We start from the raw sequence: 60,948 nt of genomic DNA on the forward strand, positions 1-60,948 counted from the left end.
AGGGCACACGGGGCACCACTGGCCCAAGCCCCTTTGTGTGGGTGAGCAACAAGCCTGCCTCCCCCATGGCCTCTCCTCCTCCTCCACCCCATGGTCAGCACTATAAAACCTCCCCAGGGACCTGCCAAGCTCCCGCTGCCTTAACCAGGGTATGGACGCAGCCATGGGGAGAGGAGCTGGGGAGATCTGAGGATGCTTAGCCGTTACTTTTCCTATTGAGTTCACAATTTCTCCAGCTCCCTTCTCCCTCTGGTATGACTACAGGGGAGAATTGCTTTGCTACCCACTCCTCACTTTATCCCCCACATTGGCATACTGCAAACCCTCCTTGCTACCCAAACCCCAGCTTCTTTCTAGATTCTGCATGGCCACAACACATTGGAGCTTGGCAGCCAGCAGCAGCACAGGGACTTCCCAAGCATCTCTTGTCACATCACACCTATCACCACCCTGCACCTCCAGGCACCAAGCAAGCAGCAAAAAGGCGCTATTCCTCACCCCCCAAAATCCCAGGGAAGTTAATTCAGCAGTTTCCTTGCCATGAGGATGGGGTAAATAAATCTTTCTCCCAGCCCAAGGAGGTGCAGAAACCTCACCCCTCTCCCAAGGCAAGGCTTGAGCCATGGGCCTCCTTGGATGTGTTCTCCCTGTAAACATGCATTATTGACAGCAGTAATTACGTTGAATTTGGTTTGGGGTGTAAGGAAACTCTGGATGTTATTGATATTTTCCAGAACCACTTCCAAACCTATTCTTGGGCTTGAACATGTTGCATGTGTCTTATCCAATGAACAGTTTAAGCTTTAATTCAAAAAATAGCATTATGTTTATAATACTATATAAGGTTTTCTCCTGGCTGTACACACGTGATTATATACGTGTTGGTATGTGGGTGCAGATGTGTGTGCAGGGATGTAATGAGACAAACAACTCAATCTGGAGCTGGTGGGGAGGAGGAGCTGCACACGCAGCCCCGAGCAGCGGCTGGTTCCCTTTGGTATCAATTCGGTTTCTACTTTACCAGCCAGGCAGAGTCGTCTGAATAAACATGTTATCATTGGGACCAATCTGTAGATAAACAGGCGGTGATGTTGTAGGTGCAGGAATACACCTGGGGGTGCATGGGAGGGTGTGTATTCTCCAGCTGTTGAATGCTGGAGATGGAGCTGGTGTGTGACAAGATGCCAGACGCCTTTCAGCATGTCAAATCTGTATCTCAGCACTTTTCATGGCACAGAAAGGAAACAGTAATTAAGCAACAGGACTTAAACCACTTCTGCATCGCAGTCATGCTGCAGTCCTTTCAGCCCCAAGCACGTGTGTGTGTTGGCGTGTCCCATCACACCAGGTGCAGACTCACCCCTTTTTAAACACAATCCTGATGGTTTCATGTTATAACAAATAAATTATTCAGAAGAAAAAGTGTTTCCCCCATTCTGGGATTTTCCTGTTAACACCATTTTGGTCACTCTGCTGGTCCCTGCCCAGCTCTACTGGTTTTATAAAATGCTCTGGAATAATACTGGGAATAGAAGCGTGTGGGAAGGAGAACGGTTTTATCTGCATGGGGTCTTCCATCTCCAGCTCTGTTTCTATGGATATCTGAATGGAGTTTATATTTATCTCTCCCATTTGAACCATATGTGCAACTTTGGAGGAGGAGGAGGAGAAGGGCAGAGCTGCTCCACTGCTGGCTCTGCTGAGCCTTGACTCCTTCAGGTCAGCAGTGAGAGCATCATCCAGGTGAGAAACATCAGCCAGAATGTCACTGAGAGGAGGGGAAGCTGCAGAAATACTTGGGCTAGAGCTTAACACAGCAGCAGACACTGTGTCCAGCAGGGAAGTGGCCTCTCTGAGGCCCACAGACAATGGTCAGGGATGTCAGGGCAGGAGTGTCACTCCTGATCCCCAGTCCCTGGTCCCCAGTCCCTCCCACAGCTGCCCTGTAAATGGCCAAATTCTCTGGGAGCAAGGGATTTTCCATCTGTCACATTGTCCTTTACTGTCAGGAGAGGAGTCAGCACAGCCCTGGTGCCGGGGGGAGCATGCCGGGTGCTGGAGCAGGTAGGAGTGGGAAGACAAGCACATGACTCAGCCTGGCCCCAACGCACCAGCTCCCAGAGCATTACCATGATGGCTCCATCATTAATTGATCAATCACTGGATGACAGTTAATTAAGTAGAAAATAAAGCTACTCTGCCCAGCCTGGCATTAGTAGGCAGCAGCATTAAGATTTCTGGAGTACAAGGGGGAAATTAAAAAACAAAGGCACAGCTGGAGGAATAACCCCATTGCCGGTGGCTAGGGCTGGCAGCCTGGCATGATGCTCCCTGGGCCAGGATATGCAGGCAGCCCCTGCACAGAAGCAATGGCCGCTCTCGGATTCTCCACTTCCCAAAAAGCTGGATCTCACCCTCCAGGCATATTATCCATTACCTGTGTGCCCCGTCCCCAAAGGCTCTGCTGCTGGGCACTGGCCAGCAGACCCTCACCAGCCTACAGATCTATAAAGGGGCTTTTCCTTCAATTCTATTTTCTCATCTCTCAGTCCTGCCTTGTGGGCTAACCTACAGCCAGGGTGAGGAAAGAGAGAAAGCCAGATAGAAAGCATCCTCTTGCCCCCCGCCTTGTGTGCCTGGGATTGTCTTGATATGAAGAATTATGGTTTTTGTTAAAAACTATTACTAATGAGGCGTCTTTCCTGCCCTTAATTGTTGCCAAGGCGATGACCCCAGTCAGCCATCTTTAATTAACTTATACTAGATCTCCTGAAATGAGTTCCTCGGGTAAATTGCTCACCACAGCTTTCAGGCACGGAGCCGTGTTTGCCAAGGCCACCTCTCCGGCAAGCCGCCACAACCACTGGCAGAGGTAATGGCACAGGCAGGTGTCCTCCCTCCACCTTCCCCTGCCACCTCCAGGCCCCAGGTACTCCAAAAGCCAATGGGTAGAAACTCACAGTAATATGGAGACAAGATGAAGGAGTGACTGATTCCTGACCACAGGGAACAGGATGAATGTGGATTTCTCCATAAAATGGGAATTCACCCTGGCTCCTGTCTTCTCCCATCACAGGGGCTGTGGGACCAGCCGCACGGTGGCTGGCACCTCTCCAAGTGAAAATCACATTTCCTGCCTGACAGATAACGTCGGTCAAGAGAATGCCAAGGACGATTCCTGAAAATGCCATAATTGTTTTAATCTGATGGCAGATAAAAGATAATGATGCTAACAATATTTAAGCGTAATTATAGTTTCCTGCGGCTGTTGGGCTCTCTGAATCCTCTCCACTCAAGTGGCTTTGTTTACGAGCAGCTCCAATAAGGCAGCACCCGTTTTCCTTTTCTATTGCCTTCACACCTGCATGTCCATCGAGGCAGAGGGTGGACACATGCCAAGCAGCTGGATCCCTGTAGGGGCTAGTGCTGGCCAGCTCTGCAGTTCCTCCAGGCTCTGCTGTTTTTGGCCCACCATCACCCATCCTCTGTCTCCTGGGAAGTGATGCCTGCCTTGGGGAAGGGGCTGGGATGATGATGCTTGGACCATGGCAACCCCAGAAGAGGAGAGATCTGTTTGGGGAGTTTTAGGGACAGGTGGTAGAAGTAAATCCCCCCACATCGACGTAGGGTAGGCATATGGTGGCTGGTTTATACCAGTCACCTGTGTCAAAGTTATGCCCTCCCTATAGCCCCCAAATCCCATCCTTATTTCCCCTCCAAGGTGAAATCCCCAGTATCAATATAAAACAACAAAGAAGGACAAAGGGAAGTTTCAGGAATGGTTTGCTGATGGCAAACAGATGAAAGGTACCAGAGGTGAATTCCGGGGGCTTGTAATCTGCAGGAGAAGAAAACGGAAGAAGAATAAAATGGGATGAATCCCTGCAATGGAGACCCTCCTACACTGGCTACTTCTACCATCAACTCAAAGGAATCCCCACAGTCTTTTGCGGGGGCTGAATGTGGCCCAGGTAGTGAGTGGTAGAAGAGGTTGCAAAACAGCACAGAAAGAAGTAGTGAGAAAAGACGGGATTTAAGCAAGGTTTTTAGAAGAACTTAAATATGAAATGGCTACTTCAGTAGCTGGAGTTTAGCCTCCTGTGTGAATCGGTCTTTGTAAATAGGAATGGAGGATAGCCAACTTCCCCAAAAGGGCTCTATGGGGGGTCCGGAAAACCACAACATCCTGAGTTTAATGGGGAAAACAGATAGAAATGGCAACAAAGAATGGGGAGAAACAGTAATAAACCTGATTGTTTGGTAAATAAGGCCGAGCCTGTTGCCGAGAAGTGAAGTTTGAAAAGCAGCTGGGGGATGAATAAGCGGTTAAAAGTTAGGAAACAAAGTGGCATAACAAACCCAGGGGGTTCCCAGAGCGGAGGGGTCAGTGCTGGTGCCCCTGCAGCAGGCAGGAGTGTGAGCCTTCAGAAATGCCAGGGAGGAGGGAGGAAGCAGCAACAGGATAATATTCACTGCTGCTCCAATAGAATAAAATATGGCACAGTATAGAGGGGAAAGGTCTCACTGTGTTGATGAACTTGTCCTACAAATGAAGGAGGAATTCAGTGTTGAGTACAGAGAAAATCCATTGTAGACACACGGCAATGAAACAGCTACATCCATGAAGGCAGAGCACTCCAAGGCATGGATATGTCTAAGAAAAGATTGTCTTGGTCACTGGCAGGGGTCGAGAAGCACATGGCATGTCAGGAATGACTCAAGATAGACTAGAGGAGAGGGCAGGAATTGGTTCACCCTGTGCCATGTGGGTCCCTGCCTCACTGAGTGCATCTCACAGGGCTGCAGAGGCAGCAGGGCAGGACGAGGAGGCAGGTTGGAACTGTGCAATATCTGCCATCTGAGGGATTAAATACAGTAGGAGTCCAGCTTGCAGAAAGAGGGGCTCGGCTGTGCCAGATGAATGCCTGGCACAGGGAGTTGCTTTGGCAACCACCTGGGAGGATGCAGGGACCAAAAGTTTGGAGCGGTTGCAAAAGTAATTGAGAAAGATCAGAGAGGTGCCTGGCTGCTGAAAAGGCTGTGAGCCTGCTGGGACTGAGGGCTCTGCAGAAACCAAGGCAAGAGCAGGCAAGAGAGTGCCCTTTTGCTCTCACTGTCCGGTGCCTTATCCTGGCCTGGGACACCTCTGGGGACGAAGTGACTCATCCCCAGAGCTGCCATTGGTTTGAGTGTGGCTGGGGGTCCTTCACCTCTCTCCCCAAGTGCATCTCCAGTTTTCCCAGCGGCTCGCCCCGACCCCGCCGGGGTGGGTTCTCACTGATTGTGTCTCCATGGAAATCCACGCAACACATGCAAGGACAGCTTTCAACACAACACACCTCTCAACGGTGCTCGCCCACCCTGCTCGCCCACGCAAGACTGAGTCGCGGATTGGGGGTGGGTCCCGGGGAAGTCCCGGCCTCGGAGTCCACGGTTCCAGCCAGACCCGCAGCCGTGGCCACGCGTGGCAGGCACAGCGCGTCTCCACGGGCTCGGTGCAGCCCCGACGGGGCGCGTTGACATCTGTAACCAACACGCCGGCTCCGGCAAAGGCAGGGCTGCCCGGCCAGGCGGAAAATTAACACTGACATTGAGTTTAATTAAACAAAACAACCGGGCTGTGAGATGGAGCGGGGACGTGGCGGCAGCTGGAGAAGCCGGGCTGGGCGCAGTTCGGGACCAACACCCGCCGCCGCCCAGCCGGAACGAGCCCACGTCGGCCGGTCGGAGCCCGGCGTGGCTCAGGAAGCCCAGGCTGGCTGAGCGTCCCGGCTTCCCCACCGGCACTGCTGTCCAAGGCCGGGAAACACCATTTACCCTCATCGTTCTCCCAGTCTCTTTACCAAAAATGAGCGGGGCGCAGCACGGGAGCGGTGGCCCACGCGTGTCTCTACCCCTGCGTGGAGCAGGATGAGTGCCCGGCGGGCTGAGACGTGAGAGAGAGGCGAAGGGCGCTTGAGCCGTCGGATTTCGTTGAAGGGAATTTGGGGAGATGCTGACTGACTGACATCCATCCCCGCACCAGCTGCGGCCCCGCACCTGTCGCCAGTCCTAAATACAAGAGGTTGGAGACGGTCTGATGCGGGCACGTAGACCCCGGCAGAGCATCTCCCGGCCCAGCTGCTCGCTGCCGGGCACCAGCAGCACCAGTGACACTGGCGGTTGTCGTGCCCGGGCAACGGAGAGCCGGACAGCGCCGGCAGAGAGACAGCTGTGCCAGCGGGGGCCATGGTTTTACGCCACGCGGCTTCGAGATTGGTCGGACGAAGCAGAGCCGCCCTGCCCTCTGCCCGCTGCCCGCTGCCCTCTGCCCGCTGCCCGCTGCCCTCTGCCCGCTGCCCGCCCGCCGCCGACAGCCGCTCGCACCGCAGGTCCTCCACGGAAATGCTGAAAATAGGGCACAGCCCTGCACAAGCCGAGCAGGGGGGTGGCCTCTTCCAGACCCCCGGCAGAGGCAGCGCTGGTGTCCGGTGTTTGGGGCTGTTTCTGACTGACTCCCTCGAGTCCTCTGGCCCCCTCCCGGAGCTCCCTCCACCATCAAAGACCCCTCGTGTTCCATCCAGCCCGCCGCGTTCGGGTCCTGGAAGTGAGCGGTGATCCCTCTGCCGTCGGCTTTCTCCTCGTCCCAGTGCATAGCCTTGGGCCTTTTAGTCTGGTCATTTTATTTTATTTTATTTTATTTTATTTCACTTTTTTTTTTTAAGGGAGGGCGGGGGTTGGCGTGAAATGTCGGCTTTGAAGGATATTTGTAATAACATAACCAGCAAAATGAATGTCATATTTTTGCTCCAATGAATTGGATTTCCTGAAATATTGTCTCCATAATGATGCCTTTAGGCTCCTCTGGATTAGATAACTCTCCAACCACATCAAGGAGGCTAATTATCCCAAAGCCACTTTCCACATCTATTTCACACACCTATGTGTATCTTATGTTCAGAGACACGATACTCTCACAAAACGCTGCGGGGACACTCACCGGGAGGGGACAGGCGCCCGTCCCAGCGGTGTCCCGGCGCCGGGGGGAGTCCCGTCAAGCGGCCGTGACGCCAGCAAGCCCAAATCCCCTCCCAGCCAATCCGCGGGGCCCAGCCTCACGTCGTCAGCTCGCGCTGGCCAATGAGGTGAGGCCCCGGCGGGATCCCCTCGACGGCTCGAGGCGCCCGCGGGGCTCTACGGCACCCCTCGCCCAGTCGGACACCTCGGGGTCGCATCCTGTGGAGCGGGCAGGCGGTGGAATCCCCGGGGAGCTCGGGTCCCGCTATCCCCGAGGTCATACGCGGGGGTGTGGGAGGGGGTGAGGCCTTTTCAGTGAGGCGGAGGTGCGAGGGGAAGAGCCGCAAACAAGAGGTGGGGGGTTGCCGCGACCCCACCAAAATCCCAAAGCCCCGGAGAGGGGCGGGGCCGGGCGCAGCCGCCCCCACATACTTGCGGGCGGCAAGGGCGGCCCACGCGTGGGTGCCTCCACCTCCCACCCGCCTCTGGTGCTCCGCCTGGCACAGGTCTCCGTCCCGGCTCTTCGGTTGGGCCGGGGAGTCTGTACTTCGGGATTATTCATCTCCTGCAAGTTTTTTGTTAGGCGGCCCTGAAAGGCCTCAAAGGCTGGGAACACCATTCTAATTACGGGGAAGCACAGCTTATTTAGAAGATAAAAAGAGACTTGTAGTCTCATAACAGCTTCTTATATCCGTCAAATAAGGATCTCTAATGACGGGGTGAGAGCCAGTGAATGCCTAAAACAAACTTAAAAAAAAGGAGGGAAAATAAAGCAGCCAGGGGCTTAAGATATATTAAATTACCCTGATTAGGAATTTAGGCTGTGGCTCGAGTCTGCTGGAGAGGCTGGCGAGGGGGGGGGACGGAAAGTGCTGCTATTCATTTCTGGGGAGAGGGGTCAGTAGGTCGGAGGAGTTCACAGGGCCTGGCTCTATTCTTATGCTAACAGAGAATACAAGCGCTGGCCTGGAAAATAGAAATGAATTTGCAATAATCCGAGCCCCTCTGTTTGCAAGGCGAGCGGCTCTATAGCTAATTGCAGCCCGGCCTCCCCCGCCTCATTGCGGACAGTTGTATAACGATGCATGGGAGATTAGAGCCCGAGGGTTTTTGGGGGGGGGGGGGGGGGATTTAAGCCGTCTCCCCGCCTTCCTTCTCTCTGCCCGACGGTGAAATATTCCGGGGCAGGCGGTGGTGTTTGGGCTGGCTCTGCTCGCAGGGACCGGGGCCAGCCAACTTCTTGAACTTCCCCGGAGCCGCGCAGGGGAGCGGCCGCCGGGCAGCGCGATGTGCCGGGGGAGGGAAGGGGGTCGGCTCTGCGCGACTCCACGGACGGTGGGGGTGGGAATGAGGAAGGCAGCGCAGGTCCCAGAGATGGGGGAACCCCCACTGAGCTGACGGTGACAAGCAGTAAATCGGGGAAGAATAGCGCATGGAAACGCGCCGTCGGGGCCGCTGGCCGGCCCTACAGCTGCCGCCCCGTCTCGCCGCCATCAGAGCCACCGTCTCCCTGGTGGGATGCCCGGCTCCCGCCCTGCACACCGACGCCTCTCGCCTCTCACTCGAGAGATCCCTTCCCACGCCCAAGGGGTTCTTCCCGCACCCGAAAAGTCCCTCCCGCACACTGCGGGGTCCCGCCGCCCCCAGCGCCAAGCCCGCCCCGTCGGCAGCTCGGCGGCCGCAGACTGTTTCAGGACCCTGGACAGGGGCGGGGCCGCCGTCGGGGCGCGGCTCCGCCAGGTCCCCGCACGTTCCCCGGCCATGTCCCCCTGCACCAAGGGAGGGGGGCGTCTTCCCGGATTCGGCCCGATCTTGGCCTCCCGCCTCCTTTCCCCCACGTTACAGGGCTGGGATAACCTCCACGGTGGCCACCGAGCCCCGGGGCCGCGGTGTGGGTATGGGCCATGGTTTGGCAGCATGTTGGAACCCACTCCAACACAAACACACCCACCCCTGCAGGAAAACCGTGTATACGGGACGAAAATGCAGCCGAGGGGTTGTTTTAATGAATCTCGAATGGCTGGGCCAGCCTCCACCGCCCTCGCCGGCATATTGTCTGCTCCCGGTCCTGGGATCCATGAGGACTTCCCACCGTGTCCCGACGGTGAAATGGGGTGGCAGAGCCTTGAGGTCGCCCTGCCTGATCCTACTGACAAAGAGCCTGCCCTGCTGCCAGAAATAGAGCCCTCTTTCGTTAACCGCCTCACCCTCTTCCTCCTCGTCTGTGGCTGGCCCTAAAGCTGGAGCCAGAGATGATCCGGGGGAGGGCTGTGCCTGGGGCTGATGGCACAACGTGGTGACAGCCCTGGACCGAGATGGGGACCAGCTCCGCAAAGCCGGGACGGACCCTACACCCCGCGTCGCCCCTACAGCAATTCTGGCGAGCGCTGCAAACTTTGCAGCTCTGCCGTCCTGATACTGAAGGAATCGGGCACAGGGGTATGGAGACGAGGTTCGGGGCCGCTGTGGACAGGGGCCGGGGCTGCCAGGGCTGCCCCAGCTGCCACGTGTCTTAGGGTTTCCATAAACCACTTTTTAAGACTCCTGAAATTCTCTCACTCGAGACTGAAATTGAAAAGATTATTCCCGTAAGTGGCACACGCCGGACAGAGTCATCCACGCTCGGCATTGTCCGTGTCACGGGGCTTCTCCCTGAGCCTTCACTTAACACTTGTCGTTTTGAAAGACAGAACCTCTGAATTTTATCCAGTGCACTGTTCTGAAGGGCTGCCTAAGCCTAGCAAAATTATATTTCAGGTACATTAAAAAAAAGCTTAAAAACCACACACATACAAAAAACTTACATACAATAATAATAATTTAAAAACAAAAGTAAAAATAAAACAAACGGTGTTTTTAATTTCCAATCCTGTATTGAGTTGCTGAAAAAATTAGGCGGCATTATTTGTAATAATAATCTATTACCTGGATTTGGGAGGAATTTTCAGCTGGAAAAATATTTATTACGGGGCTGCTCTGTAAATTTTCACTCTCCCAGGGACATACGGGGAAAAGATATACTCGAGGTTTAAAAAATTGTTTTAGAGAACAAATTTGCCGGCGCTTTTATCTCCTTTGTGTGGGACACAGAGATGAGATACCACGACTTTATTTCTCAGCACCAGCCGGAGTTTGAGTTCCCCCTCTCCCCGAAACAACGCTCGGTCCGGCCCCGCACCCTCTCCTCGCCTAGTCTTTCGCGGTCCGAAATAAACCACCGAGGCGGGGAAAAGGGAACTTATTTGTTAGAATAAAAATCGGGCTTATTTACAAAAGAAAAAAAAGTGTTTATTTGCAAGAATAAAAAGTGTGTTTCTTTTCAAGAATAAAAATCGGATTTATTTACGAGACCAAAAAGCCGGTTCCTTTGCAGAGCGGGGACCCGCTATTCTGGGAGGTGTGAAATGGGGGGCTGTGCCGCGGCTCGGGGCCACGCAGAAGAAAGGGGGTGCTTTCCCCTCCGAGTGCCCCCTAAATGGGGAGGGGGGGGGGGCGTTCATTCCCCAGGAGGTCCCCCCGGGTTGCCGAGAGGCTGCTGCGAGGGCGCCGGGGGCCCGCACCCAGCCCCGCACCCACAGTGCCAGGGCGCTTCCCCCTCTGTGTCATCGCAGTCGTGCGGGAATTTGGGGGGGGGGGGGGGGGGGGCGGGCAAAGGTGCCCAGGAAGTGTCCCCCCTTTCCCACTAAGAGTGGATTGCCCCACGATGCGTTCTCCCCTGCCCGCGGCCCGTCTCAGGCTGTTCGCTTGCCCTTCTAGCAAGGACGGGAGAGCTGTTCCCCTTTCAACGAAAACCCAGGGGGATGACAGCCGGGCGCCCTGCGGTGCACCCCTCGCCGCAGGCCGGCCAGCGAGGAGGGGAAGCCCGGCCGGGGGGATGCCGCCGACTCAGCTGCGAGCGAGGGGCGGCGGCCTTGCCCACACTTCTCTTCCATGGGTGCCGCTGTCACCCCGCGGTCAGATGCGTCCCAGGTGCCCGAGGTGTGTGCGGAAACCCACCCGCCCAGGCAACCACACACGTGTGCGGGACACACACAGATCCTACATACACACCCCCACCAGGTGGATTACCCGCCGGTGTGGCACACCCACACGAGTGGGGACATGATACGGTGCGGGGATGCAACACGCGTGTGCGGACACGCACGGGGCGGCACATGCAGAGGTTGTGGACACACCCGTGTCCACAGACGGACAGGGACACCGGGTTCATACCCGTGGTTTGCAAACGCACCCTCACAGGCTGCACCTCGGCCGCCTCCCAGCTTCGGGAGCCGCAGGGAACTCTCAGCCCGAGCCGTGCTCCCCCCTGCATCTTCCCTCCTGAAATTCACCGGTTTACTCTCTCCCTTTCCCTACTCCACCCACTCCATGCAATTAAAAGCAGCGGCGGCGGAGCGGTCTGCGAGCGGCGGCGGCTGAGGGCCCTCCGCCCGCTGCTTTCCCTGCAACCAAGTGAAAGAATACAGAAATAGGTGAAAAAAATAAATAGTCCCAAAAGAACACTGCCCGAGGTTTGGCTTTATTTATTCCTGTGTGTCCTTGTGCCCTGCAGTCTCAGGCCGGGTTAGACGAGCCGGGTTAGCCGGCGGGGCAGCCTCGGTGGCTCGGCGGGCCGGAGGGTGAGAAAAGGTGATGAGGTCCCACTGTCCGCGGCGGGGGGCACGGGGAGCCGCAGGTGCTGCCGGCGGGAGAGACCCGCAATGGCTGTTTGGGTGTTGCATTAAAGCACGCTGCAGTGCGCACACTGCGCCCCCTCCCCCCGCAATCTGCCTGTATGCTAATGACATGCAAAGCGACTCATTTGCATGTTTATCTCTGTCAATGGGCAAGCGTGGCGGGCGCGGTAATACATTTCCTACCGTGGCGTGGAGGCCTCCCCCCGCCCCGAGCCCCTCACCGCCTCGCCGGGCAGGGCAGGGCCAGGCAGGGCGCTACTCCAGACCCATCGCCCAGCCCTGGCACCACGGCAGGTACTGCCACAAAATGGCTGCCGAGGGGCCCTGCAGCCGCCTAAGCGCCTACCTCTGCCCCCCAGAAGCCCCCGGCCCATTCGCGCCCCCTCCCCGCAAACCCACCGCGGGATTTTGTGCTTAAGCAGCCAATCGGGGACGCGGCACCCTTCCCCCCTCCATTCCTCCTTCTCCCCTCCATCCCTCTTTTCCATCCTCCATTCTTCTTTCTCCTTCTTCATCCTTGCTTCGCTCGCCTCCATCGTTTTCATCGCACCTCTATCCCTCCTTTTCCATCCTTTATCCCTCCTCTTTCAACCGCCATTTCTTCTTTTCTACCCTTCATCCCTCCTTCCTCCGTCCTCCCCTTCCATCTCTCCAACCCCTTCTCCTAGTCTCCTTCTTCCGTTACATTCCTTTTTCGCCTCCATCGCTCCTTTGCCCCTCTCCATGCTGCCTTTCCCACAACCAGAGCCAAATCCTGGGTGTTCCACTCTCAGGAGTATTTATTTCCCATCGACCGAGGGAAAAGTCTTTTCCCTCCTTCCGCGGGGCTCCGACGCCCGCCCGGATTCTGAGCCCCCGGCAACTTGTGACTGCTGTGGGTTCACTGGCACCGTGCGAGGTGCCCGTGGGCGTGGAGCCGCAGGTGGCCGCCCAGGAGGGTCTCGCCCTTGGTTCCTCTTCTGAGGGGGGTTAGAGGTATCCACGGGCACTACTGGGGAGAAGCAGCCGGGTGTAGACACGCGTGCAGACCCACGAAAAGGGAGGACATAGGTGGCACCGGTGCCGATGTGGGATTTTTAGATAGCCATAAAAAAAAAAAAGCGCGCCACCTCTCCTACGGCACCGAGGTGCGCCGACGCCGCTATTTTCAAACACGCCCGTGGGAGAGCAAGGCTCTGTTTTGGGGAGCGGAGTGGAGGAAGGGGTCCCCCGCTGTCTGTGTGGCATTGCGGCGGCCCCAGCGCACCCACAGCAGGGGCACAGCAAGACGCGACCCCCAAAGTTCCACGGGGGCTTGGAACGAGGGGGAATCCCAGGAACGGCTCACGGCTGAGATGCAATACAATATATGCTCCATTCCACATATGTATGTATAGAACACGTCTATTGTATGTTACGCTGTAATTTATGGCGCCGTATTATACTACGCTATGCTGTGTGACGCGATGCGACGTGACAGCTCCGGCCCGAGGCGCGGAACAGCCCCGCGGCCCGGGGACACGGCGGGGCCGCCCCGCCCCGAGACGCAGGTAAAGGACGCCCGCCTCGTTGTGCTAGGCTCGAGGACGGCTTTTGGGGGATCCCCTCCTGCCTCTCCACACGGTATCCCACCTCTTCCCTGTCTCTTCTCAGTCTCATATCCCCTCCTTTCTTCACGTCGTCTCCCAAACCTTACTCCCCTCCCCAGTGAAGGTGTGTTCGCTCCCTCCGTCCTTTATCTCTGTTTTAGCCGCGAAAGGTGTGGGAGTGTGTCTCTTCCCCCTTCTTCACCCCAAATTGTCGTAGAAAAAAGAAAAAAAAATCAGCTCAACCCCCAAATCTGCCCGAGGTCCCCGGAGCCGCCCTGCCCCGTTTATCCCAGCACTACCCAGCCGCAGGTACTGGGATTGGGTTTATTTGTAGGTTGACACAGCCCCCTCCCGGTCACCCTCTGACCTCTCCAATCCCATGTATCACACCTGTGCAGAGGGAGGTGTGACCCAGCTGGGATGCTGCTCTTGACCCCCGGTGCGGGATTTGCCCCGAAACCCCGGTCCTGAGGGCAGCGGACCAGGGGATGTCGGTGGTCGGGAGCCCCCGGGGCCCGCCGGGGTCCCCTCCAGCTCCCCGGCCCGCTACCCGTGTGGGTGTTCCCCTTGCGAGGGGGGCGGAGAGAGGCAGGCCGGAGCGGAGGCAGGTTTGGGAAGGCCCCCTCCCCTAGCTTTCCGGCTGCCCCTGCCAGGCAGTGTCCCCGCCGCACCCCGGCTGAGGGGGATGCGCACCCTCGAGGGAGGCCGGCTCGGGGCTCCGCATCAGCGTGCCCGAGGCAGGGCTGGTTTCCCTAGAGTATACGGGAACCCCTGCAGAGAGACCCCCACGATCACTCCCCTGAACCTGCTGTGTCATCGCACCCCACAGCAGAGGCAGCCGCCAAAAAGCAAATGGGGGTGTGTGTTTCCTTACCTGAGCGCTGGCCCGGGCGAGCCCCGCAGAACGGGGTGTTCTGGATCGGGCTCGTTTTCTCCTGCTGTGTCCCGCAGCAGAAACTTCCTCCGGCCGGGGCCGGGGTCGATGCGGGCGAGCCGGGCTGAGCCGGGGGAACCACGCGGCCGGGGAAAGTCGCACACCCTGGGCCGTGTTTATATGTAGAAAGAAGGATAATTTGAGTGCTTATACCAAGAACCGGGATTGTTAAGTTTGCAGGCAGACAGCTAAACGGTGCCAAGTGCGGGCAGAGAGGGGGGGCACAGGGGGGGAGGCTGGGGGTGTGTAAGAAATAAAGAGCAATTGTCAGAGGCGAACAAAAGGCGGAGGATGGAAAGGAGCTGGGAATCCCGGGGCAGAGCCCCTCGGCGTGGACTTGAACTTGGGCTTTGACACCGTCTGCCAGACGTAGAGTGGCTCTGGGCCCGACGAGGCGGGCTGCAGGGTGAGTGACAACAGCCCCGGCGGTGCAGTGAGGGGGCATTACCCCCCCAAACACCCACCTTTGCCGAGGGGCACTTTGCCACAGGATGCGAGTGATCCGGGCAATAACCCAGACGGGACGAGACCCGACAGGCTCAGCGCACCTCCCGGTGCGGAGAGGGGCGGCGGCGGGGGGACCCCGTCGGGTCTGGCCAGGGCCAGACGGTCGGGGGGGCCGCGCAGTTCTCACAGTCTGCGCCCGAGCCTGGATTCTCTGCACGTCCCGGCCGGTCCCCCCTTTGCTACTATTCAGCACTTAATTGAACATTAATGGCAGCTGGGGATGAGGTCATTGGAGCCGGCTTTTCTCACACATTTTTCATGCAAATCCGCTAAACTCTAAACAAATTTGAATAAAACCCCCTTTGTGCGGGCTCTCCATGGTGTTTTTCCACGGGCCGCTCCGCCTGTCTCCGCACACTTCATCCGGGGAGGGGGGAGCGGCGGGTAGATGAGGGGATGTGGGGGGGTTCTTGCTCGGGCCTGGAGTGCCGGGCGAACCCAAAAAGACTGTGTCCTCTGCGGCTCCCAAACCCAGATCGCCCCCAGGATGCATAATGCAGTAGTCGAGCCTCGCACTGTGCCATCATCTCCAGTTGCAGCACCCCCATAGCACCCGTTCCTCCAGTAACATCCATTAGCAATGGCAGTTTCCCCTGTACCACCTTGATAACACCAGTCCACCCCCAGTAGCACCAGTCCTCCTGCAACTCACAAGCAATCTCCCACAGCAATACTAGCTCCCTAAGTACCATCAGCCCCCCATTAAGCCAAATTCCCCAGATGCCCCCAGCACCCCTTGCTGCGCTGAGCAATCACATCCCTTTGCCTCTCCGTGAGGTGGGTTTTGGGTGCTGGTGGCTACACAAGGTAATGGCACGCAAAGCCCCTGACCCCCCTGCTCCACAGCCCCCGCGCAGCCCCCATTAGCATCCCCTCGCACCCGGCCCCCTGCCCAGCCTTGAACTTGGCCATGCCGGGCTGTGCTCCTTCTGCCTGCCTGGGCTCGCACAATGCCGGCCTTGACCCATTGTTTGCTTTTTTCGTATTTCAGCTGGGAAAGCGGCCACCTCGCGCAGCCTGCCCCGAGCACGCCGGGAGTGGGGCACAATGGGGAACCCTGCTCTGCAGGCAGAAGGGCTCCAAATCATTTGAGAGACATATTCATTATATTCTTTCACGGGGGTCTGTTTGCATTGGGTTTAGCGGTTACTTCCCAGACGGGGTTCAGACCAAATAAAGATCATTGAGCAGCAAGGGATTCACTCAGGCTTTCAGGGAAATGTGCCTGATGCGGGGCACGGTGCAGCCCGGCTGCTTGGCCCCCGGCTGCTCCCAGTTCCCTGTTGATTTGCCTGGGTTTATTTTGTGCCCATTGCCTCCTCCATCTCTAGATTGCACTAAATCACACGGCTCACTTTTGAAAAAGGAAGAGTTTATTTTCAACAGTGCATAGGGGGGTGGGATTTGAATGGGAGAGAATTACAGGCAGTATGTTTCTCTTACAGGAACAGAGAGGGTGCAGTACAACAGCAGCAGGGCTGTCTGGCCTGGATAGGCTCATAGTCCTCTGAGCTACAAGCACAGTGCCTTCGGTAAGGCTGCACTCCCACAGCTCCACAGACTCAGGAATCAAGAGCAGCAAGGGCCAAGCTCTGCTCCATGAGCAAAACTGGGAACTTAAAGCTCCTTCCCACCTTCACACACTCACTATTTCACCAGGTGACACAGTGACTGGCTCAGATCTCTCTGCCTAAGCATTTTGATCCTGCTCTGGGGTATTGAGAGCACTGAAGGCAACATACAGGAGTGATGTGGGATGATCCCTTGGCTCCCCATGTTGCCCTGGCTCTCTTTCCATGGGTGGACTGGTGAGATTCGAAGTGATGCAGAAAGCCGTTGTGATCATGCGTCAAAGCTGACTCTTCTCTGGGGCCAATGGAGAAGCAGGCTGAGACCCTCCTGGAGAAACCTGGAGAAGTCAGATGACAAGTCCAGGCAGGATGTAGCCAAGTGCAAGAAGGAACTCACAGGCTTGTGGCTTCTCCACTCGCTGGGATCTAGGAAGGAAATTAAAAACCAGAGTGGTTATTATCTGTTAGGCAAATGGTCCAGCAGTGCTCAGTTGAGAACAGACCAACTTGTCTCAGTGACAGAGTGAAACTACAACCCTCTTTCCCTCCTCACCACACGTTTCTCAGAGCTCTGGACCACCTTTCCCCCATCCCAAACAGGAAAACTGTCATTCCCAAGACACCAAGCTTACCCTGTGCCTGCCTCAACCCCCTACCTCTGCCTGCCCCGCACACCGCCAGCCAGGGGAGGGCTCACCACTTGTCCTTCCTCACTAGGCTTTGGGGCATGGGATTACTCTGCATGTCAGAGCCACTAAAGGCACAGCCTTCTGATGTTTTAATCTTCGTGTTAACTTTCCCTGCCCTTGGCGCCCTTGCCTAGCTGGAGAAAGTGATACCAAGCCACTGAGCTGGAGCCGAAGCTGTGACGCTCAGCACAAGTTCCCTTCTCAGCTTTCCCTGCACCTCCTGTGCTTTGCCCCACACATTTTGCACCTTGCAGCACATTGTCTTCCCTTTTTCCTGATATTTTTTCCCTATTTCCTTTGCACTTTATCCATATTGAGCACAGATTGACTAGCCCCCAAACCAATCCCATCCCTTTGCTGTCCTCCCTTTGCTTTGCCTATAAACTGTTACGTTGGAAGGGGTCAAGACTCATATAACTAATCCTTGAGTACGCTTGGATTCAGAGTGTAAAAGGAATCGTCAGCTGGCTAATTTATTCTTTTTATTGCATCAAATTGTAATTTTATAAAATATTGCAAATTTTATAAAATATTTGCAAGCCTATTTTAAGAGATAAATCTTCTGTGTGGCTCTCTAATGAGCCGCCCTGGGAGCAGCTGGCATGTGATCTGCTGTAGGTCGCACCACGACATTCCCGGGCTGTGACTGGATGAACCACCGTAACTCTTTGAACTGTGCAAATACTCTGCACTCTGGGGTCTAGGCTGCAATTTTCATGGGTATTTTTTATTTCTCTTAAAAATAGATTTCCTGTAACCCCTTTATTGCAATTTTCATAAAGCACTTGATGGAAATCCATGGAAAATCCCTTCTTTTTCACAACTTTGAAGCAAGCCTAAAACTTAAGAGAGGAAGAAGCCAAACCCACCCCATGTGCAAGTGTGAGGGGTAGGACCAAGCCTGTTTGGCCTGTCTCTGGAGAACTAGAGTGCCAAAAGGACATGCTGGTGTGCATGTAGGGAGATACAGACTGCAAGAAGCCAAGGCTCAGCACTTCTTTATCCTATTAGATCCTCCTAGACTAGGAGTCAACCCCAATGTCCCGCCAAGGCTGTTAAGGATGCTGAGGTCAGGACAGATGAGATAGAAATGGTGGTGGGTGCTTTTGCAAGCCCAGGAGAGGAGGAGGAGAAGTCTGAATCTGTGTGCTCACCAGGGAAAAGCCTTTGCCTGGCAGGTAAAGCCCTCTGCTTTCTGCAGGCACAGGGTGAGCTTGCTGTGGCCTACAGAGAAACTCCTGTGTAGTTCCAACAGAGACGATGCTACTTGGTACCAGACATCAAACCACTCTGGAAATTACCCCCTGTCCATCTAGTGGGTTTGTAGCTTCTGGCACTCAGTAACTGAGGGCAGGAGTGGATGGACTGACCCAACTAATTTGACATAAGCTCTGGGAAAGCCCAAATCTTACACAAGCACTTCCTCTACAGTCAGTTCAGTCTAGCACTGTGGGTATCTACAAAAACAGGGCTTCACCAGGACCCAATCCCAGCCCAATGCTGCCTTCTCTACTCAGTGCCCTGTGTAGGGAAAACATCCCACAAACTAGCATGTGGAACTATTATCACTCTTAAAAAAATGCATAAAACGTTGAAATTACAGCTCAGCCTCTGCCCCAAGAGTTGCTCCTGTGCCTCCTTGTATCCTTACAAAGCCAGCACTGAGGTTTACAAGCTGACAAACTGCCCCACCACAGCAATTCTGGGCGGTGGGAAGGGAAAAAAAAAACCCACTCAAATAATGGTAAATGGATGCAGAACACTCTGCCTAATCAGATTCCTATCCCCTATTGAGGCCAGGAAGGAGGGACCCTGCTCCTCCCCTGCCCTCAGCCCAGCCTCCGCTTCACCAGCTCACATGGAGAAACTTTCTGGACAATTTAATCTCGCCAGGGTGTTACTTAGAAAAACCTTTTTCACTGTCAATTTTTTCCCCCTCCCTTCCACCCCTCCTTTTTTTTTTTCTTCCCTCCCAGCCTTGATTGAATTTTGCAAGCCCCTGATATCTTTCTTTTTTGTAGGGATGCACGCTGCTTATGCAAATACCAGCCTTTCATAACAGCCTCCTTGGCTCAAGCCCTCCAACTTGAATGTGACCAAAAGCTGTGCTCTCCCCTGCTAACTCCTTAGCACAATTACACCTCCATTCTGCTCCAGGGGCCCGGGGAGGGGGAAAAAAAATCATTTTAAACTAATAACACGTGCTGTTTGCTTTGGATAATTACAAGGGAGCTTCGGCTTCTAAGAGCTATGAAATATTCTGTTCAGCAGGGTGGGAGGGAGGCTCCGTGTTACGCCTACGCTGCGAGTTTTATCTCTTGGCGAAGATGCTCGTGCGGCCTCTCGAGGCTCCCTCCATCTCGTGCTCATCCTCTGCACCTGGGCAAGCATTTACATTTCCTATGGAGGAACTTCTCAGCACTTTGGGCTACAGAAGAGAGGAGAAGGCGGCTGACATTTTCCTTATCTCAAGTTACAATTTCCTGCAAGCATCAAGATAATAAAACATCGGCAATGGGCAAGATGAGTGAAATGAATGCGTCGGCTGGCTCTCCCGCTGCAGCGCAGGAAGGACCAGGGAGAAAGGACACCCGGGGGATGTGGCTGCTCCGCTGGCTCTCCTCTGCATCATGGCCCTGACGTTATTGTCCTCCTGCCTTGTCTGTTGGGGAAGTTTATGTGGAGGGCTTTTGCTGGGGTGAGGAGGAGGAGGGGAGTTTTCCCCAAAAGCACCCAGGAATCTGTCAAAAGAGGGACAGAAAAGAGAAGAAGAAGGGAGACAGAGAGTGGGAACGTCAAGGACCCCTGACTAATGAATAGCAAGTTTGCCCTTGAACCTCCCTGGGCTTTGCCATTCCCAGGCTCCAAACAAGGGCTGATGCATGCTTGGGCCCAGCTGCAGGGGGACTGGGCTATGGTTCATCTCAGACACTTTGACAGCCCGGGCCTTTTCCCCACATAGCTCAGACTCGCCTAACTACTCCCCTGGCAACAGCTCAGTGCAGGAACCTGCGCTGAGGCCCTGCCTGCTGCATACAGAAGTGCGAAGAGGAGGAGGAGGGGAGCCGCTGGGAGAAATTAGCTGGAGACTGGCTTAACCCATCAAATGCTGGGTAGGCATCGCCAGCCCCAGCACCCTTTGCTCAGCTCCAGCACCCTCTGCTCAGCCCCAGCACCCCCCACTTATTGCTGGGTGATCACTGGCAAGTATCCATGGTGGAGCTGGAGTGGGGCAGTGGTGGGTTAGGTGCACTGAGTCACTGTGTATCGCAAATCCCATGACCCACTGCTGCACCATCACCCAGCACCTCAGACCTGGTGAGACCGAAGGACCTTATGGTGCCAGGGATGTAGGAGGAAGCCAAAACAGCCAGCTCGAAAAGACTACCGGACACTGAGCAGAAAGGGCATGGCCTCTCCCTGGTGTGGTGGGACAGGGCATCCCTCCTGCCATCCAAAACAAGGGCAAGGGATGGGCGAGAGGCACAAACTTGCCCCAGTTACTCTTTCTGCATTGCAGATCAAAGGCTGGGGACAAGCTGGCCTTAGGGGTCTGCACTGAATGGCTAGAGAGAACAGGCACAAGCACCCAGCAGCTCTAAAATGTGATTCAGAAATGTTCCCACATCCCAACCCCATATAAATCAAGGGGGAAAAAAGGGGGAGCTCTGTCCCAGCCTCTGTTTTTACAGAGCATCTTTCATGTGCAGCCCCTGAGAGAGAGGGCTTTGCTGAGCTTGTTAAGGATGGCTCCTGCGTCAGGCAGAGAGAGGGACGCACCATATGGAGAGGAGAAAAAGAAAAGGGGACACTGAAAATGGAAAATTATGCAAAGCAGGAGGAGAGGCGCTGGGGGAAAGGGGGGAGGGAGGCAGCGAGGAGGTGGGGGATGGGGAAAAGGGAGGCTGAAAGGGAGCCCTGGCTTGGGGGACACCAAAAGCTGGCATGGGGGCAGCAGGAGGGAAGGAAGTTTCCCACGATCAGGTGAGGACAGCTTTTGGCACCCTTGGGTGCTGTCATTGGAGGGCAGTTTTCCAGACTGGCCTTTCCTAAGCAAGTTTGGACGCTGCCAGGGTGATGCCTGGCTGGACTGTGGTGGGTTCACTGCTTCTGGAGCTTTGCCATGCTGGGAGATGCAGCAAAATGGGGTCCATGCTGACCTACTTCAGAGGTGTCCTCACGACCTCTGTTACTATGGCAATGAGGCTGCAAGCAAACATTATGTTTTTTGGTCAAGATTTTTGCTGTTCATCAATCACAAAAGCTGGACTCAGATACTGAGGTGCCAGGGCATTGTAATAAACAGCCCTGACCAATACCAAGGACAGCAAGGGCCCAAATTGGCCCTAGGTCTCAGCTGCTGGTGCAGTGATGGTGGATACTTGGGTGAATATAAGGAGAATGAGAATGCAGCTGCCAGAACTCTTCCCTTCCCCTTAGACTGCACAGAGTCCTGGTGCCACAGGGTGAGCTGCAGGCCCAGTGTGGCTCAAGGATGCTGTGCAGGCATTCCAATCCCTTACATGTCATTGCCCAGCTTGTTCTCCAACTCCAGCATCTGGCCTAACATGGTGTTTTGAGAAATGACTTGGCTCTTCCAACCTAGCTGTGGGACCTCCCTTTCTCTATCCTGGAAACTTTGGTCACCTTTGGGAAATTGCCCACCCTGTCACTGTGACAGCTTTATTCCAAAGCCACTCTGAGCCTCAAATTTGTGGGACACTGCTGGCTCCCTGTCATGGGCCATGACCACCTTGCACATCCTCACTCAGTGCAAGCATCCTTCTCCAGCCCATCTTTCCCTCCAGCATGGAAAGCCACCAAGCTGGTCCTTCAAACCCCCTGAGATTAGTGCTTGTTTTCCTGTGACCTCTGCTTCATCCCCTCCATCCCACTCCCATCTCTCCTCTCACTGTTTTTTGCTCAGAGCAGCCAGTGGTTTTCCTTCACTCTCCTCAGCATCACCCAGCACCCAGGAACACAAATTGCGCTTGGCTGCAACTTCTCCTTCTTCTTGGCCCTGTCACAGCCTTTGATCTCACACCCATATCTATCATGTTGCTGCTCTTCTTAGCTCTTTCTCTTGTTTGTTGCATCAGGAAACTTCTCTTGCTGTATCCCAAATGGATCTCTCCATCAATCCCATCTACCGTGCTTCCCTTCGTTTACCATCAAGAAATTTACCCTCAGCCCTTGCAGTTGCCCTTCACCCCCAAACCCTCGTTTGAGGCAGGTATGGGGCAGATTCACGTGGGGCCAGTGCACAGAGATGGGTTGGTACAGAGACAGGCATGGAACTGTGCCTGCAGAGATGGGCACGCTTGCCCTGGCATACACGTGTTCCTACATGCACATGCCAACACCTACATGTTCCTGCCCACGTTCCTGCCACCAGATCCAAGGCTGTGGGATTTCAAGGGGAGTTCCTGTTCTCCACTGGGACTTAGGCATTATCTCCACAACATGGCTGCAGGTTGGGATTTGGGCTATTTGGTCTTACAGTCATTAGACTAAAAAGATGCTGTGTCCATCTAGTTTCTTCAAGAGCCATGCCCTGGAGTCAGGCTACATGTGTTGGCCAGATCCTCAGTAAAGCCCTGGAATAAGCTGTAGGCACTGAAGAGGATTCAGCCTATGCAGCACAGAAAAAAAATAGCAAAAAATAAAGTTCATGGGAACACAAAGAAAACAGAGATTCCACCCATAGAGCAGCTGTGTGGGGCTCCAGAGACAGTCAGGCAACGTGGGAGATGTTTCAGAGCTTGCTCTCAAAATGATGCATTAGCAACCGTTTCTCTTCAGCAACCTCTGCAGGTAAACTGAGCCACTTGCCCTGCAGAGACCTGTTTTAATCTTCAGGCACAGGTACGTGTCCCGGGCTGCTTTAAGGCTGGCTGGCCAACATGGCAGAATGGTGCAAACATGAGATGTGCCTTCATGGGAGAGAAAGAAGAGGGATGTGCTCTTTCCCTCACTATCCTGACACAGGCAAGAAACTGTGTCTCCACAAAAAAACCCAGGCAAAGGGCTGTTTGGTGTTCTCACTACAAATTCCCACCCACTAAGAATGGGGAGTGTGGGGGGAGCAGATGGAATTCAGGGTGTCCTTAGGATCAGGCTGGCTTCAGCTGCCATGCTGGAAGCTGAACTGTTTCCAAGGAGGATATGGCAAGAACAGTGAGTCCTGCCCAAGTGACGGTCCAAAGCACTGGCACTTTGTCCTGATTCAACCTTGCCCCAGATTCCCACCCTTGGCGTGCATCCAGGTTTCTTTCTCCTTGACCCATCTCCATCAAAAGAAGCGCTGTTATAAGTATCTGCTCTGAGTTTCTAGTCTACAAATAGAAACAAACCAGTGCCTGCTCTAGAGCTGAACATTTCCACTAAACCCTATTTTGATGCCTGTCCCAGCCAAAAAAGTCTTTGGGGGTGGTGTCACTTGTATGAGATGTTTGATATTTCAGCCTCCAGCTGTACAAGACAGCAATATGATATTAAACTACACAATTGCTATATGTCCCTACACTCCCACCTTGGCTGCAGAGATGCTCCACAAGGGCCCAAATCCAGCAAATATTTCTCTGGACAGGGAGCTGGCTGCCTTGAGTGCTGGGGCACTATGTGTTTATCGGGCAGCAAAGCTGGCCCTATCATCTCTCCCGGGAAAGCTGTACCACGGGAGCTGCTAAAACAGCATTTCATTTCCAAACAGGACCCCAGAGACCTCTTGTGTGAGGGATTCAACAGAGCGAGGCGGGGTAGCGCAGACCAAGGAGACACGACTCCAGGCTAAAAATAACCCAGACCCCAGGTTTGATGAACCTTATTGCTCCACACCAAGTTCAGGCTGGCCTGTCCCCTTGAATCAGTGCCAATCTCTCCTACGCCACCACTGATAGGGAAAGGGCAAACTGGGATTTTTCACAACCCTCTTCCCCCCATTTACCTCCCCTAACTCCTTTTACGCATCATAAGCAAAGTCCTAATAAAGCTCCCATCCCCACTGCCAGCCCTGCACCATGCTCCCAGCAGAAAAGAGATGCAAAGCCACGCTTGGAATCTGATTCCCCGGCTTTAAACGCTGCTCTGCCAGCAAAGTGCGACTTGAAAGCTCCCCTGTCACAGTTACAAAGCTCCGAACAGCCCTTCCTCGGATAATCACGCTTATCTCCAGATTAAGAAAGAGAGACCTGCAGCTGAGGCTGGTCACATGGGCTGGGATGTGGGCAAATCTCTTTTAAACAATCCCCATATAGCTGTGACCTCCACTGCAGTCCAAATACACTGTCCCTCAGTCCCACTCAAAAACCAGCTCTGGAGACATGACAGAGCATGTGAAAGGAGATCGAGCAGGAGAGGGGGTGGGCAGGAGGGAAATCAGGGAGGAGGAGTGAGAAAGCAAAGGAGAAGAGGAGGATGAGAAAGACAAAATAAGAAGTAAGTAAAGGGAGGATGTGGGAGAGGAATAGGATATGATGGTGGAGAGGGAGGAAGAGTCCATGAACAGAGGGGGAGGATGATGAAGGACAGGGAGGTCTCTGCTACTCTTCCTGTTGGGGATTAGTTGTCCCTGCACTGTCCTCAATTTAACTCTTCCCACTCTATCCCCGGCTGATAGTCCAGCATGATTACGTGACTCCAGCTGTGCCAAGCAGCCTTGGCAGGGCAAGCATGTTACCTACTTTGCTGCCACAGATTCATTAAGAGGCTTTGCTTGTGTGGGAATAGTCATCCCAATGGGGAAAGATAAAAAAGCCCTTTGGTAGATCAACCTGGTGAGGAGCTCTGACAAAGCAGTTTCCATAGCCCTGTCCAGAGTTTGGGAGCACAATTAAGGACAGATAGGGATGTGCGAACAGGAGAGGAGGGCAGAGTGAGGGGAAATCATCTGGAAGGGGACCCTAACACAGCCCCTGCTCCAGGACGAGGCACCAGATAGGGTGGGAACTGCAAGCCCTTAGCAGGATGCTCGTGCCTGATTCTTCTTTGTGATTAAAGGCCACCTTGCATCTGGGTCAGGCATGGATGACACATCCACCCCCTGTGTAAATGGAAGGTCCACGCAACCACAGAGAGAATTTTTCCAACAGCAGGTTCTCCTCCTACATCCATGTGGGATCAACACAATTACTTTGCAATGGAGAAGCTCAAATGGCTCTGAAATGGGCACAGAGGAAGAGCGTTGGGACTGCACCTTTCTGAGGATGCCCACAGTCTGCTGGCACTGACTTGGGGCTTCCAGCCGCGGCCACCAGCTGCAGCTCACAGAGGGACCACAGTGCTGCCTCCCTGGTGCTCATTATTCACCCTGCGCAATTAGGCACCGCGTATAAGTCACATGAAATTGTCTTTGTTCTCCAACTGGAAGGCCTGCATTTCATGGGAGCCCCTTTTTCCTGCACATTACCACTGAGCTGCCCACTGTACCTACTGCTAGAATGGCAGTGAGGATTTGGGGGCATTCTTTGGGCTGGCCATGAGTTCTCCCTCAGAGATGCCCTGTGTAGGTTGATGAGGAGGTGTAGCCTGGCCCAGCAAATATTCCTGGACTTCTCTGAGCATAAGGCAGAGCTGCTCCTCCTCCAGCCCACTCTGCTCTGCTGGGGACTTGTTAGCTCTCCTCCAGGCAGGTTACTTTGTCACTTCCTGGCTACTCTACCACCTTTCCATGTCACCTCCCAGTTTCCCTCCTAGTAGCAGAGGAAAGCCCAGTGCAGCTGCAGAGCCTGTGGGGGAAGAGGTGCCAGCCCTTCCCAATCCAAGCCCTGCTGATGCCCATGGCCACCTTACCTTGTTCATCAGGACCTTCCTTCTCCCAGACCAACCCATCAAAAGGAGTTAACCCCATGTTCTGCTGCTCAGATCAAGCCACCTCCCACCCAGGCTCCCTGCAGTGCCAGCCCTGCTCCATGGTATATCTGCTCCTGCTCTCCATCCCTTCACTGCACCAGGACCCAGGTATGGAAGATAAATCAAAGCAAATGGGAGCCAAGATGAAGCTGGGTGCCACCAAACACCACAGCAGACAAGCTGTGCTCCAGCAAAACTTCCCAAAATGACCTCCACTTCAGAGCAGCCTTGGGCCATCTAACTCTCTCTTTTGGCATCTGACAGCTGCTCAGACAGAGACAGAACCACAGGCAGAAAAGACATCTTCACCCATTCAAGTGTTTTTTCCCATTCTGCTCAAGAAATGCATGTGGGCTCAAGTCTTGTTGATTTAAGGGAAAGGATGCAAAATTAATTTAGAAAGAAAATTAATTAGATGTGAACTGGTGTTTACATCCCTACACATACAATGAATTTCTGTGTGAACCTACCAAATGCAGAGAGATGGATGGATGGATGATAACAACACTCTAGGAATGACATTATGTGCTGGTCCATACACTGGGGATGTAGAAAGACTTTTCTCTGCATTGGTAATTAATAACTCTATCCTGAGCAAATGTTGATAAATCCTTTATAGCACACGTTATCTCTGTCTCTCCAACTCCTGTTCTGCATTTCCATTTGCCTGTTTCTGCTGCTCCACCCCTGGCACCCACACGCTTCACTTCCCTCCCATATTTTGTAACTGGTAGCAGATTTTACTCTCTTTCTGGAGAAGCAGGCAGGGGTTTTGTTGCTGGGGCTTTGTGTGAGTGATCGCATGTGTATGTGTGTATACAAAGATGGATACAAGTCCATTGGAAATAAACACCTTTTAAGGGACTTGAGAGACAGACACACAGGGCAGAGAAGAATAAAGAGCCTACAGACCCTCAGCCAGACAATCAGCCAAAATGAAGAGAAAGAGCCAGTGAACCAAAAAAAGGACCAGTTCTCTTTTAAACTCTCCATGATTTCCAAGAAAAGCAGCAGACCCCATTGCTGGGAAGCCCAGCTCTGCCAGTGCAACCCTCGCCCCTTCTTCTCCTAGCTCCACACAGCTCAATTACCCCAGGCTGCCAGGCTGCACTGAGCACACCCCCACCACCCCCCATCTCCCCTGCCGCCGAGACAGCTTTCACCAATGGAAGGAGTACAAATATATTCATTGGCACCTTATCAGACATGCATGCAAAACTAATTAACATGGGGAGACATGCAAGCTGCCACCCAGCCACAAATACACACCCACAAGCATGCACACACACACGCACGCATGCACAAGGCAACCCTTGTCTAGGGGGGACATTCAAAAGGCTTTGTCACTAATTTAGGCATCTGTCTCAGTCTGGTCTGGTCCTCCTGGCTAGGCTGGAGTTGTGGGTTTTTTTCCCACTCTGTTTGACAATGCTGGGAACATGCCCGGAGACCCCTCATTCAAATCACCCCTTGACAATGGTCTCATTGTGTGAGCATATAGAAAAGGGAAAGGATGGGGGAGAAGATGTGGAAGGGGGGTAAGGAATTAAAATGTGAACCCAAGGAAGTGTTTACTAACACAAGCCTCGCAGCTGCCCTGTCTCTCCTCCACCCCCTTCTTCCGCCCCTAGCCGCTCCAATGGCCCAGCTTGTCCCCAGTGCGAGACGGACAGCGGGAAGTCGGGACAGTGGAGTGGGAGCAGGAGCAGGGCTGCACAGAGGTGCATGAGGACATGGCAGACTGAAGGGATGAAGCCTCAGGGCACTCAGGTCTTTGGCAGGAGAGGGGCAAGTACAGGTTAGAGAAGAGAAGATAGAGCCAGAGATGCCTTGGAGAGGATTAGGAACTTAAAATGTCCTGGGAAGGACATCTTCATGGAGCAGCAAGGGATTTATTGGTATAACCACTCCAAGGCTTTCCAGGCAGGAACAAAAAGTTTATAAACCTGGCCTCATGGACTTAGAGCAAGTGAGCAGCCTCACCATGCGGTTTGGACTGCTCTCTTTGGTGCTGCTGTCAGACATGTTACAGTGTGAGAAGAAAGGGAGGGAGCAGCAGGGTGTCAGAGCTGGGGACTCAGGGGATGGACCAGAACCCCTTCAGGACCCCACTGTCTGCCTATTGCTAGTTATTAAATACCAGGAGAGAAAAAAATAGGAGAAAAAAATAGGAAAAAATGCCCCAATGCTCTAATCACTCCCAAACCCAGGCCTAGGGAAGGAAATTGCAAAGGTGCAGACAGGGCTGTGAGCCCCCAGTCCCACCACGCTTGGCTGGCCTCAGCAGATCTGTTCAGCTGGAAATGCCCATGAGCCAGCAGGGAGGGCAAAGGGAACTGGAGCTGGGGAGGGGGAGGAGATGATGACTACATTTTCCATATATGCAAATGCATCTGCACAAGATACCCAGAGGGAGACAAAACAAAGAGACCTCAAAGAGGCTGGCTCTGAGACCCGCACAAAGCCAGATACCTCCATAAACCGGTGGTGTTTGCACGTGAGGACCTGTGCCATGCAAGATATGATATCGCCCAGAGGTTCCCCCCCATCTGAGCAGACATCAGCCCAAAGACAGCCTGATTGAGGAGCCCAGTGAAAGCTGCAAAGACAAATGCCACAATCCCACGTCCTCCTACACAAACAGATGCACCTTAGGAGTACAAAACTATTCCTGTCCATCAGCTTAGTCAGAAAAGAGAAAAGCTGTGATGAAAACCCACATGAGCCCTGCCTCAGTGGGCAGAGGTAGCCCAGCTCCTCCGACATTGCTCCTGCAGCCAGATCCACGCCCTAGACCTTTGTTTGCTTTCCATAAGAGGAAAGCTAAGAGATTCCTGAACATTGCTATAAACAAGGCAGGCCAAAATGTCACACAGAAACTCAAGAACATGCACAAGGCAAAACATTTCTTTCCCACAACCCCTGCGACAAAACAAAAGTCACCTGTACAAACACTTCTGCTTAAAAAAGGGAAACTACTGCCAAGTAAGCAAATCTGTGCTTTTTATCCAAACAAGTGGTTGTGAGCCATTCTATTGCCACATCCTGTGCCCCAATACACAGGGATAAGCCCTCGACACACAGTGACATGCAGGGACTTGGGGACAGAGCAATTGTTTTAATAGGGCAATGAAGACAGTAAATGAAATGAAAACCTACAGAGATCAGCTTGCAGGAGTCAAGGCTGAGAAAAGGTATTTGACGGTAAAGGGAAACAAGGACACTCATGATGCTGCTCTCATTTCCATGCTGTAAATTTGGGCAGCTTTTACTGAATGCAATTAGATCATCACTTGGGATTTAACCTGGTGAAGCTGAGGACAGACCTTGGTACAAGACCCCCCTCTAGGCTCTTCCCCAGAACCTGCTCTGCATTGGTCAGCGGGAGTTGTGAAAAAGTTGAGTGAAAAAGCAAGGGAATTCATAGATCTCTGCCAGTGTGGCCATTTCAAAGCCCCCTTCAGCTCCATCTTGGCTGTTCTGTCCTTCACCAGTGATTTGGTGCTTTGCTCATGGGGCTTTTGTTTCGGGGAAGTCAGTACCAGCCTGGTAAGCACAAAGACTCAAATGTATTTGGGCATCCCTTCCCCTTCGCCTCCCATAGGAGCTGAAGATGTCATCAGTCCTTCAACTCATCCCTTCCCTGCCTCTGACAGCTGATCCTACATTTCCCCTATCCTTATGGTCCTCATGTGGATCTTATGCAAGACCCTTGCAAGAAACCCTGCAAGCCCCTCTGTTATTAAAACCTATTTCACTATTCTTTCAATTTTCTTTTATTCAAAGACAGTGCATTTGAAAGGCCCTTGCTCACCAGCACAGTTTATCACTATGAGTTTCATAAGCAACAAGTAATAAACTTCTCACCTACTTGCACCACACAGGTAAGGTCATCTCAGGGCTGTGACCTTAAATCTATACATGCTTTTCCCCTCAGATGCTGAGAGGTGTAAATCTCAACATCTCATTAAACAGATCACTCAGAACAGACTGCCTCACAACATAACTTTTCAGCTGGTCACTACCCACGAATGGATGATTTTACATGACATTTATTCATGCAAATTGCAGAGGCTGTAGTCTGGTTACCCAGCAAGAGCGTAAAAAATTACAGTTTAGATGTATAAATGCGGGCACCATCAGAGAAGACACAATGAGACTGGAAACACATCCCTGGGTTTCACATACAGTGCAACAAAACTTAGAGTGAGTCCTCATCAGATGGGGGTTTATCAGGAATGATCCCCCCTGAAATGACCCAGGGGAGGCAGAGAAAGACACATGAAAGGCTGCAGGGGCTATGGAAAAATGAACTTCTCCTGCTGCATGTGCAGGAACCTGCTATGGGGAGAGCACACGCAGCATTTTACGTCACTCACAAAGCCTACTCTGTCCAATAAAGTGGGGAAGTAAAACAAAGCATGAAATCCAGGCATAAATTAGCATCCTTCTAGTCTAGTTTTATTTGTGCTGCTGCTGCTGCTGTGGATTAGCATCTAGCTGGCTGACAGGCTGATAGGCAGACAGAAACAGGAGAAATAATAAAAAAAAAATTTTAAAAAGTCAGTGGGTGTCTTTTCTTCCCTGTGGTTCCTGGGATGTCTGCCTTCAAAGTGCAGACAGTGTTCATTCATTTAGGACCAGAATTCTTCCATCTTCCTGTGAGAGCAAGGAAAGCAAATCCCCCTGAGATATTTGTGCCTGCGCCTTGTGGAGCTGGCACCCGTCATCTAATGCAAGCCCAGTGAGAACCCATCACATCCTCAGCCAGTATCCCTCCAGCATCTACAGCATCCCTATACAGAGAGCCAGAGCCCTGGGAGCAGTTATGGTGTGGGGCTGGAAGACCTTGAGGATAGCACCTCGCCACAGGCACACACAGGGAACAGACACCTTGGGATTAGCTCTGGATCATGTTCGCCATCGCTTGGGGCAGCTGCTTCTTCCACTGCTTGGAGCCATGGCTGGGTTTGGTACCTGATCCCAGATGACATGACCAGGATCTCGTGCTGGCATCTCCTCTCATTTTGTGTCAGAAATGTGTCACTGCCAGCTCCTCAGGCAGGAGGACCTGCAGAGAGCTTCCATCAGGCTGACACACAGCCTCCTGCTCCTCAGGGCTGCATGGCAAAATGAGTGGACGTCACCAGAGACATCCCTTCTCTCTGGGCTCGGTGGCCTTGTGCCCACATGCCCTTTTCAAGCACAGCCACAAAGGCACAGCACTAAAGACATGCCAGTCCTGATGGCCACTACTCCAGTCCTCTTTCCAAACCAGACAGCCCTGCCAAAGGACAAGCTTCTACCCTAGCAACTTCAGGCAGCAGAGAGAAGGTGAGATGCTCCTCATCGTAGCACTTGTGTCCAAACTAGGGGAATAACTGCAGCAAACTTCACTGTGTTCAAAGCAAACTGCAAAGCCCATTTCCACCCTCACTGAGCCATTCATAGCTTGTCTGGGCTGTCAGATCACAGGACAGTTCAAGTCCCTGCTTTTCATTTAAGGAGCCAAACACAGAGCTCAGTTTTTTAGGGTATGGAAAGCAAATTTTCAGCCATTTTCAAAGGTGGCCTAGAAAACACAGACTAATTCTGCACAGTCATAAAGTAAGTCCCTCAGGAGCACAGCACACAGCTCAAACACCCCATGTTCCTCTGGCGGCCACTATGGCTCTTACCAAGTGGGTCTGATCAGAGGACACAAATGTGAAAGTTCCTCTGATGCAGAGAATCCCTCCTTGGCAGAGTCCTTGCAGATTCCAGCCCCTCATCAAATGCACTGGCCCTATTGAGCACTGATGCCAGCAATCCCACACTGACTCCAGTGGCCAGGTGCTGCCTTTGGAGCATGGAGTAACCAAAGCCTTGCTTGCAGCAGGCATCTGTGGCTGGTTCTGCTTGCTCCATGCCCAAATAGGTCAACACGGGCAGCTTTTCCCCAAAGGAGGCACAAGGGCACTCCGCAGAGCTTCAAAAGAGCCACAGCTGGGAATAGCCCAAGTAGAGGGGATGTTCCTCCAGTCATGCCTCCCCTAGAAGTGCTTGATCCAAGGCTGGAATAAAGCACATCATCACCATCCTCATCCCACTGCACACAGCAAGACAGTTCCCTCCACAACCATGCACCCACAGAGGCATCTATGGAAAGATTCTGTGGTATTAGTAGAGCAGCTTCTTCTAGGGGTTAGGAAGGAAAGGAAGAAGGATGAAGAGAATGTAGAAACCAGAGTCTTTGTTTCCCAGCACTCAGCCATGTTATTAAGTAGGAAAGACCAGCCATTTTCCACAACATCCTCAAGCTATTGCAGCAATAGCGGGCACTCCTTTAACCTCTGACATTTGGGGTGGGAAGGAGGCAAGGAGGTAGAAGTCAGTCAGAGCCCACAGAAATTCAACAAGATGCAGGAAAGATCTTCCCTTTGCAGGGGAACAGGCCCCTGATGGGCTTTCCAGCCAGCACTTATCTGTGTGAACCATTTGTTTCCTTCCCAAACTCTCACCTTGCTCTGATACATCACCCATCCACCTGATCACACACAAAATGAGTCAGATGGGTCCCAGCCCTCCATTTCTACTCTGCTCCTCAGTGCCAGGTCATCGGGAAGCCCAGCCTGGGGATGGTGCAGGACCACAACTACTTTAAATGCTTGTACAAGTCCAGACTCATGCATGCAGTTTGCCCTTCATTTGGGAGGTCTCCAGGACACTGCTGCTTAAGACACATTTAAACTCACATTGGTAACAGCACATTCAGACAGGCAGCTACTGGGACCAGGGCAATGCCTATGAAATGTATCACAAATGGACTGAAGAAGCACATTCCCTTGAGACACTGGTCCAAGTGGCAACCTGGGACATGTCTGCAGCAGCCTGGGGAGATCCTGCACAGTCCCATGAGGACACCACAGAGACAGCATCTCCTCCTCTGGCTCTTAAGCAGAGTCTTTCACAGTGCTGCACACAATACGTGACCTCTTAGTTAAAGCAAGGACCAAATAAATTTTAGAAGACATTTTTTTTCTGAGTACTGGCTATGTGGAAGTCAAATACTGTTTTTCAAACTGTTCCCAGAATAAGACAGAGCCATACATGTCCACAGGCACAGCAGTGTCCATGCAGCTTTGTCCCCACTGCCTCCAGAAGCTGGTACCCAGATGTGCATCCCTCACTTGGTCTCTTACACAGTAGGGTGCTACACCAATTACTACCTTCCAGACCACAGACTTCTTGTATGCAAGTTTCTGTGTGCCCAGGGCCATACAACAGTGGCTGTGACCACTCCTGAGACCCAAGCCAACCACTATCCAACCCAGTGTGATCCACGACACTTTGAGTTGTCAAGCTCTCTTTCACTCCCTGTTCTGTGTTATGCAGCATCCTGGACTGTCAGCCTTGAGCTTTGAGTCTCAATCCCCCAAGTTGCTAAGCCTCCAAATAAACAAATAGTCCAAATAAACAAATATTTGGAGAGATTTTTTTTCAGACTGGTAATGTCTAAGCCCCACAAGGTCTTTGACTTGTTTCTAGAGTTTTCCCTGCAATGTCCTTAAATACATTTCTTGTTAGCGTAATTACATTACTTCTAAGTGAGAACTGAGACCTTTAAACAGTCCTTGATTACAGCTGCTGGGGTTTTGCAACAGACACCCTAAATCCCAAGTTTTGCACTGAAACCCCTGTGAATTACTCTAGTCCAGCCTTGACAGCTGCTCTTCTACCCAAAAGGCACCTTCCCTTGAGAGCAGGATAGTAGAAGAAGGGAAGAAAGCTGGAAAACAGTAATTTCTGGGACTACAAATGAAATCAGAAGGAACAGTCCCATGAGCCTCTCCTAGCCTTGGCCATCAGCAGCAGCTACTCATGAAGCTCCCACCAAGTGAGAGCCAAAGGAAGGGACATATTGATCCTGCCTTGCCAGATTTTATGCCAAGCTTGTCAGCAAGGCATGCAGCTTTGACTGCCCAGGAAATGTAAACCTCTCCTTTGTGTGGCTTTCTGGACACCTCCCTCTGCCCTCCCTAAATCCCAAAGCCAGCAGCAGCATCCCTTGCAAGGTGCACACCATGCTAGAGACAGCAAAGACATGCTCCTCACAGCCTCCCAGCTCTCCAGGCCTTCTGCCAACACTGTCTCAACATGGGGCACGCCAGCAAAAGAGCTGTCGAAGGAATCCACGCCAAGCAGCACTGAGCACGACCTTTCTGCTTTACAATGGTAACCTGAATCCTAAATACTGGATTTCTAGGCACGCATTAAAGCCATGAGACAATGGAGACGGTGAAGCTGGGGCTGGCTGCAAGCCAGCTCTGCGCCGGCCTCGCCAGTGCCCGATGTTTCCCATTTCCTTCTTTCTTAGCCCTGGCAGATAAGCAAAGTCCCCTTAAGCCAGGAGGCAGGTGTATGCACAAGCCCACCCATGACTTGGGGACTGTGCAGAACTCACCCCCCATAGAAGGTAGATGCCCAAGATGACTCAGAGAGGTGATTGCCTTCCTCTCTCCCTCACTCTCTCATACGAGCATTGCTTCTCCTTTAATTGGTTTCATTCATGGCGGCCCTTTGCTAAATGTAATTATGCCAGGCTCTCTCCATCTGTCTGCGTTCAGGAAGAGCCATCGCTCTCACTGTTTTTATCGTCAATCTTTATTTCTACATTAATCCCTCCTCTGCAGCTCACATGCACAACAATGTCCAGGACCTCCTGAGGATATACAAGCACCAAATGAAGAACAGGATTTGTGCCGGGGTCTCTCCTGGCTGGAAGACATTTTTTCACAGAGAAAGCCCCATACCTCAGTCACTGTCTCTAACCTCTCCATCTCTCAATGATACATGCACAAGCCAGTCCTTTTGCAGGCACTCAAGGGTTGTCTGGGAGCCCAGGCAAAAGGAGATGGCTTGATTTTGTCTGCACTAGACATATCTCTACCCTGTCTTCCCAAGCCCAATACATAGAGATAGCAAGATGTCTGCTCAAGTTGACATGGGCTCCTTTCCACATGGAGACAGCATTCAGTCCTAAACTACCATGTTCATTTTAGTTCCCAGGAATGCAGACAGGATGAACACAGCTGAGCACAGGGATTAACAAACCTCAGCTCTGCAAGGGCAGCTCACAGCTGCATGGCTGAGGCTGCAAAGTGCCCAATGCACCCAGAAGGATTTCATCCTTTGGGGTACATTACCCAAGCTCCTTAAAACTTCCTCAGCCAGGATAGGTAGATTGTGGGGGAAAACACAATGATAAAGGAGCTGTTGGTTTATCAAGAGACCAAATCCAGCGAAACAGACCCTGGGCAACCAAGCACCATCTGGTGACCGCCGGCTCCCGACACAATAGCCCACGTTGGCATGTTTATGATAGAGAACAGAGGCGGATTCCCATTATCCCCATCAGATCCTGTGATGTGGTTTCAAGAGAAGGACCATGAGAAGCAGATGGGATGGCAGAAGAGAAAAAAACGCAGTGAGACAGACAGACAGGAGAGATTTATATGAAGCTAAAGCGCATACCCATAAACATGGGATAAGTAAATAGCATGTAAGTATGAAATTAAATGCAGGGAATCCATGGCATTCAGTAATCAGTCAAATATCTCCTTCACCTCTTTTTCAGTTTATCATTGGCATTTTAAAATGAGATATTTATGCCAATAAGTAAGCCAGTTTTATATTGTAACCCTGCAAATATTGGCTTGGATCTGAGAGATTCGTCCCGACAGACAATTCATTTTTACAGTTATTTTTGGACTCCCAGCTTTCTTGGAACACCAGCTCTCTGTGTTGGATTTTATGCCCCTGAAATGTATTTACAATGCATGGCATCTGTATTGTGCATTACACACTTAAATCATTGCATTTCATTCATTGCGTGTAAAAAAAAATGTTGCAATATCCTGAAGCTCCAAATACTCAAATTCAAAATATTATTGCTGCGTTTTCAGAGTAATGCTATAAAATAATGTTGTATTTTTAGATAAAGGAGGGAAAATTGATCATGAGGAACATGGATTCCCAAGATATGGGAAGAAGAGGAGTTTGGATTTCACACCATGATAAATGGAAAAAAAAAAAAACTAAAAGATGAAAACCCCACAAAGGTTTATTTTCTAAACAAGAACATAGAAACATTTTGTCACTTAAACAAAGGGAGGAGGGTGGGGGAGGCTCTGCATCCTTGGCTTGCTCTCTGCTATGGACAAATATTATCAGAAACAAAAAGCATGGCATAGTTAGCAGGAGCTCAGTGCTTTAGAATTAATGATATGTATTTAAGTTCCTTTTAGGTGAAGCCTTCTGCAATCGTTTTGGAGGGAGGGAGGGAAATTATGGTTTTAAAAGGCTTCTGTCATTGCTGCCTACAAGCTGAAGAGAAAGGTGCTTTCTTTGTCATCTGGGGGTTTATGGCAACACCTTAACATGTCCTTTTCATAGGTGAAGCAACGCGCACAAAGCAGCCGCGTGCCAATGTGTCCCCCCCGCCACCGGCAAAATAAATAAATGGAGGAACGTGGGGACGGCGGCCGTCGTAATCCCTCGGCAAAGCAGCGGCAAGGATGGTCTGGCGAGGTAAATATCGCACGTCTCCTGCCAAACCCCGTGTGGGCTATTGTCCCACCACCCCTTTTAGATGTCATTAAGGATTTTTCGCATACAACCAAACAAGCAGAGGGGATGAACGCGATCGCTTCTTCCCCACCAGTTGGAGAAGCCATGACGAGGCGGCTGGGAGCCAGTGCAGGGAAAACACAGGGCAAATTAGGAAGTATGTTAATTCAGTTAATATCACAGAGGGGCTGGCAGGCGGGGGGGGGAGGTGTGCGCACAGATTTTCCGCCCGAGGAAGGAGGTGGCAGAAAAAGAACTGGGGCATGCCAGCTCCCGTTATTGTTCTGCCTTCATCGGTAATTAGCAAGATAAGGAGGGGACAGCGTAAGGGAGGCAGCGTGGCGAGGACAAGGCAGCGCTGCACCCCACCTCATGCCCATGCGGCCATCTTACAGGCGGTGCTCGCCTCCCGCAAAATGGCCGCCAGGGCCCACACTGCCTCAGGCCCACAGCTGGCCTGTCCTGGCAGGCTCCCTTCCGCCAGCCCTGAGGTGGTGGGCACCCGGGAGCAGCGGCAGCCAGGAAAGGGGGGTCCTGGGAGAGAGGGAGTTGTCATGGCGGACCAGAGTGCGCTGGCAAGCGGCCATCTTAGACCGGGCCCTGCTCATGTGCCAAGGCGCTGGGCATGCAGCGCTCTCTCAGCTTTTTCCCCAGCCCTCTTCACTGGAAAGATCTTGATGCACTTCTCCTTCACCAGGCAGTCCACATTGCCCAGGCCCTGCTCATGGCCCTGGAGGTGGCTGTGCCCTTTCTGTGGCCTTCCCCTTGGACAGGAGTGGGGTTATTCCCATATGGGCAGCCATTCCCAGGGTGCAGCTCCACACCTGAGCGTGTCCAGCGAGTCCTGTAAACCGTGGGGCACCGGACCAGCCCTGGGAGACAAGATCTGGACAGATGCAACTGTCTGTGAGAGCTACCAGGTGAGATGTCATCTGTCCAGCATTCAGATAGCGAGCTACGGGCAAATTCTGCCTTTCTCCTGGCCAAAACAAAATGAATCCCAAAGCAAAACTGCAGAGATACCATTAAATAAGAAGTGAGCTTCTGAAACCTTATCGTAACAAGGTCAGTTATAAAAGGCAAAGACACAGTTACACAGGCAGCATGGACATGTCTACAGCTACATTTTCCACCCCACAGGAGCTTGGCAGTGGACACATCATCGGTGTTCAGTTCTCCAAAGGAGCAACACCAAACACCAACCAAAGAAACCTCATCCCCGGTCTCAGGCTGTCCTCAAGACAGGACCAGCAATTACTGACATTAAAGCAGTATTTGGGAAGTGTTTCACATGTCTTTAGCCATGATGGGGCTATTTCACATGGTGTGATAGGCACACGCTGCATGTTGAAAATTCAGCATCTGCTCCAGTAGTCTGCAGAGAACCAGAGGGCGATTGCAACTGCACACAGGCAGGGCCGTGTTATACATCTCAGTTAGACAGTGAAACATAAGGGATGGCAGGCTAGCTGCTCCGCTCCAGGGTTGTCTACATGGAAAACCACACCATTATAATGACAGCACTATAGGTCAACTGCTGCTGCTCCTCGCCATGCTGGTGCGCATCTCCACTCTTAAACTGGCTTTCTCCAGTTTAGTTTAAACTGCTTCCAGCATGACATAACTGGTATACAGGAGAGTCCTGCCTTCTGCTAAAGTAAATATCCACGGAGGTTGTACATGTACAGCTTCTTGCTTCAAAATCCACCCCCAACCGTACGTCTGTAGCTAGACCTGCCCTTTGGCTAACCTTTCTGTACTCCACACACTTCTGGGCTGTTCACAGTGCCCGTGAAACACTATTACACCCTGCTTCCCTTGGGTGCTAATCCTGCTTGTCAACCCAAAGGCAGAAGCAGACGGTGGCTTGGCATTTTGATTACGTTGTGATCTGTTTGAACCTTCCAGACTCTTTTGATGTCTGTGCAAATTCGAAAGGGGAAGCCTTCATCCCCCACAATGAAACTCTCCTAGAGCATGGTGAACCATCTCGGGACTCCTGTGTCCGTAGCCATCACTGGATTTGAAGCGGGGAGGGGAGTTGCTGCTCCTCCAGAAAAGTCTGAATTTCAGACTAACCAGTTCTGGCCCTGAACATAGAACACCATGGGGACAGCATGTTGCTCTTCAAACAAATGCATGCGTAGGAGAGTGCGCATGCACAGAGACACCAGATTTATACAAATAGATGCATTCATAGGAAAATGCAAATAGCATCCTCTTCCATCCCAGGCTCCCTTCGAGCTCCTGACATCCCAAGGTTTCAGAGGAGTACAACCAAGCCTCAGATCAAACATTAGCCCTGCGGGGGTTCCCTCAGGGAAGCAGCCATGCACTGGGGTCTTTTCCCCGCTTCCATGTGAGGTTTCCCGACCCGGTCTTCCATGGGTGCTCAGTTCTGACACGCGTATGACACACACATGCACATGCAGAGCCTTGCTAAAAGGTGTTCTGGGAATTGAGCTCCACTTTCTCTTTCTCCTGAATCAATTGTTATAAACCAGCTTTTGTTTTATTTTTAACAAAGCAACAGAAATAATCTCCACTCCCTCGGCCCAGTGCTTCAGCAGAACAAGCTGTCCAGAGCCCCCGAGGTCACGGGCAGGGGAGACAGCAGGGTAAGGAAGGCCAGGAGAGGCTGCTTTCTGGTGCACAGAAATCTGCTCCTCTCTTGAGCCCACTGCTTGGCAGGCAGCCAGGCAGTGGGATGGGAAGGGGGCTGGATGGTGGGCAAGGCACTTCCAACCTCCCAAACCCAATCTCCAGCTTCACTGTTCCCTTCAACCCCAGCCCACTGACATACCCGCTTTCAATCTGTATTTTACCTTGCACTCAGTTTCTCTTGCTCTTTGGTACCAGCAAGATGTCACTCCTGTAGCACTATTGCAGCATTCGATGGGCTGACCCGAAACTTGTGACAGCCCAAGCTCTGCCCTGCCTGTGGCATACCCCTGTCTCCAGCATGACCAAGGACCCATCTCTCCTCCTCCTCCCATCCAACTTACTCAGGTTCAGAACTCAGATACATATGGAGACATTTCTTGATGAAATCTATCAGTGGGTGAGTGGCAGCTGAGCAGGTACCAAGCAAGACATGGGACCAGACAGCAGCCAGGGGGGAAGGCAACGGGTGGAGGGAACGTGCCTCGGGAGGAATACTCACAAAGGGCTGCTTTCATTAATAAAACATTCCCCCCTCGGTTGCCTTTTGATTTGGGTGTAAGAATTAACCCCATCTGCCCAACAGCACACTACCTACCAAGTCATCTCAGCTGAGGAAGGCCGTCTGACGTGTCCACTCAATTGCCACGCTTCCCCTGCCCACACTCCTTGGTTGCCCAGACCCCTCCAAACAGCTCACCAGCCTCACTGGGTTTGCCCTATTGAAGAGATCCTCTTCCCACAACGCAGATTAGATCCAGGGAAAATAGGCTTAGTGAAAATACCATTTGACTATTAATGCCACCCACCCTACCCCCCGCGCCTTCACACTCTCTCACACCCAGAAAGATTATAACAAATCCCAGTCACCTTTTGCCCCTGCTAACTACTGCTCCAGTCCTTGTGCTGCATGCCTTCTACCACGAGTAGAGAGCTGGGCACCAGGAGTACTTATATATACACACACACATCTATCTAGTCAGCACTGGAGGTGTTCAGCCACACAAAACACATCTCCCTGCACAGCATCTCATCTTGTCACAACATCCCAACCCACCCTTCTCCACTGTAATTGCAGCGCCTGGTCCTTGGGCATCAGCAGAAAGTTGCAGCAAAACCTGCACTGGTTTAAGCACAATCTGTCCTCTCAGAATTGGTGGGGGGTTGCTTTTACATCATTGAGACATTTCTATACCCTTTCTGTTTCAAGTAAAACCGAGCAGCAGAGATGCCTTCAAACGGACAGCCCCTTCATTTTTCCAGAGATGTGTTTTAATGAGTGACTCGCCTTCCAAAAAGGGGCCAGCAGAGGGGAAGGACAGCAGATTCTCCACACAAATTCAATAGCTGGTAGGTTGCCATGGGCTAAAGCATTTCTTTGCACACATGAAGGGAAGGGACTCCAGAGCACTAACTCCCATGAGTTATAGCTCTACCCTTCAAGAGCGGAATAAATGCTTTATCCCATTGCAGCCTGCGATGTATTCTACATAGATGGATTGATTTCCCCTATTGTTCTTAATAAATCCTGGCGCATGAAGAAACTCACTGCACAGCCATTTTTCCTGTCTTGTTCTACCTTGCAGAAGTAATAAGGGTCAGATGTGACTGCAGTGGGAAGCAAAGGCCATACGCAAGGCAGTGCTTTGCTAGATGCAGTGGGTGTGCTTGCAGAGGTTTGGTGGGTGCAGGCAAGCAACTCTCTTTTCTCTGTTTATTCTCCTTTCGAGTCAAAGCTGAGGAAAAGGGGAACCATGGCTGGGTACCACAGCATTTACATGGCTTCGAGAGGAGAAGCTGCTCTACAAGCTGAGCCTGCACAAGCTCCCCAGATCTGCACGGGGAAAGGAAAGGCTCTGATTTCTCTGACTGGAGGTCTTAATTGTGAGAGATAAATACATAAATTGTATTGTCTTGTAAATACAGGGCTGAGTCCTGCACAATCATAGAGCTTCCCTGAGCACACCCAGCTCTCTGTCGTGCCCTGTCCATCAGACATGACCCTGCCCAAGTACCACCTGAGAGGACTCCACACCACCAGTGCGGGGGGTCCTCTGGGTTTTTGTTTGTTTTTTTTCTTAAAAATCAAAACATCAAACCAACTCCCTCTCAGTGACTCCCAACTGCACAATTCAGACACCCAGGTTGTTGTTGAAAGGCTCTCTCCATCTCTACTGCCTTTTCTACTCACAAGGCTGACACCCATCCTCTTTCCCTGCTCCAGGAGGATGTTTGCTAGCCTTGGCTTCACTGGTGTCCAGCAAGGAAGCACTGCTGGGCTCCAAGAAGCAGGTGGCTCTGCACAATCCTTCCTTGGCCACCTGCCTCCAGCTCCATCGAGTCTCCCTGGATTATCGCTGCTGGTCTTCTCTAGCAGCAGCTAACAATTGGCCCTGTTTCAAAAGCCTGACTGGGAATTTAGCTGTGGGATGGAGGAAAGGGTCAGGTAAAAGAGCTGATCTCCCATGCACGAGTTGGACTTGATCCTTCAGCAAGACTTCCAGGAACTCACCTCTCCTTGCTCAGGTGGAGACGTCCCAGCCCTTCCCAAGGCATCCCACTCCACGAACTCCACGAACTCTCAGTCATGTCTGATTAAGGAAAAGAGAATTTGTCTCAATTAGAAAGAGGTTCCCACATGCATGGACGGGTGTCAAGTAACTACTGCACATCATTCACGGCTGGAAAAGAGACCTTAAATCTGGGACTGTATACTCGTGCACACAATTGCAAGTGAGTTATGGACCTTAGCATGCTCCAGAGCATACCTTGTGCAGATGCTTTCAAGCCCATCCCTTGGCTGAAATACACCCAGCCATGTAAAATAGAGCCAGACACAACCTTATTCTCTAATAAGGATATAAAGCTGAGTGGACCTGCATTGCCAGAGCCCAGAGAGCAACACTGTCTCTTTAATTTTCTCCCTGGCTATCTCATCCTTTGCACAAACTCTTTCCTCCCTGTGGCTTCTTCCAGCCTGGTGGGCAAAGTGGGAAAACATCATTAGGGAGGAAAAATAATTTAGTTTGTTAATCAGTATCCAGTGGTGGGAAACAAGAAAGACAGAGAGCTGGGCTGGCGGTTAGGGCTTAGGAAGGGCCAGCACAAAGCCCACCATTCATGACATCTGGGGCTGGGATTCTCATTGAATTAAACAGACACAAAGAGCAGAGGCATTTCATGCTCTCTTCACAAGAATTATCATATCTCCCTGGCACTAGGAAACCTTCAGCATGGGAGAGGGGGAGAGAGAGAGAGAGAGAGAGAGAGAGAGAGAGAGCAAGCGAGAGAGAGGGGAAAGTGGGCAGGCTGGGTAGAAATATGGGGCAGGGTAGAAGAGGCTTTGTTCCAGGGTTGGATTTATGGATGGGATGTGGCGCGTTGCTTTGCGGGGAGAGACAAGGCCCTGGCGCGCTGGGTCTAATAAGAATCAGCAAATGTGAAACAGGGGGCCCCTGTGTACCATGAAGCAGGGAAACCCACGTTTGACAAGCCAACAGAATAACCGCTCGCGTCTCAAGGCTGTGGAAGGATGCTGACGTTCCTACGAGATGTGTCGTCTTGTGTGTGTGTCAGCGAGGAGGGGGAGAAGGGGAGCGGCAAGGAGTATAAACAAGAGACCAGGCAGCATCATTCAGTCATGAAAATTAATTAGCTGATGTGCAAACCATGGCTGCCTCTTCCCACTGCCCTGCAAGCATTCCCCATAAAGCTATGGTGTGTGCAGAGCCTGTGACTGGGAATGACAGGGGCAGATTAGGCAGCTCCTTGGGACACAAGCCTGGCAGCAAGAAACCCACAGCCCATGCAAAAGAGGTGAGGAGGGGATGATTAGGGTCCCTGGGGAAGGGGCAGAGCCCAGGGACCAGAAGAAAGAGAAACAGGAGAGACTGGGCACCAAGCTGAGACCAGGAATCATGTTGCTGCAGCAGCATAAATCAGGCTGGATCTCAAAAACCAGCCATTAACAGGGTCTGGTGGACAGCAAAATCATTTAGAGTTTAGACCACAAGCTCTCTGGGGCAAGACCTGTCATCTCCTGCAGGCTCACACCACGGAGGCCTGTCCTACTTAGTCTCTGGGCATTACCAGAGCATCTGCTTTAAATACTAATTACTCCATGATCAAGACCTGTGAGCTGCTGGGAGCCTCACTACAGCAGTACCTGTGGGAAGAGGGGACAGATCTCTGACCTCATGTCCCCAAGGTAATCTGACTCCGTGCACCAGTGCCACAAGCAAATATTGCTACCCAGTGATGAAGATGAGAAACTCCTGACCAACTTCACATGTCCCATCCTGGAGCTTTCAAATTCTACTATAATATTGTGCTTGTTCTTCGCCTGGAACAACCACAGGAGAATGAGGGTGCAGGGGAAAAATGAAAAAAAGGCAATGAAGGGATGCAGAAAGTGATTGGTAAGAAAAAAATATAGAGAGAAGACTCTTAGAAGCCTCTTTGACATTGGATGTGCACAGTGAACATGGAACATGCTGGAAACAAAGGGATGTAAGGAGAGAGGAGAGACTGGGATGGGCATCTCGGCAGACATGTAGGTAAAAGTTGAAAAGGAAGCACTAATTAGCACCCAGACCATCACTTTCCATTAATAGCTTGTCACCGTTTCCTTGATGTTGCTGAGAGCAGGGAAGTTGGTATGTGTGATGCTTACCTGTCTCTATCTCATTAACAGAAGTGAGGGTGAGAACAGATGTTTATTGCCTGCATCCAGATAGACAGGCCCTTTGCTGAACTGAGAGGCAGGAGAGAGAGGGAAAGTTATGAAAGAGATGCTCATGAAACACAAGCCAAACCTGAACAATGGAAACCCAAATGTAGGACACTTAGATACCTGTGTCAATCCAGAAACAGTCCCAGGCAGGTATCAGGTTCCAGGAATCCACAAGGCAAAACTGCTAGGTCAAGCAATTATAACCCATGGCAAAAACATTGCTAGCTTGGGGAGAATGCTCTGGTATCAGCACAAGGTATGTGCAAAAAGCTGTGACTGCATTACACCCAGGAAAGTAAAACAAAAGGCTGCTTACTTCCCAGATGAATTTACTTCAGGTGTCCACTCCACTAGAAAATAGACAATCAAGTATCTTACTGAGAGCCAGAATGGAGATACCCACCAGTAAACAAACAAAAAACCCAGAAAACAAAAACCAAAAAAATGTGCAGTGCATATAATCACCTTTGGAGTAATTCTTCCAGCTGTTAAAAATGAGATTATCCCTCCTATGTAAAACACAAAGGCCTCTCCTTTCCCTCCAATGTGTGCAATGGCTCCTGATAGCAACATGGGAAAGAGGGAGTGGGCAAGGCAAGGCAAGGCAAGGCAAAGATGCCAATCAGCAAGTATCCGTGAGCTGGTGGCACACATCTGCTGGTGCAGTGACGGGAGCGTGTGGATTTGTGCACATTCCTAGGGACACCCTCACTTTCACAAGTACGCACATTCACCACGCAAGCCAAAGGTTCCTCCAGAGCAGGAGCCCAAACCTCCATTGGTGGGAACAAGGCAAAATGAAAGGCAAAGAAAACATCCAGGCTGGGACTGAAGGAACAAAGGCTTTCCCCTCTCAGCTTGGAGACATCTTCTTGCCCATTTAGTTCAGATCAAGTGTAGGCTATGTTGACTCTCCCACCTATTCAAACGAGCAATTTCAATAGTCTGATAGGTCTTTTCTGCTCTAAGGCTTCTCCACCCCTGTATTTGATGTGCCTGGCCAACGCAGTTAATGCCACATGCAGAAATAGTGCCCTGAAGAGCCCTTGCTTAGATTGCATGGTCAAGAACTTCAAAGTTAGGAAGTGTCCAATTTATGGCTGTCCATCCAACCTTAATTCCACCTTACTCTGCAGCCACTCTGGACAGGAAAAGAGGGAGTGAGCTAAAAATAGGCTGCGACCGTGTTGTCAGCCTCATAAGGGCACAAGCAGGGAGAGGCCGAATTAATGTCTCATGGTCAAAATGAAATCGGGTACCCCCCGACTTGCCAGCACTTACTCTGGTGCCTTTCAACCATGTACATTTTTAATACACAGAAATCACGTGTATTCTAAACATACAGAAAAATGCATTATTTATAGCTAATAAATAATAGATTGTTTATATAAGCAAAAAGAAAAACAATTGTAGGCAAGTGTAACAAATTCCCCTTCCTCCACCCCGCACCCATCCCTGCTTCATCCTGCACAGGCAGAGGGATTTCAAGCCCCGAGCCTCGGCACAGATTTCTGCCACTATGAAATACAGGACTAATGTTATCTGGCAGCGGCAGAAGGCTGCTCTCCCGGGGCTGGCAGGGAAGGGGACCGCTGGGGCTGGCAGTGCCCAGGCCAACACACCCACATCCCCTACACTATTTTCTTCTAGCTCCAGGACCTGGAGGAGTTTTCCCCCAAGAGGTGAGGCCATGCTGGAAGGATATCAGCTAAAGGTGGAAGAGGGTGATGGAGTTGGCTGTAAACACACTCCCACCTTCCCTGGCTGGTCCAGAGCTCTGCAGTAAAGTGGTGGGAGTCCATGGCTTCACTCTGCTCCTGATCTGTTAATATTATTCTACAGAAAAAATAAATTTTAATTTCCTACACCCCCCCCCCCCCAACAAGAGGCAACTGAAGGGAAATAGCAATTCTGAACAATTCATAATTCAGCTAAACCTGAAAGGAATTCAAGGGACAAAGAACAGGCATTTCTCGAGCCTAAGCGCTTCCCCCAGACGAATTTCAAGGGCCCACAGCTAACAATGGAAGTGTCAGAGGTGCTCAAAAAGAAAAAAAAGTTCAAGAATCTTTACAATAAAAAGTGTTAGGCAACACAGAGGTCAGAGCCAGCTCCTCCTATAATAAATAGCACGACTACCCTACATTAACTATAGGAGACATTTTAATGCAGTGCTTCAGCTTCGTGCTAATTATACTTTTTCACCATATTTTGAACCTAAGAAAAAATGTCATCAGTTAATTATAACAGATGAGGGAGTGTGAAGACTTCCTCAATAAATAATGCCTTGATATCTCATATCCAACAAGCTGCGTGCTCTGCTCTGAAGGTGCCCAGAAATATGTCCTCTCAGGAAATATATCAAGAACTGATGGTCCCATAAGCTGGCTTTGTTTCCAAGCCTTGATTTTCAGCCTAATAATTAAGTGATTTTTATGGATTGGGGAGAGTAAAGGTCGTGGGACTGCTGGAATGGTGCCAGAGAGAGTCAATGTTTAAAAATAAATTCCTAAATCAAAATGAGATACAAGAGACCTCAACAAATTCACCCCATGGCTACACAGGCAAGCCCATAGAAGCGATTTGGTTTCTGGACGCAGGTCCCATCCTTCCTTCATTCCTGGCATCTCCACAGGAGTCTGGCATGCACTGAAAAAGCCTGATTTTAAGGAAACCAGGCCACCACTGCCAGAATGCCACCGGGAACCAGCCACCGCCATCCACCTGTCCTAAGGAGGATGGACGCCGTCCCCCTGCTGCTGTGCTACCCTGGGCACTGCCCCTCACTCCACCCATCCCTGCCGAGGGTGGTGGGCATCCTGGTCATTACAGAGGTTGTTCCTCATCTAAACCACCTTTCTTTCAGCTCCCTTCTCCACCCAGCACCCCTTAATTTCCCCCTCTGAAGAGCTGGGATTTGGCGTGGGAAAGATGTCTTTGGGCTTTTCACAAATCCAGTATCCCCTTGAACCAAAACCAATTAGCCTGGCCCAAGGTCCTGCCATTGAAGGACTGTCCCTTCTTTTCAAACCCCCGCAGGCTCAATTGCTCTAAGGAGCCTGGATGTGAATGAGCAAAGCCCGTTTAAAGTGGTACTTAAGGCCAGACCAGGGTGAAGGAAAAGAGAAAGCCTCTATAGGAACAGCAAGCTGAGTTTCCAAGAGACAGCTAACTGACGGAGATTGTGTTCTTTTGCTCTCCCCATTTTCTTTTTTTTTTACCCCCACTCCTCAGCTTTCGAGGCAAACGCTCCTAACCAAACCTGAGCCCCTGAATAAATATTAGAAAACACGAAAGCCAGAGCCTCATCCTGACTCTGCAGATCCCGAGAGCCCAGCTGTGGGCAGTGTGATGGCCCAGCCTCGTGCACAAACCCTGGTCCCAAACACGTGCCCAGAAGGACAGAGGGTTGGTGAGAAGCCCAAGATGATGTTTTTCTAGCCTGGCTCTTCACAAACACCTTCCTGAGGTGACTAGGCTTGCGGATACTGAAATACCCAACCTCACCAGGGCCACTTCCTGTGCTATGTGGTGGGGTAATGAGCATAGGCAGCCATGGATCCATCTTATGCTGGTGGCCCCCAGGGACATCCAGAAACTGAGGGCAACTGCGGGGCCATGATGTAGATGCACCAGTGGCAGGGGTGACACAATGGTACCCATGCCACGTATGGCATATGTGCACCGCCACATGCCAGGCACCAGCACCTCAGTGCTTGCACCTGCACAGATGCCAAATTAGCACCTTCCCTCCACCTCAGACACAAGAAAGTGCATTTCTAGCATGCAGCCGTGATCCCTCCTTGGTGCACAAGCAGCACCCATCCACAGACGCAGGATGGATGTACCATCAAAGCCCCTGGGCTCTGTCCTGTCTCTGGTGGCACAACTAAAGCCAGGTCAGAACAGCAGGTAAAGGGAGGCACCGTCTGTCTGCGTCAAGGGTGTGGGGAAGGGGTGGGAGCCAAAAGAGACAAAAGAAACAGCTGACCCCGGCCTCAAGCATCAAACCCACCATTGCCAGGCAATTCCGCAAAAATGCCCATTGATGGGATTTCATCCATAACCAAGTGGGAGAGTTTGCAGCCTGGATTCCAAGACAGCTTCTTCAAATGGCAGAAACTGAACATCCCCTTTTCCATCTCCCCCTGAGTCCAAGAGAGTTTGGTTTACCCAGGTACCTGGTATAAACCCCCATCGTCTCATGCCTTGAGCCAAACCCACTGCATGGTGGCCAAGTTTTAGGAAAAGATGAGAAATCATGAGTTGGAGCCCTCAGTGACACAGAGCATCACTTCCCCAAGGAGAAACCCACAAATATTTTCCATTTATCCCCCAATGGCACACATGGATTCTTCTGTTTCTGTCTCCCCGTGCCCATCCCCACCTTTGCCTGAAGAACAAAGACATCACAGCCCAGCTCACCAGGAACCTCACCCATGTTTGGTCTATGTTGCATCCTATTGCTCCACCAGGAGAGGCCCACTGAGAAGAGAAAGAGCCAGGAATGCTGGGACATTGCTCGGCACTCCTGTCAGCTTAGCCCAAAAAGATGCCTTCCCTTCTAGTTTTTGGGGGGAAAGATCCATCCAAAGCCAACAGCTACATGAACAGGGCAAAAAGGCTAAACCACAAAGGGAACTGTGTGTAGCAAAATCCATTCCTGGCGCAAGGATAGACCCTTGGGGACCTTTCTTCCAGCATGGTACGAAAAAAAAAAAAAAGCAAAATAGACAGCCGAGACCTGTCGGTGGGCTACCAGGGCCTCTAAGTGCAGTGTGTATGTCACAAGCAGGGATTTGCTTGGGGGCTTTATCTGCCTCCTCACCCTCCACCCACACGCATGAGCTGGGGATTCTCATACCACTGTCCCCCATCACTCACTGCCACCTCTCTGTTAATTGAGAGGGTGCCTCCACATCTCTCTCACACACACACACACACACACACACACACACACACACACACACACACACACACAGGTTCCTGCCAACAACGGGGGCAAAAATTAGGAATTTAAGCACCAGAAAAAATTCAACTGCAATTTCTCTCTCCTAGACACATTAAAGGCCAAATCGCTCAGTCCCTGTCTCAATCCCCTTCGGGGGGAACTTCTCTGGGATAAGTGAACCAAGTCAACAGCCTGAAAAAATACCTTAAAAATTGGCTCAGAACAGGCAATTTTGAGCAGAAAAAAAATAGTAGAAGTCAAGGGTGGTTTCTGACCACCTGATCAAATAGCAAGGTGAAAAATCTTGCATTGATCCTTTGTAAGAGTTCCCACATAGACACAGATTTCCACACTTGCATTTTATTTCATAAAATTATATATATATATACGTATTTATATACACACACACAAAGACATTTATTATATGTGTGTATATTTTTTCCTCAGATCCTCCTTTTATATTTTCACCTTTTGCAATTACAAAGCCAGGGACAGAAATACCTCCTGGGTTCTGCCAGTGCAGAAGCACTCCCACCAAACAGATTTTCTCTAACATGCTGGTTGAATGATTCCTCCTGAATTATATTCATTAGGAATTTGAATGTTTCTTTCCTCCATCCCCCATCAAATCATTACTCCGGAATAAATGCATTCATCAACCACCTTGCTCAGTTCCCTCCTGCTTTGTTCAGTCTAGTTTTAAAGCATCTCCACTGAAACCGTTTGCACCTGACTCGATGCCAGCGTACAAAAACGGGGAAAAAATAAATAGGAGAAGAATTGAGCGCCACTCACAATATTGTGAAAATAATTGGAAAATTATTTCTTAAAAATAACAGCATAATAAAGGAGGGAAAGGACTACATTCCCTCCTCCCCACCTCCGATCTCTTCCACAATTTCTGGGATTGCATCGAGTATACATATTCCAGATGGGCTGGAGAGAAGGAGGATGGTTCTTAATGACACGTCTTTTGCTGCCTTTGAAATGAATGATTCATTCGGATCTTCCCGAGACTCGGTGCCACAGTTGAGTTACATTTCTAGAAAATCCGTATCTTTAATTCTGGCGCTGCGTGTGGGACCCAGCAAATCATGGAATTACTGCTGTAACTTCGGATTAGTAACGCTTTCTAAATGATAGTCTAATTCCAGGCCTTCATGCTTTTCAGCGTTCACACTCACACAGCCTTTTCCCTGGGAGGCTTCCTGCGGAATTAGTGCTGGCATCTTCGTCTTTCTCTGCCCTTTTTAATTTCTCCAATGACTTCTCATTAGAATATATAATAACAGCTCCTCAGAACTTTTCTTTCTCCCGGTATAGCCAAATTCAGGCTGAGATCCTTTTTCCTTACTGTGGTTATGGCGGTGCTTTGCTGGCCCTGGAAGGGTGCACAGTTATATTTAGCTTTGCGGGCCTACGTGGCATCTGATGCCATTACCCCGTGCAAGGGAAGGTGGAAAACCTGCCTGTGAGTTGCGGGGGGCTCCCACCTCTCACCATTCCTGCACACCAGTGGGCACAGGGAGCTCAGCCCTGCAGTGCTACCCTCTCCCTCAGCAAGGGATACCCACTGCAGAGAAAAGGATGGGGCAAGGTACCCTCACTCCACCTTGCCGAGCACTGGGAACGTGGCAGCATCTTTCCCAGCCCTCCCCATCTCCCACAGCGTCTCCTGGGGGGTAAAGAGCCAGCAAAGAGCCCACTGGTAACCCCAGCCACGAGAATCTTTTTCTCTGCAGCGTTCCCGAGTCTGTCACGGCCCGCGTGGGCTGGTGGCAGCGCAGGGTCCATTCCTGCGGGATGCAAACTGCGAGCGCCGGGTGAGGGGCTGGTGGCGATGGCCCCCGGCCTGCCCCAGGGTGCCGGGGGGCCCCGGGGGACCCCGGCCCCGGCCAGGGGCGCTCACCCCACGCCAGCTGGGAAAACGTGCCGGGGAGGCTCGGCAGAGAGCGCGGTGCTTTCTGTCGCCATGGGAACGGAATGCAGATGTGCCAATTGCTTTTCTTTTCTTTTTCCCTCCCCCCCCCCCCTTTTTTATTATTATTTGCCAGACATTGTAATACACATTATGTTTCAACTTCTGGGGCTCGTAGCAGAGGTGAGGGAGGGTTTGTGCCTTGCCAAGCGGTCGGCTCCAAAAGAAGCCCCAGGGCCGGGCGACTGCACGCCGGAGTGGTGCACCCAGCAGCGGGACCCCTTCCCTGGGCATCCCCCTACAGCTACGGACAAAAGCAACAGCTACCGCGCAAGAAAAGGGGTCACATTATCACCAACTTGACCTTCAAAGAGAGGCCAGGATCAAATCCAGAGCCAAAAAAATAGAGGGAGAGAAAAGAAAAAATATCCAAAAGCTGAGGATTTTTGAGGTCTGACCTGTAGGCTGGGATGGGGGGAGGATTTATTTGGGGAAGGCGCTCGCTTTCTCCATCCTCCCAGAGCCGCAACACCCCGCAGCCTAGGAGTGAATTTCGAGGTGCGTTTAACCGATAGGTAAACCCCAGGGGTTTTGCCAAGGGAAGAACTGGCGCTGGGCTCGCCTCCCTGTCCCCATCCCTCCCGCCTGCTGCCGCGGAGCCCCGGGCTGCCCGGAGCGGCCCGACGGGGAGGACGCGGAGCCGCAGCTCTTACCTGAAGCCCCAGGGCGGCGAGTCGGGCCGTCTCTGCATCGCCGGTCCTGGTGCGGCCGCTTCCCCCAGGCGAGAAGGTCTGGAAGTCATTTCTACTTTCGGTTATCTAGCTTTATGATGGCTCCACAACACTCATACAGCTAGATAACCAAAGACAGAAACATCCCTCCGTCGGGGATGCCGGCCATCCGTCCGTCCGTGCGCTCCAGGGTGCGGGCACGGCCGGGGCAGGGCGGCCGGGAGCTGCCACCGGGAACCACACATATCAAAAAAAAAAAAAAAAAAAAAAAAAAAGAGAGAGAGAAAGAGAAAGATAAATACGAAGCGGAGGGAATCAGCCGGGACAGAGCCACAGGCGCATGGCTGGCTGCCGCAGGGGCTCAGAGCCGAACCGCGCCGTACCGAGACAAGTCGCGCTGCGTCGAGCCGAGCTGAGGCGCGCCGGGCCGGGCGGGGTAAGGCAAGGCGGGGTAAGACAAGGCAGGGCAGGGCAGGGCAGGGCAGGGCAGCGGGGGCCGAGCTGAGCCGGCCACTGCCCAGCCCGCCGCCCCGGCCCGGCGAGCGGCACTCGCGCTCCCGCCCCGCTGCCCAACTTCTACTCCCCTCGCATGGTAATCGCCCCCTTTGGGAAGTGACGTCACGCCGCTCCCAGCCAATCCCCGACACCTCATTTAAATCAGCGCCCCCTTTCCCGCGCTTTCCAGCACGGGATGGGCTTTCCAGCGGGTCGGGATGGGACGGGGCGGGCTGGCTCGGCACAGCACGGCACCGGACGGGACCGGCCGCCCTCCTCCCACCCAGCCTGTGCCGGGGGGCTGCGCCACGGGTCACTCTGTGCCCCCCACCCGCCTCCTCCGCCCCGACGTACCCCCGCGGCAGCTTTGCTGGGCCGGCAGCGAAGAGAGGTGGGCAGCACCCCTGCACGGCCCTGTACCTGCAACTAACTTCCCTCTCCCTATCCTTCGCACTCCCCTCTCTCCTTTTCCCTTCTCTCCCTTTCCCATCTTTCCTCTTTCCCTTTTCCTTCGCGCCTTCCTTTCTCCCCTTTGCTCTCTCCCTTTCCGTGGCCTTTCCTTTCTCCCCACCTTTTCCCTTTCCATCCATTTTCTTTTTCTATTTCCGACCCGTTTACTTCTTCCTTTTCCCATTTCCCCTTCTCCCCGCCATGTCCTTCCCCTCCCCGCCATTCAACGCACCTCCCTCGCACCTTCTCCTCTCCCAGCAATGCCCTCTCCGTCCGGCCCCGTACCTGGGGGCAGCCCGAAGAGCCCCTTTCCCGCAGCCAAACGCGGGGCCCTCCCGTTCTGAGACATGCCCCGGGGGCTGGGTACGCACCCCCGATAGCCCATTGATCCTCTCTGCTCACCGTTTTCCCTCAGTTTTAATTATTTCCCCTCTAGATTCTGCTATTTCCCGCACAGATTTATAACGCGATGTGCGTGTAGCGGCGAATCCGGCACGTACAAATAGTAACAGCAACAATAATCAGAATAAAATGCCAGGAGGTAAATATGATTATCTGACGTGCTTAACTGACCTGTTCCTCATTTAAAAAAAATAAATTAAAATTGTAATCCCCCTTTTGAACATCGCCTTCCTTTAAATCCCAGACGAGGGTAAAATGTGACCTGCTACAAAACGAGGGATCCGCGAAACGAAGCGATCGCGGCAGGAGCAGCCGCGGCAGAGCGCTGCCTGCCGGTCCCGCCGGCTCCGGCTCCCGGCGAGCTCCGCTGGGTTATTTATTTAAGCCTCTTCGCCCTCCTCCTCCCTCCATCCTCTTAAAAATTTAAATTAAATAAATAAAATCTACGAGCTTAATCAGGCTAAAAGCTGAAGGACGAGGGCTGCCAGCCCATTGCGAGCCGGCGCTGCTCTCAGCGCCCAGGCGAGCCCGGCCGCCCCTGTCCGGCTCCCGGGAACTGCAGGTTCCCTCCCGCCTCCTGCCTAACGAGAAACAGGCCCAGAGGTGCTCTGGCTGCCCCGATGGGGCTGCGGAAACTGGGGAGAAATATCTTCTCCGTCCCCAGCCCCTCAGTGCTTACCCAGCGGCCCGGAGCCGCTCGGGAGGGGGCTTGGCCGCGATTTATTTTAATCTGCCCCGGAGACAGGGGGAAAAAATTGCCACGAATCGGATCTCCTTAATTTTCCGGCCTTGGATTTTCCCTTAATTTATTGGTTTCGCTGTTAGGGTGGTCCCTGTCGGTATGCTCGCGGCTGGGGCAGAGGAAGGCGCTCGTACGCCCCATCGCCTCCGAGGGCAGCCCGGGTTGCGGGGACGGTGGCACCGAGAGAACACGGGGGGCTCGCCTGGCTCAGGGACCGGTCTCGACTTCCCCCCACAGAGGAGGCCCTCTTACTCACCGCGGGGCCCCAGTGCCGGGGAGCAGCTTGGGGTGCCGTCAGCAGCTTCCCCCACTGCCGAGGCCGTTCCGGAGGAGATGCGGCCCCGCTCCAGCCCCGCCGTTCCTGCAGCAGCGGCGAGGGGGCCCGGGCAGGCTTATGCAGCCGCTCTAAACCTCAGTTCTGCCCGGCTGACGCCGTACGAGGTCTCCCGCCCGCCGCGCCGAGCCCCCGGGCCGCCTTCTCTCTCAGGCAAGGATGCTGCGGATGAACCACCGCACCTCGCCGGGCTGCTCGGGGCTGGAGACGGGATTCCCTCTCTCTACCGGTCAAAGGGGGAGATTTTCTTGGCAGAAATGTATATGATAATCTTTTTCTTTCTGATTCTTTTCGGCAACCCCTTGCTCAGGTCGGAGCTCTTGACTTGACCCTCTCCGTGCAGGCAGAGCCCCAGCACCTGGGAGAAAATACCTTGCACTTGGGGTATTTTGTTTTGCTTTTAGAGTTTGGGTCTTTGGGGGACTTTTTTGTTATATTGTTTGGTTTACGTTTTGGGTTTGGTTTGGTTTTTTTTTCTGAGGGTGGGGAAGAGGCTGGGGCGGTTCTCTGGGTACAATTTTAGCAGGATGCCTACAAAATGGCTCCTTGGCACAGGGCAAAGCACCAGCGAGCAGGCTGGGGAGGAATCGGCGAGGGATGCCTGTGCTCTGGAGCTCCGGTGGCCGCAACGAGCATCGACCAGAGTCAGCCCGCGTTCTGCCTCACCCGGGCCACCCACGGGGGCCTCAGGACCGTCGTTCCTCTCCATGCACTCACGAGAGGAAACAAGCCGTGGCGGCGGCCGGCCCGACGGGACGGGAAGGGGCGGGGGTGCCGGAGTGGCTCTGGCCATGGTGCTGCACTGGCCCCGGCAGCCTGCGGACCTTTCGCGCCCACTCGCGGGCAGGACTGCCCCACTGCCCGGTCCCTCCTCTCGTGACCCTGGCGCCGGGCACGGCAGGCGGCCCCGTCCGCCGCACCTTGGAAGAGCCCGGTCACCGGGCCGTCCCTGAATTATTTAACGTGATCGCCCAGTAACGAGTCCGCTGCCTTCCCCTCTTCTACGTCCTGCACGTCTGACGTCACTTTTCTTTAATTAGGAGAAGTTATTTTTAGCCAACCTGGAGTAACCCCCTGCGCCTCGCCGCCTCGAGCTGCATCTTCTCCTATTTGGTTTTTTTCGTAGTTGGTTTTTCTTTTTTGTTGTTTTTTTGTTTCTTTGTTTGTTTTGCTTTTCTCCCCCACCATCGGGGCTTGGCAAAGAAGCGGCCAGCTTCCGATGGGCGTAAGGAAACGCGTCGCTTTGCTTAGCCATTAAAAGCCGCTTCTGAGCAAGCCACGATGCCGAAAAGGCAAAGCGGCGGCGTCTCACCCCCGGCTGCTCTTTTTTCTCCGGCCATCAAGGCCAGGACCCAGATGGGGATTTGTTTCGGACCCTCCTCACTCGGCGAGGCGAGATGCTGCGCGGCCGGGGGCCGGGGGTGGAGGCACGTCGAGGGGATCCGGCCAGGAACGGGCTCCCAGGCCACCTGCACTGCTATGAGTCGCGTTTCCTTCAGGCTGAGGCCTAGAAAGCGTTTTACTTCCAGGGTGATACGGGAAAAAAAAAAAAACAAAACAAAACAAAACAAAAAAAAAACCCAAACCACAACAACCAAACAACAAATTCCAAGGAAATAAGCATTCGCGGGAAGGCAGGGAGCATAAGGGAAGAATGAAGGGGGGAGAGGGGGGGCAAGAAGAAAAATGAAATAATAATAAAAAAGGATGAAATAAAATAAAATGGTTTTTTAAGCAGAGAAAAGGGATACAGCAAATGAAAAATGAAATAATCCTCCGCCACCAGAAGCTGGTGGCAGATCAAGGCACGAGCAGTGGTAGCACACTGCTGCTCCTCGGTGGTAAATTCGAGTAGGGGAGCGGGACGCACCAGTGCCACCCTGCTATCCGAAAAACAGGCCCAGCAGCAGCACCCGGTGCATCGGGAGGAAGAACTTCCCCGGGACCCGGGATTTCTCACGCGGCCTAAAGCCCGAATGCCTCGGGAGGCTCGGCCTCATCTAGGTGTTTTGGCCGGTGGAGCTTCTCCAGCTGGTGGGAGGGAGGTTTGAGGGCAACTCAACAGTATCCCGGCACCGCTCGGCCCTAGCTCCCCGCCGCCCCGTCGGTGCTCAGCCCGCCCCGGGCCCTGCTCCCGAGATGCAACGTCCCGAGCAGACAGGGAGAGGTTGCCGGAGCAAACGCCTTCCCGGCAGCAAAAGGTCCGCCGTGTCTCCCACTCGTCCTCCGCAAAGGGTCAGCCGGGGCCACGGTGCAGCGCCGGGAGGTCCCGGTTCCGCGTGATGCCGGCAGCTGGAGGCGTCCAACTCCCCGGCGAGGACCGGCCCAACTTCGTCTGCCCCTTCCCTCTCTCCCTGCCTCCCTACTCCCCCGCCGGTAGCAGCTGGGTCCCCCTCGGACAAAACCTCTCTCCCCGCGCCCTCCCGTTTCCCCGGGGCCGCCCCGCCAAGGCGGCGATGCCCGGCCGCGACACTCACTCTGCTGTCGTGCGGAGGGCAGGACGGCGGTCCCCGGGCGAAGCGGGTGGCAGGGCCATTCCCCTCCCCGGGGGGCGGGAGGGGGGGGCGGAGGGGCGGGCAGGGCTGCCCCTGGCCGAGCAGTGGCTCCCGCAGCCCCTAGCCCCGGGTGCGGGGCGGCGGAGGCGGCTCTGCCCAGGCTCTGTCTGTCTTCCCGGCTGCTGCCGGTGCCGGCTCTGGTCTCTGGCCGAGAGCTGCCGCCGCCGGCAGGCTCTGCCCGCACTGACGTCAGTCTGGCAGCCGCCTATTCACTCCAACCATGGCGGAGAGGAGGAGGAGGAGGGAGAGGGGGAGGGGAGGAGGCGGGGGAAGGGAGGGGGAGAGGAGGACGGGAGGAAGGCGGCGGTGGCGGCGGGGGCTGGTGGCTGGCAGGCTCCGCCGAGCAGAAAGCGCAGCCCCTCCGTCTCACCCCTTAATTACCCCCCGAGGAAGGGGCTGCGCGGGGGAGGGGGGGTCATGTACCCACCCCTTCCTTCCCCTCAGTGAGCCCCTCTGCCACCTACTCTCGCGGGGCTGTCGTGGCTCAACTGGCCGCCCCACTGGGCACCCCATTCTGCCCCCTACCCCGGAGAGCACTTCTCCGGGGAGAGAGTCGGGGCTGGGCTCCCCCCTGCCGCCAGAGCCCCCTCTTTGCTGTGCCCCCTTCCATTGAGGAGCACGCCCCGTCGCAGTGGACCGGGAAAGGGCTGCGGCCGTCCCTGCCCTCCGCTGCCCCGGGAAGATCCCAGCGCCCCGCGGCCACCTCCCCGGCCCGCACCGCTGTCCAAATGCTGAACGGACCAGCGACTGCCCGGCACGGCCCGGCGTGGCCCAGCCCGCCTGTGGCTGTCGGGCAGAGCCAGGGCACAGTCTGCCTCCGGAAAGGAGGCAGTCTACCCCTGGAAAGGGGGTGCTTCCTGAAGTCTTGCTGTGTCGTGCCGTGCCGTGGTATGCCATGCTCTCCCCGACGGACAGGCCGAACCGTGGTGCCCAGTTCGCCCCGACAGCCGCAGCGCAGCGCCCAGCGATCACAGCGAGCTGGGACCAGGGCGCGGGCACGCAGGTACCTCCGGGACATCCCCCCTCCACTCCCCTCCGCCTCTATCTTCCTTATCGTCTTTACAGAATCACACATATACTGCACCTCCTGCAGCCTCTGCTGTAAGGCAAAAAAAGCCCTCCCCCAAAAAACTCAACCACCCGCCCCGATCCCCTCAGTCCCTCCCGGCACACCTTTACTTTGCTTTCCACCTCTCCTCCTCTTCCTGCGTTTAACCCGGCTCCTATTTTTTATCTCCGATTCACTCCACCGATGCCTCGGAGCGGCTCTGGGGAGTCTCTTGCCGCCCCGATGAATACACAGGGATCTCCAGACAGGTTTTCTATGTAGGAAAAAATAAACCGATCGAGCCCGAGAGATCTGCAACAGTCGAACATGCTGCCTCACCTTTACATTCGTGTTTTTAAATTCCCCCGTTATTTTCCTTTTTGCATCTGCGAGTTGCCATGAAAGGAAATACAACCCCAAATGTCACTGCCAGCAAAAACCGCAGCTCGCTGCCAAATTCCGCAGTATTTTATTTTAAAAGCAATTAACACCATTAAAAGTAATGGGGAGAAAAAAAGAAAGAAAAGAGTGCGTCTTCTCATCTTCCCGGGGAGTGTAAGAAATCCTTTTGCTCACCCAGAGTCGAAAACCTAATGGCATTGTCGTTAAACACGAAAAGGAGAATATTAAGAAATTGCAACACTCCCTCCCGAGCTCTCCCCCCTTCCCAGTTTATTTGCCCTAATAATTAATTCACAAGAGCTTAACTTCGGTGTAACCCCGGCGGTCTTTTCATTAAAAAATCCCCGCGTTTCCTATTGAATTAGCTCTGCTCCATTGTCGCTGAAATGAAGACGCCAAACCAACTTTTACCCTGAGCATTTTCTCACCAGCCCAAAGAAAAGTCTCTCTCCTTTTTCTTTTCTCCGGTTTCTTTCTCCTTCTCTCTCACTCTTTTTTCTTTTTTCTTTTTTCTTTTTTTTTTTTTTTTAATTCAAACACCCAGGCGATGGACGTGTCCTGCAATTTAACTACTTTCAAATTCTTTGTTCGGGTCCCACCGGGGCTCTATTGTCACCCTATTGAGAGAGCTTATTGCCAAGTCAAGCCTGAGCGAATTGAGACACGCACGGGAGGAGCCCCGGGGGCTGGGAGCGAGCTCCGTGGGCTACTGGGCCCGAGGGGACCCCGGCCCATCCCCGAGGAAGCGGGCAGGGCGCGGGGCAGGAATTGCCTGCAATCCCCGGGCCGGGATAACAGGCACCAATCTCCATCGAAGCCGCAGCCACCAAAGCAGCCCCGGCCCCGCAGTGCCCGGCCCAGTGGTTGGGATGGAGCAGTCCTAGGGATGGGCAACCTCCGGGATCGGGCTCCTTTGAACCCTCAAAACATGCCTCGCAGCAGCGCCTGGGCTCAGGTACCACCGCTGCAGGCAGGAGAGGGACTTACCTCGGATGCCCGCGGTGACGCCAGCCTCCGTCCCTCGCTGGTTCTCCCTTGATCCCGAAAAGGAGGGTCCTCCCGTATTCTCATGCCATCCCCCGACCCCTCCACCTTGGTGCCGGCTCCCGCCCGTCTCCTGTCGCCCTCTTCACTGCTCACTTTGGGTGCTCCGGCGCTCTTTTCCGAGCAGGAAAAGAGCGGGATGTTCGAGGGTGCTTTTCTTTTCTCTTTTCTTTATCCCTCTCCTGACCCACCCCCCCAACCCCTCACTCCAGCCTGGAAAAGAAGGTTCGAGCTGGAATAGGGGGGTGTGAGCTGGACGACAGAGTTATTTCAGGAGAAAAAACTGAAAGAGCAGTGCTGGGCACGGATTCCCACGTAAGACCGTACGTCACCTATAAAAATTGCCCGTTTCTCTCCCGTGTCTTGGCTCCGGGGGGCAGCTGAGATACCTCTGCCTGTGGAGGGAGGGGGTGAAACCCCGTTAAAAGCGGCACTCCGGTAAAAACCTCCTGCTCTAGCTGGGAGGGGAAAGCAGAGCCGGGGATTGCCGAAATGCAGGAGCCGTTTCTCCGCAGCCCCGACTGCCCCGTAGTGATGTTTGGCCGCTCCTTGCTCCCCCAAACCCCCCCCCTGGAGTTTTCCTCAGCTTCTCGATGCCGGGGAGACGTGGAGGTTTCCGGGGTCCCACGCCGATCACATGTGAGGGCCGCGGCAGGGAAGAGGGGACACTGCGGCCATCACATCCCACTCCCCGCCGCAGTCCTCCTGTTATGACCGACGGCCTCTCTCCGTGTCCCGGGGGAAGAAGAAGCCCTTGACCCCTGGCCCCGGGGGCAACGAGGTTAAACAAAGTCCCACCGCCCCATTATCCGACCGACAGCATCGAGTTCCCAGCGGGGATTGGGATATCCAAGAAGGGGGGGAGAAGTCGCATCTCCCACCTCTCATTCCGACCCCGTTGGGGCGCACCGGGGTGGGGATGCTTTCCCGACAGACAGACAGAAAAACAAAAAGCCTAGAGAAAGGAAAAAAAGACTATACACACCTCATATCGACTTATGGGTTGCAACAAGCTCTGCTGAAACGGTGGATTTTTAAGGTTATTCCTGGTTATTTATGGTGGCTATTTTTTTTATATAGTGGTGCCGTGCCTTTCCGAACCTCGCTCCCTGCCCGTACCCGGATGAGGCACAGTCAGCACTGGCCCGGTCCTGCCTGCGGATAAGGCAGCGGAGCTCGTTGTCATGAACTCTCCCCAGGGCGCTGCAGAGAGAAGCATTTCGAGAAGAATTAATTTTATTTCCGATTTGGAGAGAGAAGAAATTTTTTTGATACAGTGGGTTTGGATTTTTTAATTTAATTTTTCGCGACCATGATAAAAACAAGTAGATGAAAGACCCCCAAATAAGAGTAATCGGCATTAACATAATGCATCGGAAGGGAGAACGAGTGCACCCAGGTGCTTCCTCAGAGACACTCCGTAGCCGGAGCTTCCCAAACCTTTCCTCGCTTCGTCCCAGGGCAGCTTATGGCTGTTCGCTCTCAACCAAAGCACCCGCGGCCTTGGAGCATCCCTCCCCACCAGCTCCGCACCTCGCGCGCCTCTAAGAAGAACCAGGAAACCTCAAGTTCCCGGTATGGAAGTGGCCGAGGACAGGCAACCCCTGTGGGGCCGGCTCCTGCCAAACTCGGGCAGTGGGTACCTTCCGCTCCCGGGTGAAGTAGGGTGAACTATAACCCCATCGAACCTTAGGCTGCGGGCAGCAGGTACTTTGGGGTGGGCTGAGAGGTCGTGAAAGGCTTTCAAAGCCGCAGAACACAGGACGGCGCTGTGTGTGCTGCGTGTGCGCGCGCGTTTCTCACATCCCACACCGCGACAATGCTGGCTTTGCCTTTTCAGAGAACGGGATGCTGCAGTTCCTCTCACTCCATCCCCCCTAATCCTGAACCAATAGTGGGAAGGTGATGTGAAGCTGGAGTATTTGTGGAGGAGTCGCACTCCAGGTTTGGAGTTCCGCAGGGGCCGGGAGGGACAAAGAGGAGGTCACAGTGCCAGGTGCCCCTGTCCGGTGCCTCACGGGGAGCACGGAGTGGGACGGCACAGCAGCGGTGCCCGCGCCCCGACGGCCCCGTGGGGACTGGCC

At 53.1% G+C, this 60,948-nt stretch overlaps 2 long non-coding RNA genes across 3 annotated transcripts; both read right to left on the reverse strand.

The window, feature by feature from the left end:
• Nucleotides 1-16,036: 16,036 nt before the first annotated feature.
• On the reverse strand, nt 16,037-56,493 carry LOC139678142 (uncharacterized). Of its 2 annotated transcripts, none has more exons than XR_011698970.1 (4): nt 56,293-56,493; nt 51,375-51,616; nt 41,573-41,651; nt 16,037-16,678 (listed from the first exon to the last, which is right to left on the reverse strand). It is a non-coding gene; the product is annotated as an uncharacterized lncRNA (long non-coding RNA). The 2 variants fall into 2 exon arrangements; XR_011698969.1 differs by lacking the exon at nt 56,293-56,493 and adding an exon at nt 51,776-51,969.
• Nucleotides 56,494-57,864: 1,371 nt separating this feature from the next.
• On the reverse strand, nt 57,865-59,959 carry LOC139678003 (uncharacterized). The gene is made up of 2 exons (XR_011698948.1): nt 59,850-59,959; nt 57,865-59,259 (listed from the first exon to the last, which is right to left on the reverse strand). It is a non-coding gene; the product is annotated as an uncharacterized lncRNA (long non-coding RNA).
• Nucleotides 59,960-60,948: the final 989 nt, after the last annotated feature.

The sequence above is a fragment of the Pithys albifrons genome, chromosome 13, assembly GCF_047495875.1.
Source record: "Pithys albifrons albifrons isolate INPA30051 chromosome 13, PitAlb_v1, whole genome shotgun sequence".
Classification (NCBI taxonomy): domain Eukaryota; kingdom Metazoa; phylum Chordata; class Aves; order Passeriformes; family Thamnophilidae; genus Pithys; species Pithys albifrons.